Genomic DNA, 72,089 nt, shown 5'->3' with positions numbered 1-72,089 from the left:
CCGGGTCCAAATCTGATAGTTAATGAATTTCTGTGAAAGACTTTAATACTCTATTTCGTGTACTTGCTAGGCCTTACCAAACAATGCCCCTTGGCTTTGAGGAACAAACTGCAGAGGCTCACCCGTCTAGGGGGAGCCTTACCTTTGGCGAGGATGCTAGGCCCAAACTGGGGGTCACGATGCAGGCCACTGAGACCTTATGGCTGGGTCAGGTGCAGGCTTGGTTGATCGGGAGCTGCACCAGACAAGAGTAGAATGCGTCCGGGGTCATTCCCAGAAAGGTGGTCGGCTCGGCCCTTGGAAGGTGCAGGGTGGAGGCTTGCCATCTCAAACATAACAGGACCTTGCAAATCTCCTGCATGTCTTCAGGAAAGGCGCCCTCCGCTGCCTTGACTCTGCAGCCACAGCCAGTGTTTTGATTGGTGTTCCCGGGAGTTGCACAGGTTAGAGAGCTTGTTTTCTTACCCGACTCAACTTGCGGTCTAGCTCTGCTGCCAAGGTGGGGAGGGGTCCTTTTGTATTCATGACAACCGTTTTCTGATTATGGCTGGGGAAGGTCATCGGTTCGCTCCCTGATGGTCAACAGTTCTGTGTTCTTAGTAAAGGTGGTAGGCAAGGTAACTTCTTTGATAAAGGTTCTGAATATTATATTGAGACAAGAGTCTTTGCTAGTTTGGTGAGTGGGTTTGTGACCTTTTTCAACATAGGGGGTAAAGTCAGTGTGACCTAGTGGTTAAGGTCTGGGTCTCTTGCTCTGAGGGTTAGGTGTTCAACTTCCATTTTTTTCTTTGCTTTTGTACGCTGAGTTAAAGGGTAATTTCTTATGAGATGCGAGGGCCATCTTTTTAGCTCACAAAGTTGGCTACCAACTGAAGTTGGTAATGAAGCAGCTCTATGGCAGTTTGCATGTTCAACATGCACTGACTGGTTTGAAATGAGCACACGAAACAGGGATCCCATAAGATGAAAGCAGCAGATCTCTACCTTTCATGGTGGGCATGGTTCCATTTGGCGGTTTGTCTGCTTGTAATTGTATGGTCCATTTTTCAGTTGTGTTCTTTGGACTTGCGCATTCAGCCATTTCCGCTGCACAAATAGTGCACATGGCAGGTTTGATTGGAGCAGGAAGATCCATGCAGAGCGAGCAGGAGCGGGTAAAATGTGTTGGAAAAGTAGATATTAGAGTGTTATCCAATGGAGAATGCTCTCCACTTTGAGCTGAAGTAAATTCAAGAGTTTGGTTTCCTTGAAGTGCATTCACTTTGGCTACTTCCATTCCACTCAAGACTATTAGTAAGTGGATGGTGGTGTCTGCATGACACATACAAGACATGTGTGAGATAGATGACAGGACACAAACCAGGTACATGCTGTATAGTTCCTTGCTTAGCCTCCAGATGCTAGTTACTTTGTTTCGGGACACTCACAGGGCTAACAAGCAGGAGCAGGGTTTAGATGCTTCACTGTTGTATTGGTCACTGGATTCAGTAGAGTATTTGAATGACTTCGACCTTTGTGGGTGTCACAGCACCACAGAACATGAGGTACAGACTTCATATACCTCCGCAGCCACTTCACACTGCACCGCTCGTGTGGCTGGGAGTTGCCTGTGTGGGTTCATTGGTGGAATTCTCTGGCCAGGAGGCATGGAGAGTCAGGAAGTACAGGGCTGCACCTGCAAAGCTAGCACACAGCTCACTTCCCTTAGTGCAGCCACCTTTGTGAGTTGCGGGGCCAGGAGGCACCCATGCACACCTTGGGACTGCTTAGGCAGCATGTGTTAGTGTTGATGGAATGGCATGTTATCTCAGATATGCCATATGTCATCTTTATCCTTAATGAACAAGAAAGCAAAGAACATGTGGGAGAGGCTTGATGCCTGTTGGGTACAATTTGATGTCATGAGACACATTTCATTCTGGGACTATGTTAATTTTTATGGTAACAATACTGCTGATGTTTGGCTGCAGACACTTCCATCTCTTGACAATACTTGCTATATTGAGTCTTGCGATTTTCCTAGATAGAAATTTGGCAACACTTGTGGTCTGTTCAAACAATGAGCACAGTTCACCAGACTTGGATGCCCTGCAACTGTCCCTGCTGTCCCTGGGCTGCGGCATTCACCCTTAGGTCACAAGCTGGCTGCCAGTGGGGGCGCCCAGCCATAGCTGGCATTGTAGGGACCAGGCACATAGCTACCATAGTATGTATTGTAGGAATAGGGACTAAGGGTGACTTTGTAGGGGGCGCTTTAGGCTTGGGAGAATCCCAAGCTGGGCTTGCCATCGCACACTAGCACGGACACTGCCACCATAGGTGGCGGCAGCGAGGGGTGAGGCCAGCTCCAGGCTTCGGTCCTGCCACTGCCACTTGCACTTGTAGCACTGGTTCTTGAACCAGATTTGCTGTGGTTCACCCTTATGATTCCATGCTAATGCTCAAATGTGGGAAAGCTTGGATAAAAGTTTGGGCACAGACTGTAGACTTTACTGCTGTAAAAAGTCTATGGGAACACACCAAGCCTATTGAATTCCAGTACGGCATTCAATACTACAGCTCACATTTATTGTTCCCTGTAGTTGGCTAATGGCATAAGCTTATAATTGCATGGCTCCGGGAGTAGCGGAACATTTTATACTTGAGCTGCTGTTTGCTGAAGTACCTACTGCCAAATGCTCTCCTGTGATGGGTTCATTTGCAGGAGAATTAACTCATGGTTTGTATCTCCACAGTTACCTCATTGTGATGCCTTAATTGTTCTTGTTTTTTATCTGTCCAGCCCATCAATTTATAATTTGGGCATGTATATTGGCACTTTTATAGTAGGCATGAGCCTTCTTTGCCATTATTTAGCACTGTTCCACTATAGCTGTGCTTGCCTCGATATTCTTGCTTGGTGTCCACCGCAAGAGGGATCTTAGGGTCAACATCTGACATTCGACAACTAAAGCTGCGACGCTCTTTTGTGAGTAAAGCAAGCAATGAAGTCCATGGAAAGGGATATATTTCAGAAATTATACCCTTTTTAAGCAACAATCAGCTCTAAAAAGGATTTTGAAATTGCTGCAGAGCACTCTGAATTTTTCAGGACATAGGCCCCATGCGTTGTTCCTCAAGTGTATGCCCTCCTGTTCGGTTCTGTGTGCGGGAGGGCCAGGGATTTAGCCCATCCAATCTGGGTAGTCAGTTCTTTCAAAATAGCTCCCTACAGTCGTCAATAGTTTGGACTTGTATAACTTGGGTCCGATATTCCATTCTAACAGTGAATATACATCTATTGGCGTATTATCTCCCTGACCACAAAATCATTGTTGATTTGCAACTGGCAGAGGTAATTAGCTCGTCTGAGAGTGAAGTAACTGGGAATGATCTAGCTGGAATGCAGCTAACCCAGAGTTCCTCTCCAGAATTACAGGCCAATTGTTTAAAACAAGTCACTCAGACAGCTGTAGGTCAGTTAAAGCAAGGGTTGGAGTCAAAGTCTCTGTGTTTAGTTTGTGCCTTATTATTGATGAATTAAACTTCTACCACATCTTGGTCTTTGCAGTCCCAACTCAAACTTCTCAGGAATTGGGAGCTTTAAATGATGTTGAACGCTGAGTATGCATGTATAGGGGTAGATAGATTGTATAGGGGTAGATAGATTATGGCAGTGACTATGCCATTGCGGACCTTGGCAAGGAGCATCATCAGGCTTCATGGGCTGCATGATGCAGCAGTACAAACATTACTGCCACAGTTGTGCACTTTTGCATAGCTCAAGGAAGCCTACATTGACTTTAAGTGACAGCCTAAGTGCAATGCTTGCCATGTTGCTACACGAAAAAATCTTTGCAGCCCCATTGGAGTACCCCTGGTGCTGCATAGACTCCTGTTCCAGCTACATTTGGGGATTTTTGAACTGGGTTGGACTCTCTGGTGGGCGTCTCTAGACGCCCCATGGTGAAGGCAAGTTTGTTTTTCGCAGCCGTTAGCACACTTGCTGGCATCCAGGAAGGCAAATATTCACCCATAGTAAGTGGTGGTGGGGCAGTTAGATTTTTATTATTCTTATAATTTCCCATGGGTTTCCTCTTTTCCCGGCCAGTCTCACAGGCCAACTATGGGTGGAAGCTGGGACACTGCTATACTAAAGCTCACACTCATTTGAATTGGGCCTGCCACTGTGGTGGCGAGGATGAGTTAGCTAGGCCGGTGGGGCAGAGGTCTGGCATGTTGGGATCTAATAGCAACAAGCACTAGTTGAGCCTAAACCTGTTGATGGTGTCTGCCTCTAACTCCTTTTCTCTCTTTTGTATTCTCCATTTGGCACAGGTGAAAGGTGTGCAGAGTTGAAACAGCAGCTGGATACCTTGTCACCTTCTGTGGAAGCTGAAGGTGTTACAGAAGTGCTGGTGTGGGGCCACTCATACGTGAGGCATTGCTAAGGTTTGTCTATCCCACAGGTGAGATGCAGCTGGGCAGAGGAAGCGGGATGCCAGCTGACCTTTCTGGTGGTCAAGAAGGGCTATGCTTGGCCAAGTTGAGGATTGCATTTGACAGACTCTTGCCCCAGGTTTTTTTTACACTCCTAGAGTGTATTATAGTGCATGCTGTCACCAATGATCTAATGGAGATCGAACGGACAGACTCAGTTGCATTTGGTTATCTTGAAGGTGTGCTGGTTTGCAGAGATTTCTTAGGCCGGGATAGCATGGTCAAACATCATTCCCAGGTTGCATAAGAGAGCTGGACCCTCCGAGGGGTGCTGTCAGCATGTCGAAAGTAGGTTACAGTCGTGTGGGGGATAGGGGCAGTCACTGATACGTGACCCTTTCCTCACCCCCACCCATGTGTGCACAGTGGGTGCAAGCTAGCACAGCCCCTTGGGGGGAGGAAGATGGGGGGAGGGGATGACTGAGGGAGGTGTCACCTTGCACAGGAACTCCTGGGATGGGAGGTCGATGGGTGGGGTCCTTCTAAAAGGAGGGATCTATCCATGTCCACTGGGTATTAGATAAGGGGTTCTAAGAGAAAGGGCCCTGGAACCAGCCATGATCTCACTGGGGGAAGATGTTTGTGATGGATGCCCAGAAACACTCTTAGTTATGGTTAGGTAACTCCCATGTATTAGTGACTCTGTTAAGGCTAGGACATTATTCTGAAGGAAAAAATGTACAATTATGGCGTGCTGTGCAAAACAATTGTAAAACATTTTTTTTTGCTGTTTACATGTTTTAATAACTAGGGCCAGGGGGTTTTACGACCCTTAACCCAAATAACTTGATTTTGTATTCATGATCTCTGATAAGGGGTGTGAAGGCAGTTGGGGGCTTTGGGGATGGGGGTTTCCCCAAGCGACATCAGCGACTACCTGATCATATGGCTGACCTCAACCAGTCACAGCATTCATGGGACTCCATCTATCTATTTTCAAGCTGAAGCTATACATTTTCTTGGTTAGAGTCTTTCCTACAGAAGTCTCAACCCACACCTCCTTCATCTCTGTCTTCTCTGATGTTGTAATATATAAAGTGACTTACAGAGCAACAGCAATGGAGTTGTCTACAACAAATTGTAGATACATATTTGCAATCCACATTTTGAGTATCACAGGAATATAGTCATTATTATACTTAGAGGCCTCTGTTCGTCTCAGTTTGTATGTGTTTATTGGTGATTTCTGTGTCAGTGTATGTCTCACTGCAGACAAAAAGCTGTTCACTCTTCTTTGGGAAATGACAGGTCATGGGAATCCAAATTGACATCTTGTCTAAAATTATCCTTTGCATATGTATTTATGACAGCAGTACTTCCCACATCTATGTGTTTGAAAGTTCAGAACTTGCTGTCTCAGGCCTTTTTCACAACTATCTTTCGGGATGGTGCATGCCACATACTACTGTACGAAAGACAGTACAGACTCATCATGTCTGTTTCAATTTTAGGTTCATCTTTTATCCATAACAGCATGTCAATATGTGGAGCACCTCTTGTTTGGTACACTTTGTGCCAAAAGAAATCAGTTACTTCACCAAGAGGAAAATTTGTTTAATTGCAGAGCAAAGTTCTCCAGCTGTCTTCACATTGATGTCCTTAATGTTTGCATACTCAGCACAACTGAGTGTTAGAAACCAAGTAGGTGCACTTAGGTTTCTCAACATACATTTGAGTTCTCCATGACGACGCTACCAATACTCTCAATACTTAGAACAGAAGATAGAAAATGTATGGAATGCACTGGCAAAATTTTGGTTCCTCTGAATATATTCTGGTTGACTGGTATTCAGCTGCTGGTATCTATACGAGGCAGTCATCATAAGGGCCACATGATCGAGTGGGAAATAGTTGTGGAAAACAGCTCACCGCTGTTTTCGTTTCTCCCACACACTCATTGGAACTCTCTTTGTTTGTTTCATTGATAACATCACTGATTACCTCTTTAGAATGCAGCGGGTGGATGCTGTAGTGTTCATAAATTTCTTCTGATCTGGATCGATCCACTTTTACAATCTGTCCATTTGATGGTAATATTTTAACCTCCAAATGTGTTATATCTTGAACAACATCAACATTTGTATAATAAAAATGGTATAATAGGTATAATGGTGCTTTTTTAACTTTGTTAACATCCACTAACTCTTGCCTATTTTGTTTACTCTCAGTAGGAACACAATTTACAAGAATGATAAATGGTTCCTGAGCATCTCTGTGTACACCAACAGTTTCAATATTCTGATTAAACTCAAAAGGTAAGTAGACAACTCTTACTTTAAGACCTTTCTGAAGGTCAGTTGGTGGCAACGTCCCGTCTTTGGCTTCATGCAAATAATAGCCTGAAATGGGTGCATATATTGTACAAGAATTGATCCGTAAACATTTAATTCTCAAAGTTCTTCTGGAATTGTTACAAATTCTAACCAGCGATGTACTGCACTGGCTGGCATTTTATTATACTCTAATATATCATGGCAGTAGTTGCATATAATTCAAGTTAAAGCGTTGCTCTACAAATAAGTAAACAACAAATTATTTTCTCTTATCACTGTTCTCCTGTTCAGTTTTTGAGAATACAACTACATTACGAGATTGGTTTTAGCAGTGAATGCACAGTTTGGTTTCTCAGAAGGAACTGTGTTAAACTTCCTAATTTATTTTGTAAACTGATACACACTAACACCTACCTCTCCACCTGTACATACCAACTCCTCTTTTTCCTTACACTTCTGTTCTGGACCAAAGATACAAAACTGAACATCTTCACTAACCTTTTTTACCTCTGCTACTGTGACATGCAAAATAGCTCTATTCATTTATTCTAAACATAAGGCAGGAGTTTTCACATAGTAAAGCCTCCTAACTAAATTTCACATTTTTGAGTGGTGAACAGCAACCAGTCTAAAGCAATGAGTGGTCTTCCCTGAACCGAAAACAAGCATCCTTTCAGGGTAACACCCCACATCAGCCCGGCTAGCTTGAATCCAGTGGTAAAGTTAAGACATGGCTTGGCAGTTCGGGCTGGACTGTTCCCATGAGGCACATGGTCAAGACTTATTTGCATATAGCTGTGCCTGAACTGGGGTGGCGAAGTGAGCTAAAGAACTATGATGGATTCAACCCAGATCTGTGACTGGGGGTGAGTGTCTGAAAAGTTTCAGCGCTCCATCCATCATCTCCTTGTGTTGGCTTTGGTTGCCCTAAGTTGGCAGGGTATGCCCTGACATGGGTGCCTTACTCCCTTTGCCACTGGATTCAAGCTAGCCTGGCTGATGAGGGCTGTTAGCCTGAAACCAGTCCCTGGATGCTTATTTAGGGTCCAGGGAAGACATGGCTTGGCAGTTTGGGCTGGACTGTTCCCATGAGGCACAAGGTCAAGACTGATTTACATATAGCTGTGCCTGAACTGGGGTGGCGAAGTGAGCTAAAGAACTATGATGGATTCACCCCAGATCTGTGACTGGGGGTGAGTGTCTGAAAAGTTTCAGCGCTCCATCCATCATCTCCTTGTGTTGGCTTTGGTTGCCCTAAGTTGGCAGGGTATGCCCTGATGTGGGTGCCTTACTCACTTTGCCACTGGATTCAAGCTAGCCTGGCTGATGAGGGCTGTTAGACTGAAACCGGTCCCTGGATGCTTATTTCGGGTCCAGGGAAGACACGGCTTGGCAGTTTGGGCTGGACTGTTCCCATGAGGCACAAGGTCAAGACTGATTTACATATAGCTGTGTCTGAACTGGGGTGGTGAGGTGAGCTAAAGAACGATGATGGATTCAACTCAGATCTCTGACTGGGGTTGAGTGTTTGAAAAGTTTCAGCGCTCCGTCCATCATCTCCTTATGTTTGCAAGGAGTTTTAAATGCCAACTTGACCTAGCAGTAAAACTACCCACACAGTGTCTGCTGTAGCAGGTCTGACACATGTTTCAAGGGCAACTTGTCTGGATGGCTCACTTTGTTGTGTCGGTATTGGCGTACATATCTAAATGAGTGTCAGGGGTGGTTACCTTCAATGGGCGGGGGGGCTGCACCCACCCTATTTCCACTAAGTAACAGCAGTAGCAATGTTACTTACCATTTTAAAACAATTGCAGAATCCTGCCCGAGTCCTGCTGCCTGCCTGCCTGTGACGCACCAACTCAGGCACGGGTGTCAGGAAGGACAGGCAGGCAGATTTTTGTAAAGCTGTGACACATGCGCTTTGTGCATTTTCTCTTTGAGCATGTGTCACATTAAAGTTTAGTAAACTGGACTGACATGATGCCAGCCCGGTAGTCACTGTTTTGGCCCTTTTGGGGCCCACCCACAAATGACGCTAGGCAGCGGCATATTTCCAGGTAGCCTCGGGCGGGTACAGAATGAGTCCTGTACCTCCCAAAGCTCCATTGTTTAAAGCTGCCAGTGACGACCCCTCAGACCTGCCCTTTCACACGTTCCCACTGTGCAATGTCAAGCCGAGGCCCACCGGACTATGGAATGCCAACTCAACTGGGATAATGGCAGAGACATTTTTTCACAGTAAATAATTCTGAAACAGTTTTAAATACAGTTTTCCTTTATGTTTAATGTGGGTGTGGAGTCTATTACAGACATTTTGCAGAGAAATGTGTTTGTGTTACTTGCAACATCTTTAAAAAAAAGTTTATTTTTGATCAAAAGAAAACAGGACCTCACAAATAAGAAATGGGAGAGGGGTCATAGAGATTATTTACATTTATATTAGTGAGCTGCTGTTGTTTTACAATATTGAAAACACACGCCACTAGTCCTGAATATTAGATGTAAACACATTTAGAATTTGGATGAGTGTGCCTGTGCACTGTAAGTAACCCGGCCAACTGGGCAGGAACAAGCTGAAATTGTATCATCAATTCAAAGCTGTCCTGAAGAGGGGCGCCCAGAATATGTTTGGATCAGGGCCCCCAGAATCCTTAAGATGTCCCTGAATAATGCACTGGGAAGACATCAGGTACGAGCCTGGCTGTTTTCCCAGCTGCAACAGACCCCTCTCACTGCTTCATGCAGCAGCAGGATATGTTTGCCATGCCAGGGATTTTTTTTTTTTGAAAGATCAAAATTTATAATATTTAGGTTGTATACTGACTTACTTAGGGTCAGTTCCTAGGAGCGGTGGGACTGAGAGATAATCTATCAGTGTTTGCCACAAATGCTTGTCAAAGTCACTTCTTGCTTTATCAAATATGCTTGAAAATGCACCATTTGGTCTCTCGTTTATCCCCCCACCCCCCCCCCCAAACCTCCCTTATGATGTTCAGACTCACTCTCTACACTCGCTCGTCACCAGGCACTCATCTTTAACTTTTACGCCCTACCACTTTCAAATGTCACCACCCGCCACTGATGAGTGCACCATTTTCTCACTAGATATGTAACTTATTATAGCACTATATGACTGGCTCTCTAAGAAACCGAAGGGGTCTCCAAATGTGTATGTTAGTATATATATATATAGATTCATTACTAGATTTATGAGTTGCATTATTTGGTGGTAGACTGAATGTATAACCAAGCATATGGGTCTGGAAATGCACCTGTGACTCAGTGGAACTTCAAACAGCAGAAACATATCAGGAAATGCTGCCACTACGGTGTTGAATAAACATTGGTGTTCATAGAGTTGGGCTTTGGTAATCTCGTTTCTGTTCTTGGATTGGCTGCTGCGGGATGCTCCTTGCAAGTAAACCGAAACCACCCTGCACAGTTGGAGGCTCCCATCAAAACGGAGACTGTTGGTGCTTTATTTTTCCAATTAGGAAGCATGACTCACTCACTTTTCATGCTGCATCATGGATTCTCCTGGGACCCACGGCATGAAGGTGAGAAAGGGAGACAGGAGGAGGAGTCTCCTCCTCCTGTCTCCCTCTTGCAGATTCTGAACTCCTGGTGTCTGTTTTTAAAGCATTAATTTGTGAATGGCAGCAGATAAGTTGAGCGAGTATGGCAACAGAGATGCACATAAAACTCACCTTAAAAAATACATGAGGCAACTTGATTTTGTGACATTTTGCACTTGAGAAACTTAATTAAAGACTGCGTTTGATGCTCTTAAGCTAGACACATAAGTACTCTGTGGTCCTGTGACCAACTGACTTCATTCTAAGTGCATTCTGGGAAATGCAGGAATACATGGAAGTCATATGAGGTTGTCATTATAAAATTTTAAGACTTGCCTTAATATTTGGCTCACCTGTGAGCAAAGCTGATACTTAACGCTGAAATGCATCATCTAACACTGCCACTCTGCTATTGAATAAACATTGGTGTTCAGAGTTGGGCTTCGGTAATCTTTTTTCTGTACTTACACACACATACGCACACACACACACACACACACACACACAGCTCCCATCAAGCGAGAGCAATCACTCTGGTTTCAGCGGGCAGTAGCTGTTAAAGTGCTCCCACCCACTGGAATCGGAGGGTTCATCTTTTTCCCAGGGAAAGAGATGAAACAGATTCCTCCTGCATGGAGGGAGTTGCCTTTCCAGCAGCTTCCTGCATGCAGCAGCAATGCCGGCTCCCACAGGAGACGGGCAGCCGGCTGGGACTGCGGGTGCCCTGAGGCACCCCAATGGTCCCGGGTGAAAAGAGAAAAAAGAAGCAAGATAAAGGTTAGAAAGGGCAGAAAGAGGCAGAATAGTGGTCAAAAACAAGCAGAAAGAGGCAGAATAAAAGTAGAGAAAGAGGAAAAGTAAAGGTGAGAAAATAGCAGATAGAGCCAGAATAAAGGTAAGCAACGAGCAGAAAGAGGAAAAATAAAGGTCAGAAATTAGCAGAAAGTGGGAGAATAAAGGTCAGCAAAGAGCAGAAAGAGGCAAGATAAAGGTGAGAACGAGCAGAAAGAGATGAAACAGATTCCTCCAGCATGGAGGGAGTTGCCTTTCCAGCAGCTTCCTGCATGCAGCAGCAATGTAGGCTCCCGCAGGAGGTGGGTAGCTGGCTGGGACTGCGAGGCCCTTGAGGCCCCCCCCCTCCCCAGGGTCCCGGGGTGAAAAGAGAAAAAAGAAGCAAAATAAAGGTCAGAAAGGAGCAGAAAGAGGCAGAATAAAGGTCAGAAACGAGCAGAGAGAGACAGAATAAAAGTCAGCAAAGAGCAGATGGAGGCAAAATTAAGATCAGTAATAAGCAGGATGAGTAAAATAAAAGTCAGAAACGAGCAGATAGTAACTAAATAAAGGTTAGAAAACCAGCAGAAAGAAAATAAATGACGATGAGAAACAATCAGAAAGAGCCAAAATCGAGGTCAGAAACCAGCAGCAAGAGGCAAAATAAAGGTGAGAAATGAGCAGAAAGAGGAAAATAATGATCAGCAACAAGCAGAAAGAGGAAAAATAAAAATGGGAAACCAGCAGAATGAGGAAAAATAAAGGTGCCAAATGAGCAAAAGAGGCAAAATAGAGGTCAGAAACAAGCAGCAAGAGGCAAAATAAAGGTGAGAACCGAGCAGAAAAAGGCAACATAAAGTTCAACAATGAGCAGAAAGAGGCAGAATAAAGGTCCGTAACTAGCAGAAAGAGGCAGAATAAAGGTGAGAAACAAGCAGAAAGAGGCAAAATCAAGGTCAGAAACCATCAGTAAGAGGCAAAATAAAGGTGAGAAATAAGCAGAAAGAGGCAAAATGATGATCAGCAACAAGCAGAAAGAGGCTCAATAAAGGTGAGAAACCAGCAGAAAGCGGAAAACTAAAAGTGAGGAACAAGCAGAAAGAGGCAAAATCGAGGTCAGAAACCAGCAGAAAGCGGCAAAAGAAAAGTGGGAAACAAGCAGAAAGAGGCAAAATGAAGATCAGCAATAAACAGAAAGAGGCAGAATATCGGTCAAGAACAAGCAGAAAGAGGCAAAATAGAGATCACAAACAAGCAGCAAGAGGCAAAATAAAGGTGAGAACAGAGCAAAAAGAGGCAAAATAAAGGTCAGAAACTAGCAGAAAGAAGAAAAATAAAGGTGACAAACAAGCAGAAAGAGGCAAAATCGAGGTCAGAAACCAGCAGCAAGAGGCAAAATAAAAGTGAGAAACAAGAAGAAAGAGACAAAATAAAGATCAGCAACAAACAGACAGAGGCAGAATAAAGGGCAAAAAAATGCAGAAAGATGCAAAATAGAGGTCAAAAACGAGCAGCAAGAGGCAAAATAAAGGTGAGAAATGAGCAGAAAGAGGCAAACTGTAGGTGAAAAATGAGCAGAAAGAGGCAAAATAATGGTCAGCAATGAGCATAAAGAGGCAAAATAAAGGTCAAAAGGGAGCAGAAGAGGCTGAATAAAGGTCAGCAAAAACAAGCCGGAAAGGCAAAGCTGAGGCAGAAAAGCGAGCAGGAAAGGCAGAACAGAGGGCAATAAAAAAGCAAAAAGGGCAAAACAGAGCAGAAGTGGGCAAAGCAGAGAGCACTCAGAAACTCACAGACCCACATAGACACTCTCACACCAACTCACAGACCCACTCAGAGACTCTCACACCCACTCACTTAAACACTCATTGCCAAAGGTTAGTGGTTACATTAAGGAAATAAAAATTTAAAAACCTTAGAAATTCACTTTAAAAACCATAGGTTACAGGGTCTTTATAGTTAGGAAAAAACTCTAAAAAACCTTAGAAACTCATGGAAAAAAACAAAGGTTACAGGGACGTTATAGTTAGGAAATAGAACAAACAACAACTTAGAACTTCACTGAAAAAATGAAAGGTTACAGGGATGTTATACATAGGCTCAGATTTCACTCGTACAAAACCAGTGAAATTTACAATTTATAGTTAGCTGAGCTAACTATATTTTACGCCCCCACAATGCACTGCTTATGACCTTGACATTTTATATCACTCATGACATGGTCCATGACATCACTGATGACGTAATCCACAGAAGCACTCACACTCCTATACAACGTCTCATACACCCACTCACACAACGACTCATAAACCCATTAACAGACCCGTACAAGTACTTGATATGCCTATTTTTATCTCTCTCTATATATCTCTATATATAGTATGTATATACATGTATATATAGGTACATATATATGAAGAGAGCGATATATATACATATACATTTAGATATAGATATAAAAAAATATTTTTACATATTTGTAAATATATATTTACATTAAAACTATGTTCTTACCCCAAAGAAAGCATGCCTGTCATTTTATTTGTCCATGGATTGGTCGATTGGCCTTTGAATGTATGGCCAAATGGAATGACAGGTTTGCTTTCTTGATAAATTATGATTCAAGGACAATTATTTGTTTTAGTGCTTACCTATGCAGTGAAGGGCTACAGAATCATTGTATTTACAAACCACATATACCAGAATGCTTAATAAATGTACCATTTAGGAGGACCAATGAGGAGCCACAATTGACTATAAATATGCATATATCTGTGGTGGTAAGAATTTGAGGAAGGAGTATTATGATGTACCCATGATCAAGGTGTTGATGACCAAATCGTGTTGGAACTGCAAAGTTCTTATGGTCTCGAATAGTCAATGCAGAATTTAGTCTTGCATGAAGAAAAAAACAAGACTTATTTCCTGAAGTACCTTTCATAAGGCTGCCTCCTTCCAGCTATCTATCTATCTATCTATCTATCTATCTATCTATCTATCTATCTATCTATCTATCTATCTATCTATCTATCTATCTATCTATCTATCTATCTATCTATCTATCTATCTATCTATCTATATCTATATATATATATATATAGGCTTTTTATAGTAATAAATTAAAAAAAATAACTAAAAAAATATAATATAATACAAAATATATATTTTTAATAATAATGTTACATTATATGTGTATACAAACATATACACACATATATGTGTGTTTATGTAAACATATATATATAGCATTAAATAGTATTTACATTTATTTCATTTACATTATATCATTAATATATTAAAATATTTCTGATTTACTATTTTGAACTGTATATGTATGTAAACATAATATTTGTGTATGTTTTTTTAATATTAGGAGTGTGCAACGATATTTTATTTTGAAGATTTATCTACTTACTATTAGAACTATAGGGGCACACTATTTTTTAAAATATATTTTTCAAATGCTATTTTTGTTACAAGATATTGTTATTTTCTATATTGTGTTACTGATCTGCTCATTGGCATACGTTATTCTTCTTTTAACAAATTCAAGGCATTCTAAGCAATTTTGTTCGAGCTCTCTTTAAACTTCCCTTCACCTTTCATACTTTTCAGTTGCTTCACAAGTTCACTTAGCCTATGCATAGGTATAAAAATATATATTATAACACTAAAAGCTAAAATAATGTGCAGCTGTAGTAAATTGCATTGGTTATCAAAGTGTAATAATGTTAAAGAGGCTATATATAATGTGATGAGTAAAAAGCCTCTCCAATTATACACAGTAATCATTAGGAGTATATTGGTAGGTAGAGAGCAAGTGGATTACAAGGTGGATTTGTAGAACCGCAAGACCTGAGCCGCTGAGCAACCAATCAGCTCTTTCTTGCCTTCTCTCATGCAAAAAAAAGCAAACAAATCTGCTTGCACAGCAAATTTGGTAATAGTACTTTAAAACACAGGTTAGTGGTGAAACTGGGAGTCCTTTATTTTTATTTTTTGTAGCTTTATGTGGAAAGAGACTCAACCGGACAAAGTGCATTGCACACCTTTAGATTTGTTGATAAATAGCTTCAGTAAGCTGTAGGATATTATGTGACATCATATGTTGTTTTTAATCTTAGAAAGAATCGCTAACCTCAACTTTCCTTTGCCTTGAATACATTTGGAAAGGGCAACAGCAGTGAATTGAAGTACAGGAAATGTTGCAGAGCTATGTATCTGAGAGCTATGTTTTTTTAATAGGTGCCCCTGGAACCTTTTCAATTCAAAACACTGACACTCATGCTACAGTCCCCTTCAGGGCTGGCGTAGCTGTAGCGGGCCTCAGGTGTTTTCACGGGAGGCCGGAAGGGTGGGGGCTGGTTTTGAGGTGGTGGGGCAGCATATTTTAACTGGGGGCCTGTTTTGGAGCGGTGCTGCAATATCGGCTGCCAGTAACAAAAGCAGCAGTGCTTCACACTTGCACAAAATGGCCCCCAGGGGCTGGTCCAACACTATTTCCATGGTTGCTTTGGGTTGCCAGCCTGGTCCTGTTCCCCTTTCCCCCAGATGTGTAATCTCCCTCCTATGTGTAACCATGCACGAAAAGGCAAACCAGATCCCCCATATGTTAGAGATAAACAGTGTGAGGGTTTAAACTGTCAAATCACAAGCAATGAATGGAAGGCTTGTTGGGCTCAATTAGGCTCTCTCTCCTGGAACTGTACACTCAGGTTAACTCACTTTAAATTCTTGCCTCCCAAATCAGTGGATGCCAAAACCTTCATCGGACTTCCTACCTGGACATGCCCACAAATCACCACATACTGGAAAATTATTTTCCCTGATATACTATATGTAACTTGTCAAAATTTAGAACAATCCCCGAAAGCGACTTTAGTTGGCTATGTCAGAGATGTCTCTGTGAGGGTTAGAAAACTCACCTCATTGTCCTTTTGGCCAACAGACAAATTGCTTTGCATTGGCGGGGTGTGGACCAATTCCAGCTGCAAAGAGCCAGATAAATTATATAGTGTGTTGCAATGAACAGATGGAAATACATGAAGTTTTCCATCCCTTAACATCCAGGCCCGAAGACATTCAGGGACTTTTGCAATCCTTTCTGTTGCAACGGGATACTGCGGAGTCCCAAGGATGAGTACAGGTGCCAACCTGTCTGCATGGACTTTAAGTAAAATGAACACACCGTAACAAGCCATATAGTACATGCACATGGGAAGAGTTTCTGCCAGTGACAATCTAGTTACCTACTCTTGCCCATCTGTTGATGTTTCACTGGAGGGGGCAGGGATCTAAAGGAGGACTGTGGTGGTAACTGGGCTATGGCTTCAGCAAATGGTCTTGCATTTACTGTAAATGATGCTCAGTAAGTTTGCTCTCCATTTCGAATCTATGAAAATAAATTACTAAAATGGGTAGGAAAGCCACTAAGTAGGTCGCTGTTGCCTGGCTTCAGCATATTCATTAGTGGGGCAAAATGCACAGTATTACTGAGCTGATCAAATTCATGCATCACGGATTAAGTCTACGTTAAGAATACAAGAATAGTGGTTTGATGCATATTTACCATACTTTGATTATCTGAAATTTGTATTTGTAATATGGCGAGAGTGATATTTAACATCGAATATTTTGTTTTCATTCTGTATAGAAAGTATGTTGTTACTTACCGCATCTGATGCATATGATTTGATTCCTTTGCATGCTTTCCGTGTTAAGCTTGCTTTAACTTCATGATTATTTAGACTGGCTTGTAATGGATTGGAGTAGTGATTGATTTTGTGCATTTATGCTTCTAAATAATTTATCATATGCTTCATAATGCTTTGTAATAGAGAATGACAAGAAAATAGGTTCTAGTTTTTCTTTTTCAATAGACAGTGCCATATGTATGCAGTTTAGTATTGGAACTGCAGAAAGCTTTGTATTTTTTAAATATCTGTAGTAGGAGTTTGTTTCTTGTAATGCAATTTGAGTGTTTTTAGGTTTTGACATTTTAATATATTAAGTGATTCTGTTTCTTGATCAAGTTTTTTTTTTTAAAGATGTTTTATAATGAGCAGAATCGTATACAAATCAAAAGCATATGAAAACATGGGTATGACAACATGGGAATGCATAAATAAATAAACATCGACCCTCTTCAGCCTGATATTCACAATTGAAGACCAGTCACTGTTCAAGACAGGCCAAACTTACTCAACATTACTATTTAACACACGAACGATAAAGTGCCTTCGAGCGAACCTCACATTCCTACCTACTATTGAACTGTATAGCAGCAAACGTGCCCAAGATTTGGACGCTATTAAAGCCAACCCATGCCTAAATTTTAACATTCATAATAGAGCAGCTGTCAAAATTAATCTCAGAATATTTAAGGAAAAATTGCGCCCAATAACAGTGCAATCGTACTTTGATGAAATACATACTTGGCTACCATCATTACTATCAGGATATGATAATACAGTAAATATGCAACTAAGAATTCCTACAGAGCATGACATTGACAACTACTTTACTCTATTGGCATCTTCTATTACCCCCATAAACTGCCACGAGGCAGTAGATCTTTAGGTGCCCCCCCCCCACCTCCACCCTTTTAGCATATGCCTCTTCAAACTTTTGTGTTTGGTTCATTTTATTGAGCCAGTCTTGATATGTGGGTACTCCAGATGACTTCCAATTCTGAAGGATCAAGGAACAAGCTACTAAAAAGGATATTGCAATAAACGCCTGACCCCCTTTTCCTATCGGGGTGTCTTGCCTCTGTCTTGAAAAGCCAAAAAGTGCAGCACTGGCCTCCGGCTTGAGACTGATGTGCAACCCTATACTCAGGGACAAAAACACCTTACCAAAAACTGTTCCACCTCTGTAAAGGTAAAAAAAATATGTAACTAGTTGCCCATCCCCAGCTGCTGGCAACAAAAACAGTGATCTCCGGTGGCATGCTATATTCTGTGAAGAGCCCTTGGAGTATGGTATGCCATCCATCGAGATAAAGAGGATATCCTCTTAAAAATCGCAGCTCTTAAAAGCCTTATGGCCTAATAATGACATTGACTGCCACTCTGCCTCTGAGAAAGTACATTGTGTTGAGTGGCTAATTTTGTTTAAAAAACATTTCAGCTGTGGCACTCTCCTTTATTCAGTAATAATCTATACCAGTTGCCAATCCCCTTAAGTTTTGCCCTAAACAAGGCTGATAATGCAGGGTGTGGGAGCAAACTGGACTCAGGGCAGCATTTTTTCACTAACTGAATAATCTGCTGAAAACCTAAAAGAAAAAGCTTACATCAATCACCACACCCTGCATGAAGATCTTGCCAAGTATTATATTTCCCTCTCACCAAAAAGTGTCCCAATTCTTTAAAACTATTTACTTTCCAAAACCTCAAATGATTTTGTAGACCTAGATATTTACATTCATTAAGCTGCACATAATCATATCCTGCTAATACACATTTTGATATATAAAAACGAGAAGTCTCGCAGCCAATTCCTGCACAACTTTATACCGTGTTTTCTTTGGAAGTTTGGCCATCTCGATAAATACAGGGAGCTGAGAATCATTATTTGCAGGAAAAAACTGTCTAGAGCTCCTTCACATCCACTGTTCGTACTAATGTGTTGATAAGGGAGGCTTCATAATATGTACACACCTGAGGTAATGCCAACGCACTTGGGGGCATATTATCAAGAAACGGCGTTAAAATTATCACCGCTTTAGCGACAGGAAACTGCCTCTAAAACGACGATAATGGGCTTGATAATATGCCCTTGAGAATTCCAATAGAAGCCCATGTTTTGGTGTCAACATGGGCTTCTATTGGAATTCTCTGCTGCATATTATCAAGCCCATTATCGCCGCTTTAGCGGCAGTTTTCTGCCGCTAAAGCGGCGATAATCTTAACACTGTGCTTGATAAAATGCCCCCCAGTTTTATTCAGAGTTGAAGTACAGGGAGTTTAACCCTTGAGATCTTCTTACTCCACACCAAATGTCTTTCAAATAAGCCTTCATGATTTTTATCGGGACGTTATAAGAAAGAAAAATCAACAAGGGTAAAATGGACAAATACTAATAAGGTCTACCCTGCCTGCCAATGTAAGGGGAAGCAATGCCCATTTATGCAATAGATCCTTAATCTTCTTCATCATGGCTTGATAATTTAATTGGAAAAGCTCAGAATAGCAATTTGTTACATATTTCCCCAAGTACTGACTCGGATTAAGAGAACAAGCCTGCTGCTGAAGGGCAGAGGGAAGATCACTTAAAGAGGTTTTCAATAACAGCAGAACTGTCTTGTTCTGGTTGATTTTATATCCCCAATCATTTGGCACTGCTCAAACTCTTCCAAGACCTTTTGTATGTTCTGTTCTTGTGGTCTACGATACAGAGTAATGTCATCCACAAATAATTGTAATTTTTTGACATCCCTGCCATTGGTGCCTCAATCCCCGCATTCTCCCAATTCCTGACTGCTAGGGGTTCTATAATATTTTTAAATAAAACTGGGGACAAAGAACACCCCCGATGCATCCCACTGTTTATATCAACCATTCCTGCTAGGCCTGAATTCACAAATGGCCTTACCTGAGCCCGTTGGTAAAGGTTTCGGAGTATTGCATGAGCTGGAAAACCAAACCTAATTAGACCATAAAAAGGGCATCCCAGTTCACTAGGTCAAAGGCTTTATCCGCATTGACCATCATTATGACTGCAGATGTTTGATTTACCTGAAAATAGTCCAGTGCGTGCACTAAAAAAACAGTATTGGCAGACATCACCCTCCCAGTCACAAACCCAGTTTGATCATTATGTATAACCACTTGGGTTACAGAGATAATACAGTTTGGCTAAACTTTCAGACTGATCGGTCGGTATGAGTTCACATCTCTTGAAATTTTACCCTTTTTTAGAAAACCAACAACTGTTGATTCCTTAAAAGTCAACGGTACCTTCCCCCTTCTTTTACAAAATTGAACAGCTCAATTAAGAAGGGTGAAAGCTCAGTAACAAATGTTTTAAAAAAAACTCAGTTGAAAGGCCAACATTGCCATGGGCCTTCACACATGACATGGAGGCAAGAGCCTGCTGAATCTCTACCACTGATATATCTGCAGCCATGTTATCTGCCTGAATATTTGTCAACTGTGGCAGCTTAACGGACTGAAAATACTGAGCTATACTTTCATTAGAGACCAAGTATTTACTTTGATGCAGGTTTTTATAGTGGTGTAAGAAAACCTTTGAGACCTCATCCCTCTTACTGACCACAGCCCCAGTTCCTGGCTCCTGCAACTCGGTAACTTGTGCAGAATCCTGTTTAACCCGCTTGGACCATGCCAGACATTTATCAACCATCTGACTGTCCTCGTAAACCTACTGTTGGAACACCCTTGAGCTAACACCCTCAAGCTATTGATCTCCTCTAAAATAAAGAATTCACTCAGTCTGTGTTTAGCTTTAACAAACTACATGTGTTTTAATACTTGTGGCCCCTGGGAGCAATTCCTCTTCTGTTGAGCTACGTCAACTCCATATTGAAGCTTAGCTATACGTGTTGCATGTTCTTTAGCATGTAAGCCATAAATGCAACCATCTGCCCTCTGACATTGGCTTTGAAAGCTCCCCAGATTGAGAACAGTGAAGCTGTACCTTTATTAAGCTATAAAAACTCTGCAATAAGAGTTTCCATCCTTAATACCCATTCTTGATTGGAAAGGAGGCTACGAGTCGTCTGCTACCTAGACGTCTCCCTTCTCCTTACCTCAAGTTAAATTTTAATGCTAACCAAAGAGGGGTTTGAAAATTGGCTCAGATTTTGGAGTCTATGCATTTCAGGGATTGTGAAATGAGCAAATAGTCTATACGAGAAGCTGACTGGAAACGGCGTGAAAAGCAGGTGTATTGTGAGATTTCAAAATTCTCTTCTCTTTTTTTTACTAATCATGCACCCCACCACCCAAAAAACCTGCCCCACAGCCCTCTCACCCTGTGACCCACCAAAGCCCACCAAAGCCCAGAACCTAAGCGAGAGAGGAATGGCCCTTAGTACCCCTCTTGCAATGTTGGTCGACCTCCCTGGGTGCCATGGTGATGCACCTCCTGTGAACACCCAACCCACACTCCCCCTCCACCAATGCAGCGTTATACCAATCAATTCCACTCAATATACACATTCATAACTCGTCAGTTAGCCAGAATTATCCCCTTTAAAGCAATTCTAATAGAAACACACTCCACCTCTATTCCACCTAAACCATGTTCTGAATTAACCACTCAGTTAGAAATCATCTGCAAAAACTCTTCAGCCTCAACCAAATTTGTGAACTTATGAAACTGCCTTCTAACCAATGCTCTTTAATTTTGATTGTTGAGCAATTGATGCCTGTGCTCCCTGTGTGTTAAACAAATACAACATTTTGATGAATTCTTTATGGCGACGAGCTGCTGCAGCTGAGATGTCCGAAAAATATTAGACAGTGGGATTATTCTGTTTTTTTTCTATATCTTTGGCTAACACTATTACTTGATAATCAGCAAGGTTCACCAATATTGTTTGTGGCAATTTTGAGTGTGGGAATGGCTGCGCCAGGACCCTATGTGCTCGTGTAATTGTCAAATCCCCAGCATGCTCCGGCAAGACATGCTTCTTGATAAATGAGTCTTCCCATGTATGACGTGCTGGCCTTTGCCACCCTCTGGAGAACCCACCAGGCGTAAGTTAGAACAACATGAGTGATTTTCCAGCTCTACAATTTTATTTTCCAAAGAAAACCATTGCTTCCTTACTTGGTTAACTTGTTCCTGCATTGCGGTAACTTGATCTTCAAGTCGCAAAATTCTTGATTCTGCTTCCTACATTCTTTCTGGAAAGTTCACCTTGGCTTCTTCAATTTTAGGTAACCGCTGATGCACGGCTGCAGTTTCAATAGCTTGAGAAGCTTTCAGCTCCCTAATTTCATCCAGGATTACGTTCCACATTGTTTTAATTTCCCATTGCGCTGTAGCTGTAACCCTTTCACCTTGCTGCCCATTCGCCTGCAGCGTCTCCGGGGACCGAGGTGGCATCATGTCCTGAGACTGAGAGCTGTGTCCTGAGACTAAGGTCTCTGAGCTGGAGGCTGGGTTCAGTGAGTGAGAAGGTGAATGACTTTGAGGTTGTGGTGAATGCTGAAAGTCACTGTACTTCAAAAGCGTTAGCCCGATATTTGAACTTGAAATCTGTAGAGTCACGGGCGGGCCTGCATCAAAAGTCTGGAGTATTTCCTAATGACCCTAATGTCCCAAAGACGGGACTTTACCTTTTGAGAATAACGGATACTCCTTACGTTTACCTTGAGCAAACACAGTGGTTGTCTTATCCTGGAGCTGATCTTTTCTCACCTCAAATCCCTCCTCTCTTTCCTTAGGGGCAATTGCACTGCTGTTATCCATATGATCCTTATATACTTCTACATCTATTAGTGAGTTCGCCCTTTGGCTTCCATTGACTACCCCAACTCTTGAGAGGGACCTACCAAATCCGGCTCTCCCTCTTTGGAGGCTACTGATAAATCCTCTTCATAACTCAATGGACTAGTTACGAGCCCTGGCCTGTTGCATGACCGTAAGCGGCGATCAACTCTTATCGCTGCTGATTTTGCTTGGGCTGCCTGTGATTTATCTCTAATGGCAAATGTTCGAGTGACATCAAAATTTCCCATCAAATTGGTGACTTTTGAGTGTTTTGCAATATTGAGTCCTTCTTTTCCTTTTGTGTATATGTTCCTTTCCCTTCTCTTTTTAGTTTCTGCTTTTATTGTTATCTTTTATTTTCATACAAGCAGTGTCAAATGCCAGTCCTTGTTTCCCTGGTTCTACTGGCTCCACAATTTCACCTTCAGAATATGCAGCCATGCAGCCCTTAGCAACTTCTATTTTGAATCCCTTAATAGGCCACCCAGGGTAGATTCCCACCCTAAAACGCAAGACTTCATCACGTAGGTGCTTGCCAGGGATGTTATACTGGTGAGGGAATCGATCTGTGTTCTCCTGAGAGCTTAAGTAGGGAATAACTGAGCTCTTGGGTTTAAGATAGTGCAAATCCTCACTCCAGCTAGTTTCTAAAGCACTTTGCTGAGTGTACACTTTATCTATTTGGTCCCGGCTTTTTCCTCACTTTCGTTGCGCATTTCTGGGTCCCCCAAATACTTCAACATTATTACCACAGGATTATTTTAATTGGTGTATGTTAACATTATTTCTGGTAAGATTTGCTCTAACAATTTATCAAGGTGTGTTCCATCTTTAAGAGAAAAATAGAAACACAAGGCTTTGGCGCCCGCCAGATTCCTCCAGGCTACAGTTCTCAACTCCCTCCTTACCGCTTGAATCATAGAATTCTTAGGGAGTTCAAGGAGCAGTTTCAGAGAATTACATTCTAAACCTTGCCAAGATAACCGCCTATCCAAGCCAACACATCTGCTCCATAAAGGGCCTGAAGAATTAGCTTTCCTTGTATAACTTTACTTAGTGGCTCAAAGGTATGGCTTCCAAACTTACGCACAAATCTTTCTACCACATTCACTACTGTGGTTAGAACAAGTCTCCAGGGAGCCATTTGTGTATCCCACCTCAAATTGTCTGAAAAAGTTACATCTAGATATTTGCTCTCTAAACTGCTCTAGACGTACACCACTGAAGAACCAGCCAAATTTCCTTTCCCTCTTAGCAAAAAACATTGTTTTTGTCTTGTCAACATTTATCAATCCTCAATTTGTGGCCTTGAGGCACTAGTTGCAAGCCGACTGGTGCTCACTGTGGCTGTCTGGGTCTGCGGAACAATTCCTTAATTTAGGCGGATTAGACTGCCCAGGTCCACCCAAGTGCTAGGTTTGACGCTGTGGTACCAGTTCCACACTGACCGCGTCTCCATGGTGTGACCCAGAAGTGGAAGCAAAAGCGTCATGACATGCGTGGGGTAGCAGAGATCAGCATCCTAGCAGCGGAGCTTGAGGGGTCCACCCGCTGATCTAGTAATTCTGATGGTATCATTGGGGCACAGATCCAGATTTGCTATGAGTTGCTTGTAGCTTGGGTTATTTATAAAGCCAGCAGTGCATCTTTCTATTTTCAGAATGGTATATTTTTTGATAACTATGGATGACAAACCTGCAAATACATTAGAAATATTTTTAAATGAGTTAGCCTGGAAATGCTGTAATGGGCACACAGTTCCATTGGATACCTGCTGAGACTCTCTTCATTTCCTGTCTCTTTGGAAGGCAGGTGAGCTTGGGTAGATCTGGCTGCACTCCATTGTGATGAGCAGTTTACTGCTAGCATATGTGCAGACTACGGACCTTATTTGAGCTTGGTGGACTGGATTCTCAATCACATACATGGTGGATGCCCTGTCCGCCGTATCACAAGTGCATTATATCCTTTGACACTTGTAATATGGCAGATTGAATATCCTTCACGTTTGTGACAGTGTATGCCGTCTGCCACACTCTATATAAGGCCCTATTTATCTGGATGCCCTCACCATACAGTTTGTGGCCTACTCATTGTACAAAGATTCATTTCACAAACTGCTTCTCATGCTACATTATCATTTCCTTCTGCTATTTATGTATGAGAACATGCTTTGTAATGAACCTTAAGTGCTTATGTCCTGTAACCGTTCTTCTGTAAATAGCTCTGTCACCCATTTTGGTCTTGCTTGCACTATATATAACTACAAAATAAAATAACATTAAGGCATAAATAATATTAGTTAAAAAAAAAGCATTTTACACCCCAGTGGATGTGGATAAATCACTGAATATTTCTGCAATAAGCATCAATAAACACTATCCTACTCATTTAATCAAAACACTTCAGGGCGTGGCTTAGTGAAGTGTAGATATTGCCTTCTACCTATACCTTACTTATTTTTCCAGATTCCTAGTTTTTCTCAGTTATGAGTGAACCCTACGAAATGAGGAAATATCACTGAAATAATTAAATGCTCCATACTAACTTGACTTAGTATCAGGCAGTGTGTATTGTAATGCAGCTCAAGTGCTCATTCATACTAGCAGACTTGTCAAGCCATAGTCTGCAACAATAGCATTGACTGGATTCTGTAAGCATGCAAAAGAATGTGCAAGTCATCAGTGCTCAATCAAAACCTAATTATCAACAACAGTATGCCTCCCAGAACATAAATTAAAGTCTTATCTAAGAATAGGAATCCGCCTGAGTATTCCTATTGGTGTTCACTTATTGAACTTGATGACTTCTGGTAACTTCTGAACATGTTAGTATGGCCCCGTGCTTCTACCTTTGAACAAGTTCTACAACATAAAATTCTCTAGTCTTGAGTTAACCAAGTGGATTTTTATCATCAATCATTTGTAGTATATATGCACATATTCACATGTGTCAAAATTATATTTACAACATACACCGTGACAAAACAAAACAAATGATCTGTAACATTGCTTGAGGCAATGTATGATGCTGCAATTTACACATATATTACAATTACACAAGTGGACACATATGTACAACATATATTTACAGGTATTTCAAAACACACATTTTCTTGAGGATAAGTCCTATTTGTGATCACACATCTAGTGTTTTCCCTAGAGTCCAATTACTTAGTTTCCTGGGGACCTGCTTCTCTTAGGTCCTTTCTCTAATTTACATGCTGAAACTCTTCTAAGGCCCTTGGAAGGTCAGAGCTTCTTATTGATGAGCTGATTTAACGTCCTGAGTTACGTTATTCCTTCTAGTGCCCCTGTGCACTAATGCTAGCAAGAAATGGTAGCTCTTGACCTCAGTATTATATACACCGACACGTTTCGTCCTTCAAGAGTGGACCTGGATTCTAGTGTAGAAGGTCTTCTTCAGGGCAAGTGTTCTTGTGGGACTCGTAACCTTCGTTGCCCTTAGTTTCAGTCCTAAGGGGGTGGTTTGTTCAGTCCATGTAATGGTATCGTCTTTGCCAGGTGGTATAATCTGTGCTCTTTTCCTTGGCCGCTACTGTGACTTTCTAGTGAAGCTGCTGATGCATCTCTTAACACCTTTGGAGCTACTGCTCTGCCTATTGCTTTAAAAATGTTCCTGGGCTCATCATTCTGGATTGAGTGTAGGGGTGCGTGCTGAATTCCACTCTGCCAGCAGAGTTTGCTGAGTTTTGGCCACTCCGCATGGAGTGTGGAGTTCTGAAAAACTCTGCAAAGTAGAGTTTTCAATTGCGCGGCTCGCCAATGTTAGGTTGGCAAACAAGAAAAAAAATTCACTACACCACCACCAGGCAAGATTGCTCAAAACTGTTGGTCACGGCAGGTCGATCCTACTCGCGCGGAGAAACCTGCCGCTCGCGTTGAGAAACCTGCCGCTCAAATAGAGCATCTACTGGAGCGGCAGAGAGAAGCAGAGCACATGGTGCCATTCATGCTGATTTTTTTCAGCACGAGACAAACTCACTGCTCTAAAACCAGGGCGAGCAGCGTGACCTTCTGCACTCTGCCGCTCTGGAACTCATTGTAGCAGAACTCCTTGAACCCTGCCCAGGCCTAATTGATTAGTCCCAGATTAGACACATACTTGAAGGATCAACTCAGGGGTCTACGGAGACACTCAAACACCCTCTCACCATCTCACTCCTTTCTCACCAAAATTCAAAACAATAATTGCTTGTTGCCTGCCACCCTCTGCCACAGCCATCCTCACTTTTCCCTCACACTCCTCACCCAAACTCATGCTTTCCACTCTCAACTTGAGCATGATGAGTTTGCACACAGTCTGCTCACAGTGCATGTTTGAGAACTGCTGCCTGTAAGAATTGTGCTCTTCTGCTAGCCACAGAGCTTCACAGACATGTGACTAAAAAGTAAGGCAGTGACTGGTGGTATGACAGTGCAACCCACAATTCCTTGCCTTAGATGGATCTGCAAAGAACAAATGGAACTGTTAGAGGGCAAGTAGAACTCCAAACCATGACCTGCCATTTGATCACTTCACTTGGGTCACTAGGGAAGCAAGTGCACTCCCAAAGTGATGTCACAGCAGTGACACTGTTGTACGACAAGAGCAGTGGATTAGGATCCTGTATTCACATACATGGCTTACGATAGAAGATATACACAAGATGCCATTGTTGGTAAGTACACATATACAATTTTATATTATTGCCCCCGCATGAACACCCACTCAAAGGCTCTAAATATGGATAAGCTGTACAGGAGAACCATTGGTAACTCACATACAAAATATCCTTCTATACTTTACACCACCCCCCCTCAGGGTCGATCCTTTCAGGTCCTTCTTATCTCCCTCAGACCCACCTAAGTAGGAACAAAACCAGTACCTGGAACTCTGCCAACCTCTTAACACACACCATCACAAGTCCCCAAAAAAGGCATCCCCTATTGTTCTGTCTAAGCCCCATCAAAACCAATACCTGGTTTCCTGCACATAGTAAATATATCATTACTCTCTAACCACCACAAAACCATTATCTGGTGCCCTACCACTGTCAGCTCATCACCCCATCAACCAAGATATTTAGATCCTCATTTTGACTGAGTATGGTGGGCAGCCCGCCATTGTCAGTGTTATACAGAACACTACCTCTGCCACCCTGCCAGGACTACTGCCCACCATGTTTTGAGAACTCCACTGGCCCTGTGGAGATCTCTGTGTCTCCAAAGGAGCCCCCTGCTCTGAAGTCACTGAATGTTTGCTGAGTGGCTGCCATGTTTTAAGTGGTCACGCAGCAAACGTTTTTGTTTTTCGAAAACAAATTTCCAAAGTGGGAGTTTGTTTTTATAAAACAAAAAATAAATTGTGAGATTTCTCTCATGGTTTGGTGGTCATTGTGAATTGTTCTAAAGTCGGGACATCCCTGGTTTTCCTGTCGACTGCAGCTCAGTCAGCTATCATGTAGGGTTCCGCCAGTGGAGGCACCACTGTCAGAAACATGATGGTTTGCCCTACCTAAAAGAGAGCAAGTGGACTATCAGTTTGACAGACAGGGTACTCTACCACATTTGTGACCAAACTCAAAATCTGGCCCTTATCCTTGGCATCATGCCAGCTTTTCCCAAAGCTTCTGGACCCTCTGTCACCAGAACCCAGCAACACTACTTTCAAAATCTCCTTTCCTGGTCCTTTATAATATCATGAGTGGACAGAAAGAGTCACAGACTAACTTATGAATTTCCGTGAAGCGTGGAGAAGGGTGTCTTGGCAGCATTGGCTTCCACCCTGTCCCCACAATCATGTTGCTGTACTTCATTGGGACTGCTCTTGCGGGCTTGCTTATTATAAAAAGTGATAAGCCTAGCATTCTATTGTGAATGAAAGCAAGGATTGATATAGCATTGGATGCAAAAAATAATGGAATTATTTGTGAAGTAAAACCCTGACGCTAGTGCCATGTGATAGATGCAGAATGACCAAACCGATGGTGCTAAGGTATTTTGTTTCTAGGTTTGCATTTATTTGGTGTAAGGGATGATCCTGGGGTTATTCTTGTTTTGATGTCCAGGAATGTCCCACATCTTACCATCTGAGTTTGGTTGGAGAGAAGGAGTTTGATCCATGCCAGTGACTGATGACCTCACTCTAGACTTATGCTGCAACTGGCTGCGTCATCCACTCCGCCCAGTGCAAGGTGTGCCAACAGAGCCAGTGTTTATTTTTAGGGAGATTATTAATCTTAGCATACTCAGAATTATAGAGATTGTTGATGACTCCTTTTTATCCAAACTTTTGCTGGGCTAAGGTAGTTTGGAAATTTGGCATCAGATGAATAAATCTTTGGAATGAGCATTTGGGCACGGAAACAGTATGGATATTTAAAGGCCTTAGACACAGCGCCAGGTTTTCAAGATGCACTGAGTATGTTGGAGACATCTGAAGAAAGGATGGTGAAGATCTCCTTCTGGAATAAAATTGAAGAGGGACTTGGGGGATTGACTAAAGATACAAATTTCACTGGCGCTTTAGAGATTTGTTCACTGCAAGTGGCTGGAAGGTTAAAGGCGCAATGAAAGGGAGAAAGTGATGCATTCAGGGAATGGCTGGTGGTTGTGAGTGATGACCTTCTGAATGTTAGGAAGTCTTGTTTCAAAGATTGATAGGGTTTTCCCGATTTACAAAATTCAAATTTGATGTGTTATGCCTCTTTAATTGGCAAATTTGAAATTTCCTTACAATAAAATGTTAAAAGCAGCTGTTCCCTTTAAGAGCTAGCAACTGTGGCGGATATATTCGGCCATGGAAAATTTAAAGGACCGAATGTCAGGTTGCTGAACACACCACGAATACTTCTTACCGCGACAGTCACTGAACGGCACGTGCACATCCATTATAATCAGTAGCTTTATTTTTAGTGCTCAAATTACCTTTAAAATGATCACCATGGCATTTATGGCACAGAGAAAAACCTACCCCATCAGCCCACCCTGAGCTTAAATTTAGACTGCATCGTTCAGCATCTCTGAAACTTGACCAATGAGTGCATTAAATCGACAGAATGATGTAAGAGAGCTTTGGAAATCAAGTGAAATGCACCACTCTAGCATCTGGGCTCAGCCATTGGTCCATAGCTCCTCTTGCAAGCCAGGAATTGAGCGCTGTAACGAAGCCAAGTTTATATTCCGCGGCCTTAGACTTTTGAAACATAACCCTTCATATACTTGGCATCACCGAAAGCTTTCTCACTCTTCAGTAATCAATCGCCGTCTAATCACTTTCCTTCTTCACAGGTGTCTGAAGGCACAGCTATGCCCTGGATTTTATTTTCTCTGCTTCTTTCTCTCAGTTGTTATTGATTTCTGTCACTCACTTGTTCTCTGTACCTTAGAGTGGCGGCTTCATGATTATTAGAACATTTTGCAGCTTCGATCAGCTTACTAGAGGGCGGGTGGGGTTTATCTGGCATTACCAATAATGCATATTTCTCTTGCTACAGACACAGAGCACAAGCAGTATTAATATCATATGGCATTAGCTGATGTAAAAACAAATATTTCGGCATGGACGTGGGAAACTTGAAACCTTATGGCTCAAAACTCAGACATTTAGAACTTTAAAGTTTTTTAATCAACTTCATTATCGATTTTAACAATCATCAACAATTTTTCTGTCATTTTTTTTTGTTAACTTCTATAGTTAAATTAGAAATGCTATTGTAAATGAATGATGTGCTGGAAACAGCAGCTACGTTTTGTGGATGCAAATAAGCCATAAAGTGATATTAGATTTTTTGCTGGAACAAAAAAGAAAAGGGAAAGCAAGCATGGAAGCAAGGAAGAAGGGTAAAGCAGAGAACAGGAAAGAAAACAATTCCTGTTAAACTGAGGCAGGCCGGGACGTTTGCTATCGCTATGCATGCATACTCTGCAGCTCGTGACTCGTTACAGCTAGGGTGAGTGTCTCGAACACCTTTGTAAAGTGCACAGAATGGTAGAAGGAGCTATTATATGACACAGTGGGGCATATTATCAAGCACGGCGTTAAAATTATCGCCGCTTTAGCGGCAGAAAACTGCCGCTAAAGCGGCGATAAGGTGCTTGATAATATGCCCTAGAGAATTCCAATAGAAGCCCATGCTGACACCAGAACATGGGCTTCTGTGGGAATTCTCAAGGGCATAACAACTGCCGCTAAAGTGGCGATAATTTTAACGCCGTTTCTTGATAATATACCCCAGTGTGGCTATAGTGGATTCTGAGGGGGTGGAGCTTAGAACTGATCTGGGAGGGGCCTTGCCTATTTAGGCTAATAACCTGGGAGCCAGACTCGTAATGGTTACCATCTAAGGGAGATGTTCAGGTTTGTGGATGTCACATCAATTATATTGTCTAATACCTTCTAACTTTAATCGGGCAATGGGGATCACATGATGTAACCAGTAGGACCATCTTAGAGTACTGACAAAGGTACTTCCCTTCTTTACTAAAGACTTGCACGCGCAGACCACCTCTGTCTGCTCTCCAGTATTCGATGACTGTAATATTGGGTTTCCTGTCTTCCAGATTCCTGTCTGAATCAGTTTCAGAGATTCCAAACCCTTGTGGTTCGAGTAACTTGTGGGTTAAAGAAATGTGACTATGTCACTCAAAGAGTGCATCGGTCTATCCAGTGAAGCAAAGAACTGTGTTCAAAGCCTTGGGCTTTATGGATTGGGACTTCTAAGGTCTTCTAAGGTATGGAGAAATCTCCTCTTGACTTAAGCTTCCAGCATTATAACTCAATGAGAAACTTATGTTCCAACTCACAGTTGCTTTTTTCCTACCTCTCGAGTTAGGAGAGCTAGGGTGGATGGGCGCCTCTCTGTTTTCAGTCCCTAATAGTGGACCAGTTTTCCCATAGGTATTATGTCTATCACATCCCACCCCTCTTTCAGGAAGGCATCGAAAAAGTATTTATTAATTTATTGTTTACTTTGTTTCTGTCCTCGAAGCCAAGCTAATTCTATTCCTAGCGCCAGCATGCCTTTATGTGTAAAAATGGCACTTTATAAACACCTTCCATTCCACAGCAGTACAGAGAGCTAAAACACCCCTTCAAAAATGAAATTACTGTCTTCTTCAAAATATGTTAATTTCTAAAAAAAAGAAAATGATGCAGGTTGTCACGTTTGAAAGCACCCACAAACGTTTGTGCCTGAGTCCAGTTGCCATGCCAACCCCTGCAATATCTTCCTGCTGTGAATGGCAGAATCACCAGAGGGGTTTGTCTGGTGCCCTTCAGGGGGCTACTCATTTGGGATTTATTTCCAAAGGTTTTATGTGCACTCCTGTTTGTCAAGACAATGTATCAACACACAGAGAAGCAGAACAAATATTTGACATTACAAGAACTGTTGGCCCTAGCAATCTGGCTCTTTTGTGGCGGATTTTACTAATCTGGAGTTGGCTCGTGCCTGGATTTATTCCTTACCCTTCAGTGACAGTGGTAACAATTTGAACAAATGGAGATCTTTAGGCTGGATACTATTTAAATAAACTAAAATCTTTTTGGGTGTAAGTGAACTTTACTCTTCCTTTTTCTATTGATCTTACATGTACGAAATCATTTGGCAGGGCTGTAATATTAGCGGTGTAGATTAATTATATGTTGAGACCAGACATTTTAAAAAAAATAGGCATTTCACCAGAACAAGTGCTGAATCTTAAAAAAAAGAAACTTTTATTCTTCATTTTGTTGGAATTGATCCATGCTGATCTATTCTGTTTTTTCTATTGCATCCGTCACAGAATATATACCGAATTAAAAAATATGCATCATCAACATAAAATCATATTTGGTTTGGAAAGCCGACATATTTTAAATATCTTGCTAAACAGGCAAGTCATGGGCAAAATGTGAAAGCCATGAAGACACTTTCACTAAAGGAAATTTAGAGAATAAGAACAAAAGAATATTGTGTTTGTGAGGTTTCATAACACCATGGCGAGACAAATTATATCGTCCTGACAAAGAACCATATCATGAATATTGACTATTGTCAAGGTACAGTAGAAATATCATCAAGGTATGAATATGTGCCAATATACACGTAGGGCCTGATTCACAGAACTAACTTAAGACAAAATCCTAAACTTCCTACAATTTTGGTATTCACAGAAGGCACTTACTCATTTTGGTATTCACAGAAGTTAGGAGTCCTAACTTTAAAAGGCAAATTGTGTGGCTTAATGCAGCACATTTTGTGATATTAATTCAATATTGTGTAATTTGTACACATAGTTACTATCTGGGAAAAGATTTCAGCCTGATTAGTAGTAATTTAATAAACAAGTACAGCAATAAGGACCTGAAAGATGACAAGTAAACCTTTTTTAAGGGTCTTCCGTTGTGCAGGAATATGTGTCCCCATGTGTGTAGTAACTTTAGATCTGTTTGAGCTAGAAACACATTTTTTGTTAAAATCTGCAGGTTTGTGGGGGAATTGGGAGGGAAGTGATTTAAAATATAGATTTAAAACGTGTTTTAATTCGAGTAATGATTTGGAACGTAATTAGATTCATGATTTGCTGCAAGTTTGTTACAGGATATTTGATTTGTTGGGGAGCAGACCAGTCAATATTAAAAAACATACACTCATGATATGTGTACATTACTAAATATTTCATTAGTGTAATGCGGTGGTTAATTGATTACTCATTGTGTCTTATTGATCTTTTTAACTGTGTATTCAGTAATAAAGGGCATGAGTGTGAATTATTATAAATAAAAATAATATATACCTCTATCGCTCTTAATATATATATATATATATATATATATATATATATTCACTGAAAAAACCATAGGTTTCACACATGTTATAGTTAGCTGGACATTTTACTGATAAAAAACCAATGAAATTCCCCCGTTATAGTTACTGTAGGCAACTATAACTCACGCGACCGTAATCCTCTGCTGATGACATATGTGTCTTTATGAAAAAAAAATATTTGTAATATATGTATAGCTAAAATTTAATGGAAGAAGACATGGGCAAATAAGTGTCTAAATACAGCATTAGCATCAGCAGAGGATTACGGTCGCGTGAGTTATAGTTGCCTACAGTAACTATAACGGGGGAATTTCATTGGTTTTTTATCAGTAAAATGTCCAGCTAACTATAACATGTGTGAAACCTATGGTTTTTTCAGTGAATATATATATATATATATATATATATACATGTATGTATGCATGTATGTATATAAACAAATACAATGATGATACAACGAACTATATATATATATATATATATATATATATATATATATATATATATATATGCCAGAAGGGTCCCTACGATACGAAGAACCAGAGGAAACAAAGCGGGATTTGAAGGTAAGAACTTTATTCCAGCATGGCATGGCGCGTTTCGGACGTAATGCCTTTCTCAAATACCTGCTGCAACATCGGCTCTTACAACCACTCAGCTTTTAAATAGTTCATGTCGTTTGTCCCATTGGTGCAGTCCAGGTGGGGGAACAACCTTTACAACGCAACTTTTACAACGCACTGCCATTACAACAAATCTGTTACAACGCAAGTGGATTTACAACGCATGCCGTTACAACGCAAGTCTGTACATCGACTTGCGCTAGATGGCGTGCTAACATTACAAATAGTGTAGTTTACTATGCCAACACCTTCCCTACTGTTAAGTGGATTGGAGTTGGAATAGTAAATTACACTTTTCTAATGTTAGCACGCCATCTAGCGCAAGTCGATGTAAAGACTTGCGTTGTAATGGCATGCGTTGTAAATCCACTTGCGTTGTAACAGTTTCGTTGTAACAGCACGCGTTGTAACAGCACGCGTTGTAACGTCATACATCTGTCCAGGTGAGTTAAAATACCGTGACCAACCACTGTGGCTGCATCGGCAAACCACAGGACCCAGAATGCACTCCCACTGCATCCCGGGTGAATGTCCAGTATTAACACACTATGTTGCCGATTACGATCCTGGAAAAAAATTCCCCGTACGACTCGTATCCGGTCTTTTTACCGTACGAATCGTACAAGTGCCGTACAAACTGCCAAGTACGATTCGCAAGGGAAAAAGTCCATACGAATCGCATTGGGAATAATTCCCCACACGTCCTCGGGTTGGAAAATGTGTCCGACACGTCCCCGGACAATTTACCGAACAAATGTGAAAAGTGAAGTCCGACCGCGCAAGTACGATCCATCCCGTGCGTCCGATGTTACAACCGGATGGAAAAAACACCGTCCGCACCGAACTCCCATAGCAACCATGGAGACATGTGCCCGCATACGTGCCCAACACCCCCCCAGCCCCCGTATGTACGCGCACAGCCCCCCCAGGCCTCGTATGTACGAGTCGAACCCCCACCCGTGCATGAACACCCATGTACGTACGAGTCGAACCCCCACCCATGTATGTACACCCGTGTACGTACGAGTCGAACCCCCACCCGTGTATGAACGCCCGTGTACGTACGAGTCGAACCCCCACCCGTGTATGAACACCCCCATATGTACGAGACGAACCCCCACCCGTGTATGAACACCCGTGTACGTACGAGTCGAACCACAACCCGTGTATGTACACCCGTGTATGTACGAGTCGAACCACCACCCGTGTATGTACACCCGTGTATGTACGAGTCAAACCCCCACCCGTGTATGTACACCCGTGTATGTACGAGTCGTACCCCCACCTGTGTATGTACACCCGTGTATGTACGAGTCGAACCCCCACCCGTGTATGTACGAGTCGAACCCCCACCCGTGTATGTACACCCGTGTATGTACGAGTCGAACCCCCACCTGTGTATGTACACCCATGTATGTACGAGTCATACCGCCACCCGTGTATGTACACCTGTGAATGTACGAGTCGAACCCCCACCTGTGTATGTACACCCCTGTATGTACGAGTCGTACCCCCACCTGTGTATGTACACCCGTGTATGTACGAGTCGTACCCCCACCTGTGTATGTACACCCGTGTATGTACGAGTCGTACCCCCACCCGTGTATGTACACCCGTGTACGTACGAGTCGAACCCCCATCCGTGTATGAACACCCGTGTACGTACGAGTCGAACCCCCACCCGTGTATGAACACCCGTGTACGTACGAGTTGAACCCCCACCCGTGTATGTACACCCATGTACGTATGACCCGTACCCCCACCCGCGTACGTATGGAGCGTACCCCCACCCCAACCGTGTATGTACGGCCCGTACCCTCACCCGCGTATGTATGGAGCGCACCCCCACCCCAACCGTCTATGTACGGACCGTACCCACACCCGCGTATGAATGGAGCGTACCCCCACCCCAACAGTGTATGTACGGACCGTACCCTCACCCGCGTATGTATGGAGCGTACCCCCACCCCAACAGTCTAAGTACGGAGCGCACCCCAGGCCCCAACACCAGCACCTTCACCCAACATCGCGCATGTACGAGTCGTACCAAGTCAGAGACAAGGACAGCACTGTACAACAAAATGGCCGATGTACACACCGTACAGATGCTAAAAACACACGTACACAACCAGGACAAAGCAAAACAACACAAGAAGACTCCATTTGAATCGCACAAAGCCACAAAACATGTCCAACAAGCACAAATACAACACATTCACTGACCTGCAACTGCCAAACTCCCAAACAGAGGCCCAAAAGGCAAAACACAACCACTCCTTATAACACACCCACCCAAAGTTCAAACACAGCCACACCCACCAATGGACCAATAAAAAGGCCCAACACACACAAACCATGATCCTTTGCAACAGACCCACTGCTGCCAGACCACACAGAGAAACAACTGCACCATACTACAACCTCCACTACACCTTACACCTGCACACCTTCACACACCCACCTTCACAAACACCCCCCATCACATTCACACCCACACCTGCACAACCACACCCACACACCCACAACCATCCACACCCACACACCCCACAACCATCCACACCCACACCCCTCACCATGCCCACTAACAAAAATCCAAAGTTCACTAGCCAAGAGTTGGAGGTCCTTGTTGACGAAATCCTCAGAGTTAAGCCACACCTCTTTGGAACATTGGTCAGACAGACCAGCATTTCCGAAAAAACAGCCATGTGGCAGACGATTGTCGATGCTGTGAATGCTGTTGCGTCCACCAGAAGGACCAGGCATGAATGCCAAGCCAGGTGGTACGATCTGCGGAGGAGGGTCCGAACCAAAATGACCGAGGAACACACCGAGGCCAACACCACTGGAGGAGGTCCGGCCCGCAGACGCGTACAATACCAACCCTGGGAGGAGAAGGTGATGGCCATACTGCCGGTGGTGGCAGTGGACGGAGTAGAAGGACTCCGAGAGCCTGGTGAGTACACAAACAACTCACCTCACATGAGGGGAACGTCATCCACAACCAAACTCACAATCATGCACGCAACCACCCCAAAGCTATCGCATGACTCAACCACACTCCATAAACACGCACATGCCACTAGCGCCACCATGCACCCAGCTGGACAATGCCAAGTCACAGGCCACAGAAAACACCAACACAAGACACGGTAACGCGGATGGCGGGAGTGTGGGCCTCAAAAATCACATAGTGCAACTCAGAAGCAGACAACAATGCCCTCTGCCCATATGGCCTAGGTCACAGCCAGACAAACAGTGTGTCCCCACACAGGAAAGACTTGCCTGCAAATGGCGGACGCCTTGCATGAAGACATGGGGGTGAAGGCACTTTTTGCACATGACAGCAGCCAATGAACAGCCAACACTGTGAAAGAGTGGCAGCACACACCACCACAGCAGCAGCGCAGACACAGACACTACACCCAATGGGTGCCTGGAGATCAGAAACAAACTCACATGAACAAGCCAAGGGCCATTCAAAGATCTGCAAAAAGTGTGTGCCTAGGAAGCTGGGCTGAGGTGACAGAGGGTGACACACAGAGGGAGGGAGAGGGGGAGAGAGAGGGAGGGAGACACAGGGAGACGGACAGAGGGAGGAGACTGACACAGGGAGGGAGGGAGAGGGGGACAGAGAGGGAGTGAGAAAGGGATACACAGGGAGACCAATTCAGCCTTGGGGGGTGTGGGAATGTCTGCTCGTCAGCAGGTGGACTGCGTGCATGTAGACAAGGGTGGCCAGTGCCTGAATCCCCCTCTCTTCTCCATGGCAAAACACTGGGCCATGTGTCAACCTGTGCACGAACACAACGCCAGCTACCTGCATTATATAAGTGTGTGGAACAACTCCATGTGCCCACGTACAGTGCAACACGGAAGGCGCCAATGCATGGCTCGCCACACCTGCTCCCTCCACTGCTGACTGCAGTCACAATTGACGCAGCAAGTAAGACTGTGTCACACATAGGTAAAGTCTCAAAAGCTGTGGTCAAGGGACATACCCATGCACAAGTGCACTGTGAGTGGAATGCAAGACATATCCAAATACCCAGAGGAAATGTGCAAACTTTGAAACAAATGAAACATGGATGTTGCATGGAACAAAAATAACATTGTCTCTCTCACACACAGGTCAACGTCGTGGATCACCCCCCAACACTGGGGGGGAAGACTCACAGGACCCGGCTCTGCGGGATGACGATCCCACCGGCAGCGACGACTCTCACCACTCTGTGGACGACCCCGACCAACCTGGCCCCTCTGGTGTCCAACCACCTGCAGCACCTGCGTCAGGTACAACTGGGCCAACCACCACCCCCACTCCTGCCACATCCCAGGAGACACCCAGGATCCCTGCCCCACCACCACAACGCAGCCAGCCTGACCAGGAGGGACACGGTGTACCGGGCACCCAGGAGGAGGCAGGCGACAACGCAAATGCCAGCCCTCAGGGGTCCCGGAGACCCGATGTGCCCACAAGGGCAGGCCAGGTGCAAGTGGGCAGGGGTGGTGGGAGTAGAGGACGGCAGAGGCGCGAGCCTGACCAGTTGGCTGCGGAACCGGTATATTCCCATGTAAGAAACATCCTGGACACATACTGGCAGGACACCACGGGCATGAGCCAGGTTGTGTCCACCCTCAACGAGATGAAGGGGACCCTCGAGGAGATCAAGACCCAGCAGGCCCAGCAACATGCGGAGCAACATGCCTGTCAACTGCGACACCAAGGGCGGATGGAGGACAGACAGGCTGAGCTTGTGACGGTGTTCACGGGAATTCACCGTACACTCCGTCGGATAGCCGACAACATGGGCAACCCTCCCTGTGCCACCAGGCGAAGAACATCACCACCCACAGGGAGGGATCAGGAGGAGGAGGAGACATCCGACGGAGCATCCCAATCATCGTCACGGCCTGCTTCTGAGGGTTCCCGCAGGAGGGCGGGTCGTCCACGGAAAAGACCGTGAGGGTCGGCGCAACAGCACCATCTCCCAGGACACCTGGCCTGGCACCTGGCCCACTGGACCAACAGCAGCACATCAGCAAAAGATATTCTCTGCCACATGGACTTGCTGGTCACTGTCTGACCAATGTTGACAAAGACTGTGGCATGGACATGGATGATTTCTAATGGCAAGGACACCAACTCCCCCAGTGAACTTTGGATTCCACACACCCGGAAAGCCCCTCTTGTCATACCCCCCCCCCCGACACGTACCCCAACACAAATAAAAACTTACACGATAAAGAGATGATGCCTACATTTTGCATTATTACCTTACATGTGTCTTGTAAAGTCTAACCATGCCTGAGTTCTCATATGACTTCAACCATCCATACCCTGGGGCCTGAGTCTGGCACAGGACACACATGGGTCACAATGTATTAGGCAAGACAGACATGGAGCACCATACACACCCGTGATGGGCCCAACCAGCTGAGGGGGTGGCCGCACAACCGTGCCAACAGACATATTGAGTACAGCAACATTCATGCGCAGAGGTCAGGGATCATGTGGAGTGTCCTGGGGGGCACCCAGGTATGTGTAGACAGGTGGCAGAACCATGTCCTTCAAGCTTGAGTCAGGTGGATGCAGAGAATGGTGGCCTGGCCAACGTTGGATGCATGGGGATGGCACATGTCACAATACCCACACAGTCATGGACATCATGCACAATACAGAGTCTAATCCCACACAAACAGCTTGCATCTTGCTACTCTAAACATAGACACATAGCCACTATCACTGAAAACCATGCCAGACATGCCGTATGCACCGTGGCAACACACCAGCATTGACTGAGAAGAGGCACCTTGGATGCATAGGGACACCTTTATTAGTCATGTATTCCGGAATGCAGAGGCAACTCGGAGTACGCATACACAGGTCATGTGGAGTAACATGTGGGTCCAACACTGGCACCCCCCCTTCTGCAGCACAAATGCGTGATATCCATGGAACTGGCACACAAGTGTCGGGTAACAGCTAAACACCCCCTGCTGCTAACGGAGAGGCTGCCATACACCATTGATCCTCTGATGTGGAAGTCCCACACCATGTCAAGCCAATGCAAACCGTATGTGTCCGAGGGCAGTGTTACACACATTGATGCCATCATCACAATCCACTATCCCATTACAGATGACTGTCAACAAGTCTGACCATCTATTCAGGTGTATCCAGCTACATGTAATGTGTCCCATGGTGATGCGACATGTCTGCAGAGGAACCAAACATCGACAGGGGCAGTGTGCACACATCGTAAACAACTGCCACACCCAATACACCCCTGATGCATCCCTTACCCTAAGGAGACTTCCAAACTTGTCCATGCATGTAACGCTGAGTCAGCACACGATGACGTGTCCATGAGGAATAGCAGTGTCACAACAATGCAACCAGCAGACGGCATGCGCAAGTACCTGGGGATGAGAGACACACAAGAAGTCAGCCACAAAAAGCACAGCCACTTGCATGTGCATGTACTCAACACATGTAAGGATGACAACATGCTAGGTCACAATTATGACTGTGGAAATACACTCATCACTGGCACCATCACTCGAGTGACACATCCACACACACCTCTGACTCACGTGGCATACATGCAGATGGACACACACATGGCAACACATGCCACACGGGGACCAATGCGTGCACACTCAGACACTGGTACTCACCACTAAGCAAAGAAGTCGCGTATGAGCCGACTCCGGATGTCCTCTTGCGGAACCACATCCTCCACATCACTTGCCCCATTGCCAAGCCCTTCGTCCTCCACGGGTGGATGGTCCTGATCATCTTGATCCAGGATGAGTGGCACAGCTTTCTCAACTGCCATGTTGTGCAGCATGCAGCAGACCATGGAGATTTTGCAGACCTTCGCCGGGGCATATGGGAGGGAGCCGCCGGTCTTGTGTAGGCACCTGAATCGGCTCTTCAGGATGCCAAATGTCCTATCTATCACTCGCCTTGTCCGGCCATGGGCGGTGTTGTAGCGGAGCTGGGCCGGCGTGCTGGGGTTGCGGAGAGGTGTGATCAGCCATGGCATGTTGGGATAGCCAGCGTCCCCTACATGGAAACCACATGGACATAAGTAGGACAGGAGAAGCAGTCGTGCTGGAAGTCTACGCAAAATACAGGACAGACAGAGTGTACCCACCAACAACACATGCTCGTTCGTTGCGCAGCTGCGTCATCATTTCAGGCACCCTGCTACGCCTCATGATGTAGGCATTGTGTGCTGATCCTGGAAAACGAGCACAGACATGTGAAATCACCATGTTGGACAGACACACCACAAGGGCATTGATGGAGTGGTAGTGTTTGCGATTCCTGTACGCTACCTCCTGTGCCTGTGGTGGTACCAAAGCCACATGTGTCCCATCTATGGACCCAATGACATGGGGCATCCCTCCCAGGGCATAGAATCCACGCTTGACCCCAGTCAACTGTTCAGGAGTTGGGAAATGGATGAACTCATCCAGGTGAAGCAACATGGCCTCTAAGAAATCATGCAGCACACGGCTGAACATGCTCTGGGACATGCCACCAACATGAGCTATGGTATATTGAAAGGTACCCGTGGCAAGAAAATGAAGGACTGCCATTACCTTCAGCTTGGGTGTCAGTGCCGTAGGATACCTGTGCAGCGGTTGCAGGTGTGGTGCCAGCCTTGCCGTCAACTCCTCAATCAACGGTTGGGGGAAGCGGTAGCAGCGTATACAATCATTCTCCCGCATGTCAGCCAAGTCCGGAATTGGTCAGGGAAGAGGCGGCGCTCTGCAGTAATTTGGAGGTGACAAGGAAGAGTGAGTGCACTACAACAACAATTTATATGTACTGAGCACATGTTAATCTGTCAATACACATATGCTACATAGGGAGTCAGGTATGTGCTACATGCCCTGGACACGTATGGCTGCCAGGTGACACTCCTACCAAGACCCAGCTACACACGGAGATTGTGAACCTCCACATCCCATGGCATGGGACTAGCTGTGTCCCAGTGTAAGTGAACAGCCAGACGCAACACAGGAGTGACATACATCAACATATCAGCAGAAGTAGGATGTTGATTGCAGAGACAGGTAGCGGAACACTAGAGCCACAGGTCACATGACATTACACTAGGACAGCCCACACACCTTGCCATGAAGGTGTACATGTCATGACTGACCACACATACATTGAGAGGATGCAGACAGGTCCTTGTTACGCTACTCCGTGTCCCATGCATACATACACACCTTACATCCGATACCACATGTGGCCTGGTGTGCGTAACAGTGTGCCATGGCCATCTACGCACAGACACATGTTGGTTGCAGCAACAGCAGATGCTTTTGAGGGAACACGCTAATGTGAACACACCACACATACATGACATAAACACATCGTGCACTGTGGGTAGTCACATGTCTGGTGTGGTAACCCCTGTAGCGGGCATGAGGGGACACTTGCGTGGGTTGTTGACTGTGCCATGCCAGTGACGCTCATCTCAAGTGTGCTGTACGACATGCACACATGTCAAAGGAGTTAAGGGCATGTCTGGCACATATTGCACCGTCACACATAACATCTGTACACATCTCATCATACATCTATTGCCTTCACAACTCAGGAGTAATGTGCCACATCACAGCCTTTCACACCTGTGCCCCACACATGTAGTACTGCCCAGACAATGCCTTGATGTCCATCCATGGACAAGTATGTCAGCTCTATTCTTTCCTGTGTGCTGCCTGTCACCACTGTTATGTGTGAAAGGCACCGTACATTCGCTTTGAGGGCGTGTGTACGTTCCCTATCACTATGGGAGTTCTGCTGTAGGCCTACCCATAGTGATAGTGAGCGTACAGGCGTGTGTACGGTCCGTATCACTATGGGTACGCATACGTGAGCACACCCATAGTGATAGTGAGCGTACACGCGTGTGTATGGTCCGTATCACTATGGGTACGCATACGCGAGCACACCCATTGTGATAGTGAGCGTACACGCGTGTGTACGGTCCGTATCACTATGGGTACGCATACGCGAGCACACCCATAGCGATAGTGACCGTACACGCGTGTGTACGGTCCGTATCACTATGGGTTTGCTCGCGTATGCGTACCCATAGTGATACGGACCGTACACACGCCTGTACGGGCCGTTGCTATGCATTTGGGGTGCCCTAGGGCTCCGGAACGCACCGTACCTGTGTGTGAATCTCCAAATTACATAGGGGACACATGAGGGACAAGTATAAAGGCCTACATGCATGCTGGTTGTCATGGAGACCAAGTTTAAAGTTTGATTTTTTTCCAGCAGGTGCCCAGCAAAAGTCGGTTTGAATGAATCTACTTTGTTGCAAAGTGGTTGTGGAGTTTACATCATGCTCAAGAAAAAAAAATAGCTAAGCCACTGACTGTGCTAGGTTTAAAGGGATTGGAGGAAACATAGGATGCAAATGTGAGTGACCAATCACTCTGTACTCCTGTGCATGAAACAGGCCAGCAAGGCAGATATAAGGCAGCCAGGTCCCATGAGAGAGCACTTGCCTGCACATCTTTTGTTTCTACAACACTGCTGCTGCTCGTGATTCCCTGGCACCATGTCAAGGTCTGTGGAGAGGGCCCAGCCTTTCACCCTGGAGGAGAATCTGGCATTGCTGGATGTGATCCTCCCACAGTACCCCCTGCTGTATGGGTGACCAGGGTTTCAGGTGAGTGCAGAGTCCACTAGCACAGACTGTGTCCCTTTTTTGTGACTGGGACTTCTGGCATTGTGTCCAGGTGTGACACACATGCATTGTACTGTAGAGTGGGTCCCAGGGGGGGGGGAATGCCTGATGTCTCCCAGCCAGAGCATGCTGTTGTGCATGTCTGCCGTCATCACTTGCATTGTGTTTACTGTGACAATCACTGCATGGTGCATGCCACATTCTGCCTGTCTTATCCTCCTGGGAATGTTGCCTCTACAGTCATCATGTGATTATGTGGTCAGCCCAGTGTGACAGGTGACTGTACCCACAGATGTGTGTTAGTTCAGTGTACCTGTGCTGAGAGTGTCCACATGATGTGTTCGTACCCTGGACATCGGTGTGTGTGTAAGTCCCCTGTCATGTGGGTGGGTGCATATGTGGAGTGTAGCACCCAAGCTGCATGAGGGATGGATATACCCTGCCCATCTGATGCGAGCAGGGAGCAGTGCTGTGTGTCTGACGTGCAGAGCCAGCCCCACACCTGTGAGCCCCCCCCGTCTAGTGGCACATGTACAGAGTGAGGTTTGTAGCTGCATTTGGCAATGGCAGGTGAATGTCCTGTGCCTGTGTGTGTCTGTGTACTCTGCTGAGGTAGCGTCAGTGGCCTGTGGCATGTGACTGCTTTGAGGTGCTGCACATAATCCTGGTGTACCTTCTGATGCACAGTGTGAGTCTGGCTCATTTATTGTGTCGTACCCCTCATGCCACCTGTGTACTTTCAATGGCACGTGGTGCATTTGCCCTTACACAGAGAAAAATGTCCCTATGACAAAGGTGCAATGCTTTGGCTGCATACTATGCCTTGTTGAAACCAGCAAAATTGATCTAATGTGTGTCTCTGTGACATGTGGCAGGTGTATTGATGTAGTCTCACTTTTTCAACCCCACAGGTAGGCGCCGATGCCAAGGAGCAGATCTGGAGGGACGCCGTCTGTGCCGTGAGGAGGACGGATGGTCGCAAGCGGCGCCTGGCCCAGGTGAGAAAACGCTGGCAGGATATCCGGTGCTGGACGCGGAGGATCGCACGGGTCCTGCTGGGGGACTCACCTGTGGGCCCTAAGAACCATGGGCGTCACCGTCTGACCCACATCCACAAGCGTGTGCTGGCGGTGGTCTTTCCAGACATGGACAGGCGCTTACGGGAGAAGCAGCAGCAGGAAGGGGGTAGGGACATGTGTGTTTGTTGTGTGTCACCAGCTTTTGGAAGTGCGCAGTTGCATGGATACACTGCCAGTGTTTAAATTTACGGTGCAGGTCCTGTCACCCACAGTATAGCGGTGCTGTCCTTCTGCCGTTCCCCTCCTTGCCATGTGTTCCCTGGTCTGTGTGTACTCACTCTTTCACAAGGTCATCTGGGCTGGCAGTTAATCCACGTGACCAATGCTTGCAGCATCATGTGTGGGGGTGGTGTGTAACAGGTTTTGGCACCTTGCCTGTGCCCTGTCCAGTGCAGTACTTGTGGGGTCCATGTCAATTGGCACTGATGCTGAGTCCAGACATAGGAGTATGTCTCTGAAGTGTAATGCCTTACAGCAAGCATGTCCTATGTTGTGGCCTGTGACATGATGTGCATGAGTGTGCGATACGCAGAGTGCAGGGATGGTGGCCTGTGTTGCAGTCATTACCATGCAGCGACCTGGCAGTAGTGTGCAGCGCCGTGCTCGAATCCACCTTTGGTGCTGCCCCACCCCCTGTGTTGGAGTCGTCCGTCCCTGCACCCACAACACCTCCCCTTGCCCCTCCTGTCCCTGCGGTGCCTGGTCCTTCCCCCCAACATGATGCCCCCCCCCTGTGGAAGACAAAGGAGTCTGACTGTGCAGGCAAGCTAGGGGACACCACTGTGTCCCCCATCCGGATTGGAGTCATGGACTGCCCTATGGGCCTTGTATATATTGACATTTATGATATTTTTACTTACATCCTGCTGAATAAAGCAATTTGTTTTTTCCTTTGTACACTACTGTTTATCTGGTGTTGCTGTTGGTGGACCAGCTCCATGATTTTGGGTGGTGATAATGTGTTGGGTGTGTGGGAAATGTAGTCTTGTGCTGGTCATAGGGTGGACCCTGGTATCTGTGTGCCATCACAAGCTGTTGGCTAAGTTACTTGGTTCATGTAAGCAGTTACTGCATGGTGACATCGTCCCAAGGTGTGTTCCTTCCTCTGTGTAACCTGACATCTTCCCTGCAGGGTGTTTCCACTATGTGGTGCTGAGCTGTGTCTACATCAGCTGGGGGTGTGACGGACTCCTTCAACTTTGCACATGCATGCTGTGCGATGTCTCCACCTGCATCATTTGTGGCATCCTTGGTGGTCACTGTACTTGTGTATGTTGACTGTTGACAAGACTTCATGTGGACAAGTTCTCTTTTAGGCGCTATGCATGTGTGTACTCCCAGCCTCGCACACATGTGGTACATGTACTGCAGGGTCTTTGTGCACCTGACTGACATTTGTGGGCATTGTATCTGTGGGTACTCCACCCTTTGCGTTCCATGGGCACTGCTGGGAGTGATAGGCCCCCACCCCTCCTGTGTCTGGGCACTGCTGGGAGTGATAGGCCCCCACCCCTCCTGTGTCTGGGCACTGCTGGGAGTGATAGGCCCCCACCCCTCCTGTGTCTGGGCACTGCTGGGAGGACTCTGCACCCACCCCTCCTATGTCTGGGCACTGCTGGGAGTGATAGTCCCCCACCCCTCCTGTGTCTGGGCACTGCTGGGAGTGATAGGCCCACACCCCTCCTGTGTCTGGGCACTGCTGGGAGGACTCTGCACCCACCCCTCCTATGTCTGGGCACTGCTGGGAGTGATAGGCCCCCACCCCTCCTGTGTCTGGGCACTGCTGGGAGTGATAGGCCCCCACCCCTCCTGTGTCTGGGCACTGCTGGGAGTGATAGGCCCCCACCCCTCCTGTGTCTGGGCACTGCTGGGAGGATTCTGCACCCACCCCTCCTGTGTCTGGGCACTGCTGGGAGTGATAGGCCCCCACCCCTCCTGTGTCTGGGCACTGCTGGGAGGACTCTGCACCCACCCCTCCTATGTCTGGGCACTGCTGGGAGTGATAGGCCCCCACCCCTCCTGTGTCTGGGCACTGCTGGGAGTGATAGGCACACACCCCTCCTGTGTCTGGGCACTGCTGGGAGGACTCTGCACCCACCCCTCCTATGTCTGGGCACTGCTGGGAGTGATAGACACACACCCCTCCTGTGTCTGGGTACTGCTGGGAGTCCTCTGCACCCACCCCTCCTATGTCTGGGCACTGCTGGGAGTGATAGGCACACACCCCTCCTGTGTCTGGGCACTGCTGGGAGTGATAGGCACACACCCCTCCTGTGTCTGGGCACTGCTGGGAGGACTCTGCACCCACCCCTCCTGCGTCTGGCCATGTACGGTCTGTACATACACTGTTGGGGTGTGGGTATGCTCCATTCATACACGGGTGAGGGTACGGTCCGTACATACACTGTTGGGGTGGGGGTACGCTCCATACATACGTGGGTGTGGGTACGGTCCATTCATACACGGGTGAGGGTATGGTCCGTACATACACTGTTGGGGTGGGGGTACGCTCCATACATCCACGGGTGTGGGTACGGTCCATTCATACACGGGTGAGGGTACGGTCCGTACATACACTGTTGGGGTGGGGGTACGCTCCATACATACGCGGGTGTGGGTACAGTCCATTCATACACGGGTGAGGGTACGGTCCGTACATACACTGTTGGGGTGGGGGTACGCTCCATACATACGCGGGTGTGGGTACGGTCCATTCATACACGGGTGAGGGTACGGTCCGTACATACACTGTTGGGGTGGGGGTACGCTCCATACATACGCGGGTGTGGGTACGGTCCATTCATACAGGGGTGAGGGTACGGTCCGTACATACACTGTTGGGGTGGGGGTATGCTCCATACATACTCGGGTGGGGGTACAGTCCATTCATACACGGGTGAGGGTACGGTCCGTACATACACTGTTGGGGTGGGGGTACGCTCCATACATACGCGGGTGTGGGTACAGTCCATTCATGCACGGGTTAGGGTACGGTCCGTACATACACTGTTGGGGTGGGGGTACGCTCCATACATACGCGGGTGTGGGTACGGTCCATTCATACACGGGTGAGGGTACGGTCGTACATACACTGTTGGGGTGGGGGTACGCTCCATACATACGCGGGTGGGGGTACGGTCCATTCATACACGGGTGAGGGTACGGTCCGTACATACACTGTTGGGGTGTGGGTACGCTCCATTCATACACGGGTGAGGGTACGGTCCGTACATACACTGTTGGGGTGGGTGTACGCTCCATACATACGCGGGTGTGGGTACGGTCCATTCATACACGGGTGAGGGTACGGTCCGTACATACACTGTTGGGGTGGGGGTACGCTCCATACATAAGCAGGTGGGGGTACGGTCCATTCATACACGGGTGAGGGTACGGTCCGTACATACCCTGTTGGGGTTTGGGTACGCTCCATACATACGCGGGTGGGGGTACGGTCCGTACGTACCTGTGCCCACGCTGTGGAGTGCTTGTGAGGGCCGTACCCAGGCCTTTGGCACATGGGTACGGGCCGTACCGCCATTGTTGGGGTGACGTGGGTGTGGGCGTGGTACGACTCGTACCCACGCTCTTAAGGCGTGGGTACGGTACGTACCTGTATTGTTGTGTTGCCGGTTAGCGTCGTTGCCCACTTCCGTTGTGGCGGACGCTGGCATTGCTGGACACGCCCCCACCCCCCGAAGTGACCAGGGCCTGGAGGTCAGGTATGTCCAGGGCATGTGTGCTGTGTGACTTGGGTGGGGGTTTTGTGTCCTGCCCCTGCCCCCCCCCCCTTTGCCCCTGGGTGTTGTTCTGACCTTCTGCGGCGTCTGCGTCGGTACCTGTAGAGGAGGTCGACTGCTATGAGGGCCAGGATGACACGTAGGTTCGGGTCCATGTCTGTCCGTCGCGTACAGGTGCTCCTTGTGCGCGTCGTCCTGATTTCCCGGCAGTTTTTGGCTGCCGGAAAATATTCTCCGCGCGGGATGATGTCGGTGCAAATCGTACTTCCTGGTTCGTGGAACGCATGCTGCATGCGTCCCGACGTCACGTCGGCGCTTTTCCGGATGTAATTTGTGTGTTTATTTTCGTCGGTTGGTGTTTTGTACGATTCGTATGGAAATAGTGTTTCCGTGCGAATCGTACTTGTATGTTTGTAAAGTTTTACAACCGGGTACGAGTCGGACGGAGAATACGCTCCGACCGACGGTTCGTACCCGGTTTCTCCAGGATTGTAATCGGCACCTAAATCTCTTCACGAGTCCTGGATATTTAAACGTGCTAAAGCTGAATGGCGACCCAGTTGCTGATGAAATAAAGTTCCCATCTGGGTCCCGCCTTACACCTCAACCGCATAAGTCCATTTGCAAGTTGCCCTGTAGTCACGGTTTGAATAATCCGAAAACCTCCGTGAAATCACGGGCTGCAGTCTGCAGCAGAGCCCTGCTGGTGGATGCGGTGTGCCAGAGATTACCAATACCTTGAAAGAAAGAAATTGCCGTAGCTGCCCTTAATGTCTCTGGCCTCTTGGAAGGCGGGTTTCCTCCAGCGCGCTCGGGGCTTGCGCGCACAATGTGTCAGAAGGGTTCCTACGATACGAAGAACCAGAGGAAACACAGCGGGATTTGAAGGTAAGAACTTTATTCCAGCATGGCATGACGCGTTTCGGACGTAATGCCTTTCTCAAATGCCTGCTGCAACATCGGCCCTTACAACCAGTCAGCTTTTAAATAGTTCATGTCGTTTGTCCCATTGGTGCAGTCCAGGTGAGTTGAAATACCGTATATATATATATATATATATATATATATATATATATATATATACACATGTATGTATGTATGTATGCGTGTATGAATATATATATATTCACTGAAAAAACCATAGGTTTCACACATGTTATAGTTAGCTGGACATTTTACTGATAAAAAACCAATGAAATTCCCCCGTTATAGTTACTGTAGGCAACTATAACTCACGCGACCGTAATCCTCTGCTGATGCTAATACTGTATTTAGACACTTATTTGCCCATGTCTTCTTCCATTAAATTTTAGCTATACATATATTACAAATATTTTTTTTTCATAAAGACACATATGTCATCAGCAGAGGATTACGGTCGCGTGAGTTATAGTTGCCTACAGTAACTATAACGGGGGAATTTCATTGGTTTTTTATCAGTAAAATGTCCAGCTAACTATAACATGTGTGAAACCTATGGTTTTTTCAGTGAATATATATATATATATTCATACATGCATACATACATACATACATGTGTATATATATATATATATATATATATATATATATAATATGTGTGAAACCTATGGTTTTTTCAGTGAATTTGCAAGGTTTTTTAAATGCTAATTCCTAACTATAACGTGTTTGAAACCTATGGTTTTTTCAGTGAATTTGTACGGTTTTTTAAATGCTAAGTTATTTTACGCCATTTGTGGCGTGCGCGCCCACTTAACGCAGTTCGTTCCGTGCGTTGGGGGCTCCCTCGACATGGCTAGGTGCTTGGGAGCTGTCTAAACAGCCCCTTTACATGTTTTTGCACTTTGTTTTTCAACCCCCTGTCAGAGTGCGAGAGATAAAATGGCGGCCGCCGCTTCCTGGTTTCGACCGATTCGAATGTTTACTAAGATCTAACGGCCAATCAGAATCGCGCTCGCACACGTCACCGTACGCGTACGGTAAGCGCACCGTAAGCGCACCGTAAGCTGGCTCAGATATATATATTGATTTAAAGGCTATTTTCTCAGAATCTACTGAACAGATTTACACCAAACCTACAAAAGGCACTTCCTTGACCTGGGGACTACCTCTCTGCCAAATTTCATTAAATTCTGTTCAGCCGTTCGGGCTGTAGCTCTGTCTAAAGGTCCTATGGAAAAATGCATGGGAAAAACGCGTTTTGGGACCCCCCTTTTATCTCAGCCCCCGCTTGACGAATCCCCCCGAGACTTTCAGGGTAAGAGCGGAGCGTAGCGCCCCACCTATTTTGAAAAATTCGCGAGGATTCGTCGACTGGCGCCAAAGTTATTCAAAATAGAATGTTGCGGATTTCCTATGGAAACGTGGTCCTAACTATAACTACCTACTGGCGACCGCCAGTAGGTAATATATATATATATATATATATATTCACTGAAAAAACCATAGGTTTCACACATGTTATAGTTAGCTGGACATTTTACTGATAAAAAACCAATGAAATTCCCCCGTTATAGTTACTGTAGGCAACTATAACTCACGCGACCGTAATCCTCTGCTGATGCTAATACTGTATTTAGACACTTATTTGCCCATATCTTCTTCCATTAAATTTTAGCTATACATATATTACAAATATTTTTTTTTCATAAAGACACATATGTCATCAGCAGAGGATTACGGTCGCGTGAGTTATAGTTGCCTACAGTAACTATAACGGGGGAATTTCATTGGTTTTTTATCAGTAAAATGTCCAGCTAACTATAACATGTGTGAAACCTATGGTTTTTTCAGTGAATTAGCAAGGTTTTTTAAATGCTATTTCCTAACTATAACGTGTGTGAAACCTATGGTTTTTTCAGTGAATTTGTACGGTTTTTTAAATGCTAAGTTACTTTACGCCATTTGTGGCGTGCGCGCCCACTTAACGCAGTTCGTTCCGTGCACGGTTTTTATCAACTTTAATAAGCCCTGTACATTTGGTGGCCTTCGGCCACCAAAAGCACAGGGGGTGAGGTCAATGTGGATAGTGTTTTTTTTATTTCGATTTTATAATTTCATGTTGCCAAAATTACGTTTTTTTTCTCTATTAATAAGCCCTGCACATTTGGTGGCCTGCGGCCACCAAAAGCACAGGGGGTGGGGTAAGTGTGGATAGTGTTTTTTTTATTTTTATTTTTTTACCGTAAGCGTACGGTAAGCTTACGGTAAGCGTACGGTAAGCGTACGGTAAGCGTACCCCGCGAAATTGCCGAAAAAAAAATAAAACCGTTTTTGCTCTTGGGGGATGTTTGGGGACTCCCTCAACATGACTATGTGGGAGGGAGTTGTCAAAACAGCCCCGTAACATGTTTTTGGCCATCATGTTTGATAAACAACACTCAGTGCGAGAGACAAAATGGCGGACGCCGCTTCCTGGTTTCGGCCGATTCGAATGTTTACTAAGATCTAAGAGCCAATCAGAATCGCGCTCGCGCACGCCACCGTAAGCTTACGGTAAGCGTACGGTAAGCGTACGGTAAGCGTACCGTAAGCGGGCTCAGATATATATTGATTTAAAGGCTATTTTCTCAGAATCTACTGAACAGATTTACACCAAACCTACAAAAGGCACTTCCTTGACCTAGGGACTACCTCTCTGCCAAATTTCTAGTAATTCTGTTCAGCCGTTCGGGCTGTAGCTCGTTCTAAAGGTCCTATGGAAAAATGCATGGGAAAAACGCGTTTTGGGACCCCCCTTTTATCTCAGCCCCCGCTTGACGAATCCCCCCGAGACTTTCAGGGTAGGAGCGGAGCGTAGCGCCCCACCTATTTTGAGAAATTCGCGAGGATTCGTCGACCGGCGCCAAAGTTATTCAAAATAGAATGTTGAGGTTTTCCTATGGAAACGTGGTCCTAACTATAACTACCTACTGGCGACCGCCAGTAGGTAATATATATATATATATATATATATATATATATATATATATATATATATATATATATATATATAACACAATCCAATGGTCCAGCACCCAAAATACAACAAGTATTAAACATTGTTATGACATAAGTAATTGTCAACAGATTATCTTCCATAAAAAGACATGGACTTTCAGCAGAGTTGGTTTTTTCTTTTGATCCTTTATTCAGAAATTTCTTTCAAACATGTTAAAACAGACCATAGCCAACGCGTTTCATCCTCGCGGACTTCTTCAGGGCTATAAACAATACATATATATTTATAAAATTAATATACATTATTTACAAAAAGATTTTCTTTTTATAATACACTTTATACAATATAGACAATCATTACAATTTGTTTTATAAAATAAGAAAACCATGTTGTTTCAAGTTTCTTAATTCTTTCTAACAAAGCAGTAATTCAACAATTCTTTTAACATGTAAAAATAAGGCAAGAGGCCTCTAATTTAGTTCCTTCTTATTACCCATTTCTATTCATCTTATATAGGATCATAATCACTCTGCTGATTTCAATGTTAAAAAGGAACAGTTTTATACTATATTCCTAAGGCATATCGTTTATTTACATTTCTGTATATTCTTTGCATGAATATTTTTAGTCATACTGGAGCATCACAAAACCTTTAGCCAATAATACAGTAGTATCAATTCCATATCGCTTACCATTAGTTAGTGACTTTGTTTTTCTGTGGTCTGTGCTCTACCGTTTAAAATTGCAGAATTCTTTCTTTATGATCTTTTTTGTGTACTCTTACGGTATCTATCAAAGAAATCATATTGTTTTTTGTAGAGCAAAACACAAATATGGTTTGAGAGACATATTGTCCAAGATTATTCTTAAATAGATTTACGCTATTATTTCATGGAAATTTAGGTAAGATTCACTATCCATACCTGAGGGAGTGATATGGTGATTAGATGCTTCGTATTCTTTGTTTTCCCAGTTCGTTAAGTTAATCAATATCAGCCATCCCTCAATCAGTAGGTATCTATCTATTGAAACAAACAACATTGAGTGTGTACCTACCCATGTCCATGAACATCACAAACTAATACACATAGGTCTCTTTACTCTATTAAATAACATAGTGGTTAGAGAGGTTTTTTCTTATCTAATACACTCAACCTGTATACCAATTCCTCAAAGAGATAAAATTAATTATTTATCTACAGCGAGATAAGTTCAGGTTCCAATCCCATATCTTTATATGAGTATAACTTAAGCACACTCATAATAAGGCTACCAGCTTAAAATAAGGCTATCAGATTATAAGGTGTCCCTCCATTTTATTAATAGGTTCAATCTAGTACCTACAAAATCTGGTACAAATAAAAACCCTCATTATTAGCTAAGCATTTGTCTTTTTATGGAAGATAATCTGTTGACAATTACTTATGTCATAACAATGTTTAATACTTGTTGTATTTTGGGTGCTGGACCATTGGATTGTGTTATGGTTATTTGAAGCGTGGAGCTTCAGGAGATTTAGGGGTTTTGGATCTCCGGTCACTAGCACCATACCTTTATATAACTCCACCCTCTCTTTTTGCTTAAATATATATATATATATATATATATATATATATATATATATATATATATATATATAGCCCAACATCAACGCTCCTTCTGACTGCATAGGACCGCATAGGACCCAAGAGAGGTGGCGCATGCGCCGGTGGAGCATGCCGGCTCTATTTATATATATATATCCAACAAGAAAGGTTAGCCCTAATGAAGAAAACCAACAGGTACGTGAACAATCTTCGGTTTATTTTCAGACAGGCAGTCAAAGGCACCCTGAAATTCATCAATTGTAAAGCCATGTCAGACGGGTTTCAAGAGTCAAGGCTCCCTTCTTCAGTGGCAATGTCCATAAGAGCACTCGACAGCTTTACTGCGTTACTTTATTTAAGAGACCCTGCCTCAGTGGGCAGGACCGTTACTACGGACTTCTGGTCTTCGTAGTGCAGAATATTAAACTACAGTTAGTCTGTTCAAGTGTTCGAAATTAAACAAATAACCACCCCAGTGGGTTGATGGGATTCAAGTGTCCAATTCTGCCCGACTTGCAAAGCTGCCTGCCGATCACCACCTCCCGTCGTACTGGAGAATCCAACCGACTCAGTCCCGGGCCCGCTGCATCGCGGTGGGTTTTTCTTCGCGCCTGGGCTCCAACCACTCAATATCCAACAACAAAGGTTAGCCCTAATAAAGAAAACCAACAGCTACGTGAGCAATCTTCGGTTTATTTTCAGGCAGCTTACAGGCAGTCAAAGGCATCCTGAAATTCATCAAATGTAGCCAAGTCTGAAACATCTCAGCACTGCAGAAGCACAGAATTCAAAGGCACACTGCCTCAAAGGGATAAGGGGCAGCAAAACCATAGCTGCAGGGTCAACTCACCCACAATGCAGCACACACACATAGCAACAACAGCACATCAACATTGACGACAATGTGGTGCAACACTTTCACTGCAGAACAGAGGACACTACTGGTTCCGCTGGTGCGTAGAAACTGATCAATCACATCTGGCATAGCAGGAAACTGTGAGATGAGAGTGTACGCGTACAACCTCACATCCCTGATGTTGTACAAATAACCACTGCCCAGCATGAAATAGTCACCTCCTCCCAAACAGTCACAATGTACATTGTCATGCAGTCTGTATGTAAACATGCACAATGCGTCAACATACATGGAACACACTGTCAACCAGCATCTCCCCTTCAGTGAAGATGAAGAGGACCCCCTGGACATTTGTCCCGACACCCTCCAACGGACCGTGGATAGCCTCTGCACCCCACCCCCAGGAGCAGTGCAGGCCAGCTGCATCGAGGTGACCCCACCCTCTGCACAGACCACACAGCAGGAAGCACCCACCACCACAGCTGCTGGCTCCCAGCACCTCACCCAAGAACACTTGGCATTCCAAGGCCAGGTGTTAGACTGCCAGAAGGAGGTGGGAGTCTGAGTGACATCAGGGACCACTTACACTCACTTACGGACACACACAGTTCGCTCCATGATGTCCAACAATCTATGCGCGACACCGCTGGAGTCCTGCCTCTGAGAGGAGAACAACTGTCTACTCAGTTTGGCCTCAGTGATGTCAGTCGAGAGTTGGTACAGATGATGAGGATAATGGAGAACAAGGAGCATATGCATGCGGAAAGAATGGCTGCCACGGATGCACACCAGCGAAAAGTCATTGGTATCTTCCATACCCTGCAGATCCTCATCATGGCACTGCTGCCACTGAGGCAGCCGCAGATGAATGCTGCTGGTATTTCCACACACACATCTCCGGCCCCTGATGTGTCAGTGGCACACAGTGCTGCAGACCAAACAACAGCACCCACATGTCAGATGACAGAGAGGACAAGGATGTGGGTGATTCCACCTGTGTAGTGAGAAGGAGAGAGTAGCAATCCTCTCCGCCATATGCCCTGTTTCATCCTGGTGCTGCCCTCTGCATCATGCCTTGTAACAACACCTCCTACTGCCCCCCAAAACACTCCGCGACACTCACGTTGGACCTCGACATGGACTGCCATATTCTGTTTGCTCAACCATGACACAGCAATCACATTGCGGACTGTCCTCTACCTCTTCCGATGTACTTGTCAATCCCTAAATGACTCTGGCTGGCCCTACCCTGGTCTACAATGTAATGTGGTGTTTGCATGGCCATGTACTGCTCCACCTCCGACAACCCCAACGAATGTGAATAAAACATTCAAATTGAGACAGATGTGTCATGTCCATAATTGATCGAGTTTGAAAGTATGGATGAATGTAAGGACATTGATTGAACAAAAAGGTACACCCTGGGAAATGAAAGCAATGTGCATGTGTGACCGTGACACACATAGGCAGTGGGATGACTGGGAATGTATGCACTAGCTGTGGCCTCAATGCACAGAAACAACACTTGCGCACTTTCTCAACATTGCCCCACACAATGTTCCGAATAGGGCTGTGTATGTAATGTCTAAGTTGTTGGCAGGCCTAAAGTAGTGTCCCCATCACATTTGACAACAGAACATCTATTTGCATACCTACTCACATTCGACTGGGTGGACACAGCCTGTAATGATGGATCACATTGATACACATGGCAAGAAGTTGGACACCATACTCACATTGCTGAAGACACGTAGGAGCACAGGTCTATCAGCAACTATCCCAACCACAATGTCTGGCTCACAGAGGTGGAGCTGGCAATAGGGACTCAGTCCCTCACTGTTTACGGACAATGGTCATTGAGGCATACGATATGTCATTCTAATCAACACTCATCACAATTGAACACTAGTGAAGTTGCGTATACTTATTTTGCATGTGCGTGTCAGTGCGGGCAATACAAGGGCCACAGCAGGCAGACCAATGCATCATACACTAACAGGCAGCATTCGGTCACGGTACAGTTCCACATGACAGCCGTTGTGCATGTGCCCGGGATGTTCGGACAGTGCATTGGTGGCCCTCGTATAACTGGACCTCCTCAGGCCTGCAGCAGTTATGTGGATGATATGCCACAGCTCAGAGCAATGAGTCGTAGGTTTGTGCAATATTTGGACTTATGGGTAGTTGTGCACGTAAGGGTCAAGGGCATTCCATGCGAGAGTACCTCGAGCCAGGACTTCTGTGGGTGTGGTGTGGATACGTTGCTCTTTCATTTGCTCTGTGCGTAGTGTGGGAGTTGTCATCATCTGCTATGGTATCTCTCTCAGAGGGTGCTGGAAGCATGCAAGACCAAGGTCGGAGGTGCAGATGTCCTTCCGCATCATGGATTGAGACAAAGGTGCTTTCATCCCTAATGTTAGTCTGACAACTGCTTGCATTCTGAAAATGTGATGTGGCTTTCGCGCTGCAAATGAGGCTAGGCCTTAGGCTTATGGTGTACCACTGGTGAAACACACACAACAGTTGGCATGTCTGATCCAGAAAACCGAGCGGTGTTGCTCTCCTTGTACAATCCCTTCGTGCGCGGCCAGGTGCATGTAAGATTGCAACATTGTCGATTGCGGGTCGTGCGGCGCCGACACGGTGACAGAGACACAAGCATCAGTTGGTTTCCTGTCCAGCCCAGAAATGAACTACGCCCAGAGACCAGGGATAATTATTCACACCCCTATGCTGGCCTGGCATATGCCGACCCAGCCCACTCGGCTTACGTATAAAGGGGGGGATGACGTCGCTACGTGTCCCAGTTGTTCCCCACTGCCGGAGGTGACATGGCTGCGTCCACCTGGCATATCACAGGACTCAATCATGAAGGGTCCATGACTTGCGTTGCACTGAGTTGGTGGCACCTGATACACTGCAGCCGGCATGGGCCTACCGCCACGGGACAGTGACTTTCGGTGCACTGAGGTAGAGGCACCATAAGTTCTGAGCGGGTGTGCAGCTTGCGATGATGTGCCGTCCTGGTGGTCCGGACTGGTAGGGATTTGTGTGAGCCCTGCTGGACTGCAATTTAGGCCTGAGCCAGGGGGCAGCACGGGCCTACCACCACGTGGCGTTGCATCCCAGTTCACAGAGTTAGTGGCACCTAAAGAGCTGGGCAGGTGTGCAGCCTGCGATGATTCCCTGTGCACTGATATGATCTCTGCCATTGTGTAGTCAAGACCCAGAATCAGGTGTGTGACCTTGTGGCCCACGGTGCAGGGCTGCATGATGTGGAGCCTGCCAAGGTCGCGGGACCCGGGCTTGGAGCTTGCACCGGCACGTGGTGGGCCCTCTTGGAGAAACGCCTGTGGCGGAAGGTGCGCAGTGAGGCCTGGTTGCGCAGGGGTGGCTAATCACCGCTGGGCAGCGGGAGGGGCTGGTGTGCGTGCAGGTGCGGGCAAGCGCTGATGGCGTGTGCAATGATGTAGAATCTGCCATTCATTATTCGGGAATCTGTTTCAGATAAGGGACCTGGTGGGCTGCAGTGTGTACCAGCATGTGGTGGGAGACACACCGGTGGCAGCATGTGAGCAGTGAGGACTGGGTCCGCAGTGTCGGCACACTCTCTCCTTCTCCCTCTTTCGCTGTCTCTTTCTTTCTCTTTCTCTTTCGCTCTCTTTCACTCTCTCTTTCTCTCTCTTTCTCTCTCTCTCTCTCTCTCTCTCTCTTCCTTTCACTCTCTCTCTCTCCCTTTCATGCTCTCTCTCTTTCTCTCTCTCTCTGTCCTTGGATGAGCGCATGACACACCTTCTTATCTTTAAATTTTGTCTTGCAGGCTGTGACTTACAGATTGTACAGAGAAGACCCGCCATGACTCTTCCACATAGTTGTATTTAGTGTAATTTGAATAAATTGTCTTTTTTTGAAATTCAAAGATGAATGACTGATTCACCTTTTTCTGACCACACATGATTGTTGATTGTTGTGATTGTGCAACATCAGGCAATTTGTTTTGTTCAGGATTTCATACAGTTGATGTGATATCTCTATGTCCAGGGGTGCCCAGGGGGGTCCGGGGGCGGGCCCGAGGGTGGTTGCGGTTGGTGTTGTGGCCCTCGTGGGGCTCCGAGCTGCATGATCAGTGGCTCCATGGCATCTGTCATTCTGCAGGTGTGGCTCTGGGCTGGGCTCCCTTTCATGGTGCAGGTTGTCATCCGACTTAACACCAGGTAAGAGCAGGTGTTAAATCCCTGTTGCTAACGGGCCTTATCGCATGTTTTGTTTAACTTATTGCCGATCTAGCTGGTCGTTCTGAATGTTGCGAAGTGGTGTTGTCGCTGGTTTTTGCACGGGAATGCCTACTCTGCATCTCATTAGCGTTAGTTGCCGGTGTCATCTGTGGAGATGGTTTCTGCAGCTCCTTTCGCCGGAAAACTGGTGATATCAGCTGTTAGCATCTGCTTGAGAATGGTGCGATGAATTTATCGCCACTTTGGCGGTGATAAAGTGCCGCTAACTCGGCGATTGGTCCTTGAGAATATGCCCCTAAAAGTTTAATTCTTTCCCCAATAGGTGTGGGCTTCGGGTTATGATAGTAAATCTACAATCCCTAAAATTAAACACTTTACCCTGTGGTAGTAAGGTTAGACTTAGAATAGTACATCTTACCCTAATGGTAGTTGTGTTGGACAAACGGATCAGGGTTTTGACTTGATATAGTATAGCTGAACTTTCCAAAATTAAGTATTTTACTTATTGGGTGATAATTTGGAGTTAGAGTAGTAAATATCCTTTCCCAATGGGTGAGAGTTTAGAGTTAGAATATAAATCAATAGTCCTCAATATTAATCAGTTTCATCTACTGATTTGAGTTGGGTGTTAAAATATTTAATTTCTTTAATGTAAGTAGATGAGGTTTTTGATGCTAGAGTTGTATGTTAAATATAATGCTTAGTAAGTATGTATCTTGGTAAGATGTTTGATTCTAGAGCAGTTTTTGCAATGGATTTGAGTTGGGGTTACAATATTTAATTTCTTTAATGTAAGTAGATGAGGTTTTTGATGCTAGAGTTGTATGTTAGGTATAATGCTTAGAATATTATGCAAACAAATATGTATGTGAAAATGGCATTAGTTATGGAATTAAAGTAATTAAAATATTAGTCTTAATTATTATGGGGACAAACGTTTTATTATGTGTAAATAATGTGTATTAATTTATAAATATATTTAAAGCATTTTATAGTGGTTTCTAATTTAAATATATGTATACATAGTTTTAATAATAATTAAACATGTTTAACATTTAAAAGTAGATTTATAAAAAGTTTAACCATTAAGTGTATGGAATAATCCTATGATAAATTAGGAACATTTTATATAAGTAGAGAGTTTTTTATTATTATTATTATTATTATTATTATTTTATCATCATCATCAACATCATTATTTTGAACACACGTATATCTATATCTATCTATCTATCTATCTATCTATCTATCTATCTATCTATCTATCTATCTATCTATCTATCTATCTATCTATCTATCTATCTATCTATCTATCTATCTATCTATCTATCTATCTATCTATCTATCTAGCTAGCTAGCTATCTATCTATATATGAACATATATAAATATATATGTATATGTATTATACATAAATATATATGTGTATATATATACATTATATATATATATAAATATATATATGTGTGTGTGTGTATATATATATATATATATATTGTGATCAAGGTCTCTGGGGGCTCAAAAGCGTCATGGTGGTATTGCACTGAATAAACTTATTGCACAAAGGAAATTGGTGTCTGTTCCGTTTCTGACTCAGGATTATGGAGTTGTGAAGATTTAGTAGGTGTGGAGATATATATAAATATATAAATATATATATATATATATATATATATATATATACATATATATATATATATATTTATTACCTACTGGCGGTCGCCAGTAGGTAGTTATAGTTAGGACCACGTTTCCATAGGAAATCCGCAACATTCTATTTTGAATAACTTTTGCGTCGGTTGACGAATCCTCGCGAATTTTTCAAAATAGGTGGGGCGCTACGCTCCGCTCCTACCCTGAAAGTCTCAGGGGGATTCGTCAAGCAGGGGCTGAGATAAAAGGGGGGTCCCAAAACGCATTTTTCCCATGCATTTTTCCATAGGACCTTTAGACACAGCTACAGCCCGAACGGCTGAACAGAATTACTTGAAATTTGGCAGAGGTAGTCCTTAGGTCAAGGAAGTGCGTTTTGTAGGTTTGGTGTAAATCTGTTCAGTAGATTCTGAGAAAATAGCCTTTAAATCAATATATATATCTGTGACAGCTTACGGTGCACTTACGGTGCGCTTACCGTACGCGTACGGTGACGTGCGCGAGCGCGATTCTGATTGGCTCTTAGATCTTAGTAAACATTCGATACGGCCGAAACCAGGAAGCGGCGGCCGCCATTTTCTCTCTCGCACTCTGAGTGGGGCAGCATAAATGAAGCCCAAAAATGTGTAAAGGGGCAGTATATTGAGATAATAATCACCCAGCAGTGATACACGGGCCCCCAAACAACCCCCAAGGCCAAAAAAAAAATTTTTTTTTTTCGAAAAATTCGCTGATTACGCTTACCATACGCGTACGGTAAAAATTTTGTTAAAAAAAAAAAATTATCCACACTCTCCCCACCCCATGTGCAAATGGTGCCTGAAGGGCAACATTTGTGCATGGCATATCTATTTAATGAAAATAATAAACAAAACATTTCACAACGATGCGCATAATATGTCCCCCATGTGCGCACGGTGCGCGAAGCGCATCGTGCGTACATGGCCCATCCCGCATAATGTGGGCACGCGGTGCGCGCAGCGCACCGCGTGCTCACTGTGCGCGCACGGTGCGCGAAGCGCACCGTGTGCGCACGGAACGAACTGCGTTAACTGGGCGCGCACGCCACGAATGGCGTAAAGTAAGTTAGCATTTAAAAAACCGTAGAAATTCACTGAAAAAACCATAGGTTTCACACACGTTATAGTTAGGAATTAGCATTTAAAAAACCTTGCAAATTCACTGAAAAAACCATAGGTTTCACACATGTTATAGTTAGCTGTACATTTTACTGATAAAAAACCAATGAAATTCCCCCGTTATAGTTACTGTAGGCAACTATAACTCACGCGACCGTAATCCTCTGCTGATGACATATGTGTCTTTATGAAAAAAAAATATTTGTAATATATGTATAGCTAAAATTTAATGGAAGAAGACATGGACAAATAAGTGTCTAAATACAGTATTAGCATCAGCAGAGGATTGCGGTCGCGTGAGTTATAGTTGCCTACAGTAACTATAACGGGGGAATTTCATTGGTTTTTTATCAGTAAAATGTACAGCTAACTATAACATGTGTGAAACCTATGGTTTTTTCAGTGAATATATATATGTATATATATATTACCTACTGGCGGTCGCCAGTAGGTAGTTATAGTTAGGACCCTGTTTCCATAGGAAATCCGCAACATTCTATTTTGAATAACTTTGGCGCCGGTCGACGAATCCTCGCCAAATTTTCTAAATAGGTGGGGCGCTGCGCTCCGCTCCTACCCTGAAAGTCTCGGGGGGATTCGTCAAGCGGGGGCTGAGATAAAAGTTGTAAATGTAAAAAATTACCGTTCACAGCGAAGAGCATAATATGTCCTCCATGTGCGCACAGTGCGCGAAGCGCATCGTGCGTACATGGCCCATCCACGGCACTAACTGCGTAAAGTGGCCGCGCAGTGCGCGAAGCGCACCGCGTGCTCACTGTGCGCGCACCGTGCGCGCACGGAACGAATGGCGCAAAGTAACTTAGCATTTAAAAAAACGTACATACGTATGTAGTAAATGTAAAAACTTACCTTTCACAGCGAAGCGCATAATATGTCCTCCATGTGCGCACGGTGCGCGAAGCGCATCGTGCGTACATGGCCCATCCACGGCACTAACTGCGTAAAGTGGGCGCGCGGTGCGTAAAGTAACTTAGCATTTAAAAAACCGTACAAATTCACTGAAAAAACCATAGGTTTCACACATGTTATAGTTAGCTGGACATTTTACTGATAAAAAACCAATGAAATTCCCCCGTTATAGTTACTGTAGGCAACTATAACTCACGCGACCGTAATACTCTGCTGATGACATATGTGTCTTTATGAAAAAAAAATATTTGTAATATATGTATAGCTAAAATTTAATGGAAGAAGACATGGGCAAATAAGTGTCTAAATACAGTATTAGCATCAGCAGAGGATATATATATATATATATATATATATATATATATATATATATATATATATATTCACTTAAAAAACCATAGGTTTCACACATGTTATAGTTAGCTGGACATTTCACTCGTGAAAAACCATTGAAATTCCCCCGTTATAGTTAGTGCAGGCAACTATAACTCACGCGACAGCAATCCTCTGCTGATGACGTCAGATATTACATCACTGTATTTAGACACTTATTTACCCATGTCTTCTTCCATTAATTTTTAGCTATACATATATTACAAATATTTTTTTTTCAGAAAGACACATATGTCATCAGTGATGTAATATCTGACGTCATCAGCAGAGGATTGCGGTCGCGTGAGTTATAGTTGCCTGCACTAACTATAACGGGGGAATTTCAATGGTTTTTCATGAGTGAAATGTCCAGCTAACTATAACATGTGTGAAACCTATGGTTTTTTAAGTGAATTTGCAAGGTTTTTTAAATGCTAATTCCTAACTATAACGTGTGTGAAACCTATGGTTTTTTCAGTGAATTTGTACGGTTTTTTAAATGCTAAGTTATGTATTTTATTTTATTTTTTAAGGTTTTTCACCGTACGCGTACGGTACGCGCACGGTGCACTTCGCGCACCGTACGCGTGCTGTGGGTGCGCGATGCGCTTCGCGCACCGCACGCCCCCATTACGCAGTTCGCGGAATTTTTGAGTTTTTACCATACGCGCACGCTACGCGTACTCCGCGATTTTTTGCAAAAAAATGAAAGGAAATTTTGGCCCTTGGGTGTCCTTCTGGGACCCCCTGACAAAGGCTAGGGGGTCAGGAACTGTCCACCCTGCCCCATTTTCACGTTCTCCACCTTTGTTTTTCACCCCCTCAGACTGCGAGAGACAAAATGGCGGCCGACACTTCCTGGTTTCGACCGATTCGAATGTTTACTAAGATCTAACAACCAATCAGAATCGCGCTCGCGCACGGCAGCGTGCGCGTACGGTAAGTTTTACCGTACGCGCACGATGCGCGCTTATAGATATATATATGCTTTTAAATGCTATTTTCTCAGGAAATACTGAACAGATTTACACCAGACCTGCAAAAGGCACATCCCTGACCTGAGGACTACCTCTCTGCCAGATTTCAAGTAATTCTGTTCAGCCGTTCGGGCTGTAGCTTGGACTAAAGGTCCTATGGAAAAATGCATGGGGAAAATGCGTTTTGGGACCCCCCCTTTTTCTCAGCCCCTGCTTGACGAATCCCCCCGAGACTTTCAGGGAAGGAGCGGAGCGGAGCGCCCCACCTATTTTGAAAATTTTGCGAGGATTCGTCAATTGGCGCCAAAGTTATTCCAAATAGAATGCTGCGGATTTCCTATGGAAACACGATCCTAACTATAACTATCTACTGGCGACCGCCAGTAGATAATATATATATATATTTATATATATATATATATTTCATCCAAACCCCTCCTTCGAAGGAAATGAGCCGCACTCTCAAGCTGTAAATGCAAATTATTTATTCCTTTTGTTTCGTGACGCGTTTTGGTCGTCTGTCGACCTTTGTCAAAGGGTAAGTATTGGCATCTAAAGTTCACAAAATCATTTGCATCCTTCATTTAATGAAGTTTTAATCCTCTGGTGGATGACCTATGGTAGGTCCTAACAATGGGTCTTGGGACTTGTAGTTCGTAAATCAACCCTCCGGTGGGCGATGCCTTAATTTTACTCAGTTTTTCCCAAAAGTAAATTTGGTTTGCTTTCGCTGTTGACTCCGTAGCATCTCTGTTTTGAAAGGTGCAAGGAGACCATGCCGAAGTCAGTCTTCGGCGGCGTACAACTGTCCCTTAGCGTTTTCACGTTCAACAAAGTGGTTTGTGTTCGCGCAGTGGCGGCGCTCTTGCTGGCAGTGCGTTGCTCTACGGCTGAACCACACCGTTTAAATCTCATCCAAATCCCTCCTTCGAAGGAAATGAGCTGCACTCTCAAGCTGTAAATGCAAATTATTTATTCCTTTTGTTTCCTGACGCGTTTCGGTCGTCTGTCGACCTTTGTCAAAGGGTAAGTATTGGCATCTAAAGTCCACAAAATCATTTGCATCCTTCATTCAATGAAGTTTTAATCCTCTGGTGGATGACCTATGGTAGGTCCTAACAATGGGTCTTGGGACTTGTAGTTCGTAAATCAACCCTCCGGTGGGTGATGCCTTAATTTTACTCAGTTTTTCCCAAAAGTAAATTTGGTTTGCTTTCGCTGTTGACTCCGTAGCATCTCCGTTTTGAAAGGTGCAAGGAGACCATGCTGAAGTCAGTCTTCGGCGGCGCACAACTGTCCCTTAGCGTTTTCACGTTCAACAAAGTGGTTCGTGTTCAGGCAGTGGCGGCGCTGTTGCTGGCGGTGCGTTGCTCTACGGCTAAACCACGCCGTTTAAATCTCGTCCAAACCCCTCCTTCGAAGGGAATGAGCCGCACTCTCAAGCTGTAAATGCAAATTATTTATTCCTTTTGTTTCCTGACGCGTTTCGGTCGTCTGTCGACCTTTGTCAAAGGGTAAGTATTGGCATCTAAAGTCCACAAAATCATTTGCATCCTTCATTCAATGAAGTTTTAATCCTCTGGTGGATGACCTATGGTAGGTCCTAACAATGGGTCTTGGGACTTGTAGTTCGTAAATCAACCCTCCGGTGGGCGATGCCTTAATTTTACTCAGTTTTTCCCAAAAGTAAATTTGGTTTGCTTTCGCTGTTGACTCCGTAGCATCTCTGTTTTGAAAGGTGCAAGGAGACCATACTGAAGTCAGTCTTCGGCGGCGCACAACTGTCCCTTAGCATTTTCACGTTCAACAAAGTGGTTCGTGTTCGGGCAGTGGCGGCGCTCTTGCTGGCGGTGCGTTGCTCTACGGCTGAACCACGCCGTTTAAATCTCATCCAAACCCCTCCTTCGAAGGAAATGAGCCGCACTCTCAAGCTGTAAATGCAAATTATTTATTCCTTTTGTTTCCTGACGCGTTTCGGTCATCTGTCGACCTTTGTCAAAGGGTAAGTATTGGCATCTAAAGTCCACAAAATCATTTGCATCCTTTATTCAATGAAGTTTTAATCCTCTGGTGGATGACCTATGGTAGGTCCTAACAATGGGTCTTGGGACTTGTAGTTCGTAAATCAACCCTCCTGTGGGCGATGCCTTAATTTTACTCAGTTTTTCCCAAAAGTAAATTTGGTTTGCTTTCGCTGTTGACTCCGTAGCATCTCCATTTTGAAAGGTGCAAGGAGACCATGCCGAAGTCAGTCGTCGGCGGCGCACAACTGTCCCTTAGCGTTTTCACGTTCAACAAAGTGGTTCGTGTTCGGGCAGTGGCGGCGCTCTTGCTGGCGTTGCGTTGCTCTACGGCTGAACCTCGCCGTTTAAATCTCATCCAAACCCCTCCTTCGAAGGAAATGAGCCGCACTCTCAAGCTGTAAATGCAAATTATTTATTCCTTTTGTTTCCTGGCGCGTTTCGGTCGTCTGTCGACCTTTGTCAAAGGGTAAGTATTGGCATCTAAAGTCCACAAAATCATTTGCATCATTCATTCAATGAAGTTGTAATCCTCTGGTGGATGACCTATTGTTGAAAACTAAAACGGCGATATGATTAGGCATTTACTAAAGACATGAATTCTCCTTCCTTAGAACATGTTTCTTGTCTTATGTTGACTAATGTCTGGACTCCATTTTGTATTGTCATGTCTCCACATGCTTCGCACGAGAAGAGTCCTTCCTTCTTGTTAGTTGCTCTTGTAATCTGCCTAGTAACAGTCTATAAATAGCTCCTTTGTCCGTCTGGCGCATGCCCAGACTTGACCACATCTGTTATCAGTTAGTCCTTGCTTGACCATGTTTTCGCGGGCTCAGGAAATTGCTGTCTCCGCCCACATATTGATTCTGTATCGAAAATGTCCATAAAAGGTAAAGAACTTTGCCTCATGTTGTATCCACCCACTTATGAGCCCCTCTGTTGTGTATAAAAGGGGACCGTGTACGCAAGTTCTTTGTGCTACTCTATGCAATACTGAAGAGTGTTGTATAGGTTGTAGGACCACCCTTAAGGGTTAATAAACTTTGTCTTTGTATTTGCAGTTTCCGTGCTAACTTCCTTCTAGTTTTCGTTACAGGAGAGCGAACCCTTGTATTCTGCGGGCCTAGCTGGGGCCTGTATTCTTCAATTGGCGCCCGTCACGTGGGGCTCATCGGTGACTCGGTTGCTCGAAGGACTGGTCGTGACGAAGGTGAGGAATTTGGCCGGGGATGTGATCACTGCCAGCGGCGTTTTTAGTCCTGGCATCCCGAGGTTTCTTCCTTCCCTTCCGAACTGACCTTCTGGGTGGCGCCGGTCCTCGACTGAGACCTCTTCTGTCGGTTTGCCGTGTGACAGCCGTTTGGGCGAATTTTGGAACTTGGCAGTTGGAATCTGGACACTCTTGATTGGTAAGAACCGTTGTACGGTACTTGCTCCGAGTTTTGAAGCCTGGGTTGGCTATTTGAGTTTGATTTGTGATGACCGGTCATATTTTGTATTGATTACTGTGAGAATATATGCATTGCAACACATATAGGCAGGTAATGTGGAGATATTTCTCCGGAGTTGTGTAAATCTGAAAGGCGCAAAGCCATTTTTGATAATACTGCATATTTTGCATTATTTTTGAGCATGCCTGCTTTTAGCGCACTCCGTAAGTGGTGCTGCTGTTTTGGAAACCGGTTAAATCTCGAGGAATCTGCTCCAGCCCCCCCAGAGGGGACTCCTAATAGGGATATGTATGTGAAGTATGGTCTTTCCTCTATAATGTACAGCACAGTGTGGAGGAAATACACCAAAAAGGATCCTGAGTTGCGATGGCCTTTGTATGGATCGTTTGATATGCGTAAGATTGAGTATGTGGAACAGTGTATGTGTGAACGGCGTGCTCGGCAAGACATGTTTGAATGTGTACGGTTATGGGTGAAGGAAGTGCGTGAACGAGAGAAACGTGAGAAAGCTCTGTTTGATAAAGAGCAACGGAAAAATGATCATGTGAGAGCGCAGGAAGCGAAGCGTCGGGAAGAAAAAGAACTGGCGGAGAGAAAAGAGAAAGAGCGTAGGTTGCAAGTCTCGGGTCAATATGCTGTCCGCCAGCCACTTTATCCTGTCCTTACTAATCTTGAAGATGATTTTTATTTATTAGATCGCTCTCCGCCCCCTTATGTTGGCGCGTCCACCCCGAGTTCGCAGGATTCTGGATCGGTATCGGATAAGGTAGACACGCGGTCCATGTTATCAGTTGAGCGTATGGGTGAGCTTCGGAAAATTTCTTTGCGTGCGCTTAAAGGCAAGCTATCCCTTGCTGAAGTGTTGGAATCTTTGGGAAGTTGGCAGGATAGAGAGAAGCTGTATTTTGCGGCAGTTTTTTCTGATGAAGTGATTACTGCCTTTCGGAAATATTCTTATGTTTTCGAGCCTGATGCTGTAGTCTTAGATTCTAGAGCATTACGTAACGGTGCTTTTTCTCCCTCTAAGGTACCCGATGTGGTCCGACGGCTGTTTGCATTGCGGGACGCGGCGTTTGAACTTAAAGAGAGAGTGCACCCAAAGGCAGGGGAGACGGAGCAATCGGATTTATGTACCGGCGGCGACCAATCATCTACCTCCCATTCAGATAAGAGTGAACTAGTGCATGCTAAACCGATGCGAGAGGCGGCACCTTTGTATGTTCCTCCTAAAGGAGCAGGAACTAGTTCAGACATGTCTTCCCCTGATGCTAGGGGATATTTTGTGTATAATTGGGTTTATACTCCCTGGCATAGGGCTGATGTTATGGCATTAAAGAATGCATTGCCTGACCCCCGCAAGAATCCAGCGGCCTTTTACGAAGAGGTCGAAGGGGCTTTGAATTCTTGTACTATGACTTTAGCAGATATAGATTTGTTCTTTGGGCTTATTTTACCACCGGATATGTGGCGATCTGTGCGGAAGGTGGATGATCAAGCCACTTTTAAGGCCAAATGGTCTGAGATTGAGGATGAGGATAGGGAGAGAAAACCCGCGCAAAAACCACCCCAGCTTATTTTAGATCTTCCCACTGCTATTTTGACTAAATTGAAAACAATTATCCCTCCTAAAAAGATTGATTGGAATATGTTAGCCTCGTGTAAACAGAAGGTTGACGAATCAGTTTCAGACTTCTTTACACGTTTTGAGGAGACATTTCATGATTTCAGTGGTCAGTCACTTACGGATGATACGGGTCGACATCTTTTTGTCGATAAATATGCGGCGAATTTATTACCGGGAATAGCAGCTCGTTTAAAAGCGAGTGAAAGTTCTTGGTCTACCTCGTCTCCAGCATCCCTCCTGACTATGGCTCAGTATTACGAGCGTCAGGAACAAGAAGCGAAGGGGCATGAGGAGAAGAAATCGAAAGATTTGAAAACTAAGGTGATGTTAGCTCAAGTGTATGGTCCGCCTCGTCGGGGTGTCGACAGAGGTAGAGGAGGATTCTATGGTCCCCCTTCCGGTCGGTCAGATGTTAATAGAAACCAATGTGCGTATTGTAAACAGTCGGGTCATTGGGCTAGAGATTGTCCGGTATTATATGCATCTCGTCAGGAACGTGGTCAGGGACCACCGAGAGGTAGAGGGGGCTTTTCGAATTTCAGAGGGAATTCCAATGATCGTGCTCGCTTTGAGCCGAACGTGCAGCAACAAGATAGACCTAATGTATTTGATCGGCAAAACCAGTATCAAATGTCTGGGAATGACCGTCCTGGGTATCATGATTCGCAGCATGCATAGGATTGCGTTGGATGGGGGTTGGAATCAGTTGAAGTACCGGTTGATCAAAAGGGTCCTTATGTTTCAGCAAGCGTTTTGGGTTCTACTGATCGGTTCCTAGTTGATACCGGAGCTACTCGCAGTGCACTGTCCAAACAATTGGTTCCGAGGGCTCCCCCATCTGGCTTAATGGTTACATCGGTAGGGTTTGATGGTACACTCTCTCGCAGCCCTCTTTCTCGACCCCTTGCCTTCCATGTTGACCACTTTTCTGCACCCTGTCCGTTTTTGCTCGCTCCGAACACGCCCGACAACATTATGGGTCTTGATATGCTTAAGCACTTCCGAGCTACGATCCGTTGCTCCCCTACTGGAGTACGTGTGATCTTAAACGATAATCACCCCCTGACAGACCGGATGTGTGTGGTTGCGGAGGATACTGCATTAGCTTCCCTCCCTCATTCTTTGTGGGCCACTTCGGATACTGATGTGGGACAGATGGTGATTCCGCCTGTCCACATTAGGGTCCAGGAGGGTGCGGTGTTACCTCGCCTCCCTCAGTATCGTATTTCCCAGGAGGGGGAGGAGGCACTCATGCAGATTGTGAAGGATTTGATTAAGGTGGGAGTAGTGGAGGAAGTTCCCTATAATGTTTGCAACAGTCCTATTTTACCCATCTTGAAGAAAGATACCGATACCAGGGTTTATCGTTTTATCATTGACTTAAGGGAAGTGAATAAGATAGTGATACCTCAGTATCCAGTGGTTTCTGATATCACGACGTTACTCACTTTGGTCCCGCCAACGGCGACCACGTTTTCAGTCATTGATTTGAAAAATGCTTTCTTTTCGATTCCTATTCATCCTGATAGCCGATATCTTTTCGGCTTCACTTTGAATAATAGGTCTTATAGATTTTGTAGAGTCCCTCAGGGTTATACAGAGAGCCCTAGTATTTACAGTCAAGCATTGAAAAGGCAATTGGATTCCTTTGTTCTGCCTGAGGGTGTCGCCCTCATACAATATGTCGATGACATCTTGTTGGCGGCTGACACTCCTGAGCTGTGTGAGCAGACTACGTTATCTTTGCTTTCCTTTTTGGCATCTCACAATCACAAAGTGTCGAGGAAGAAATTGCAATTCTGTAGACCAACGGTGACTTATTTGGGTCACCTTTTGTCTAAGGAGGGGCGTGCACTCACACCAGATCGTATTCAAGCAATTTTGGACACGCCAGTACCTTCCACACAGAAGGATGTGCGTGCATTCTTGGGTCTTGCCTCTTTCTGTAGGCAATGGATATTGGGGTTCTCACACATAGCTAAGCCATTGTTAGCACTTTTGACAAAAGACACTCCGATTCCTCTTCCCTGGTCAAATGAGTGTGAAATTGCCTTCCAGCAATTACGGCAAGCCCTTTGTTCAGCACCAGTGTTAGGTACCCCTGATTATACGAAGCCCTTTTCACTGTATGTGCATGAGAAAGATGGATGTGCATTATCAGTTTTAGTGCAGATGCACGGCGACAAGCAGCGCCCTTGTGCATATTTTTCGGCTGTACTTGATCCTGTTGCCCGAGCATTACCAGGGTGTTTTCGCTCGGTTGCGGCGACAGCTGTGTCAATACGCCAAAGCGAGGGAATCGTGTTATCTCACAAATTGTTGGTATTAGTTCCCCATGCTGTGGATGCCCTGCTTAATCAGACAAAGACGCAGCATTTGACCAGTGCTCGTTTAACGGGATATGAGTTGACGCTTCTGGCTCCTCATATTACGTTAAAGAGGTGTGCAACGTTAAATCCAGCCACATTGTTGCCGTTCCCGGAAACTCAGTCTGAAGCACGGAAAGCACATGATTGTATTCTTGTGACTGAGGAACAGACAAAGGGTCGTATTGATCTCCAGGATACGCCCTTTACAGATGTAGATGGAGAACTATGGGTGGACGGATCATGCCTGAAGCTACCAGATGGTACGACTTCGGCAGCGTATGCAATTACCACATTACAAACAATAGTGGAGACAGCACGCATACCGCACAAATCAGCTCAAGTAGCGGAACTGATAGCATTAACACGAGCATGTGAGCTCAGTGCAGGTGTGTGTGAATGTTTATACAGATAA

Source organism: Triturus cristatus, chromosome 10, assembly GCF_964204655.1.
Source record: "Triturus cristatus chromosome 10, aTriCri1.1, whole genome shotgun sequence".
Taxonomy (NCBI): domain Eukaryota; kingdom Metazoa; phylum Chordata; class Amphibia; order Caudata; family Salamandridae; genus Triturus; species Triturus cristatus.
Note: the sequence above shows the minus strand (reverse complement) of the source record.